The 66,565-nt window shown below is 36.1% G+C and overlaps 3 protein-coding genes across 8 annotated transcripts; 2 read left to right on the top strand and 1 right to left on the bottom strand.

The window, feature by feature from the left end:
• The first annotated feature begins 6,345 nt into the window (after positions 1-6,345).
• LOC142344264 (serine/threonine-protein kinase Chk1-like) lies at positions 6,346-23,307 on the top strand. Of its 3 annotated transcripts, none has more exons than XM_075395834.1 (5): positions 6,346-6,439; positions 7,128-7,251; positions 10,868-11,461; positions 19,194-19,462; positions 22,935-23,307. In XM_075395834.1, exons 2-4 carry the CDS (start codon positions 7,155-7,157, stop codon positions 19,220-19,222), a joined length of 720 nt encoding a protein of 239 aa, XP_075251949.1. In that variant the 5' UTR covers positions 6,346-6,439; positions 7,128-7,154; the 3' UTR covers positions 19,223-19,462; positions 22,935-23,307. The 3 variants fall into 3 exon arrangements, with proteins under 3 accessions (XP_075251949.1, XP_075251950.1, XP_075251948.1); XM_075395835.1 differs by having other exon boundaries at positions 6,367-6,439; positions 7,135-7,251; XM_075395833.1 differs by lacking the exon at positions 6,346-6,439 and having other exon boundaries at positions 7,091-7,251.
• Positions 23,308-30,102: 6,795 nt separating this feature from the next.
• On the top strand, positions 30,103-30,804 carry LOC142344262 (histone H1-like). Its single transcript, XM_075395832.1, has one exon. It carries the CDS (start codon positions 30,157-30,159, stop codon positions 30,628-30,630), a length of 474 nt encoding a protein of 157 aa, XP_075251947.1. The 5' UTR covers positions 30,103-30,156; the 3' UTR covers positions 30,631-30,804.
• A 3,696-nt stretch (positions 30,805-34,500) lies between these two features.
• On the bottom strand, positions 34,501-66,349 carry LOC142344261 (serine/threonine-protein kinase Chk1-like). Of its 4 annotated transcripts, none has more exons than XM_075395829.1 (7): positions 66,326-66,349; positions 62,828-62,921; positions 50,847-51,008; positions 36,496-36,775; positions 35,604-36,026; positions 35,376-35,391; positions 34,501-34,754 (listed from the first exon to the last, which is right to left on the bottom strand). In XM_075395829.1, the coding sequence occupies exons 3-7, from the start codon at positions 50,941-50,943 to the stop codon at positions 34,584-34,586; spliced, it is 987 nt and encodes a 328-aa protein (XP_075251944.1). In that variant the 5' UTR covers positions 50,944-51,008; positions 62,828-62,921; positions 66,326-66,349; the 3' UTR covers positions 34,501-34,583. The 4 variants fall into 4 exon arrangements, 3 of the variants coding, with proteins under 3 accessions (XP_075251944.1, XP_075251945.1, XP_075251946.1); XM_075395831.1 differs by having other exon boundaries at positions 34,625-34,771; XM_075395830.1 differs by lacking the exon at positions 62,828-62,921 and having other exon boundaries at positions 50,847-50,955; positions 66,326-66,337.
• Positions 66,350-66,565: the final 216 nt, after the last annotated feature.

Here is a 66,565-nt window from a genome sequence, read left to right as displayed (position 1 = left end):
ATATCAATTTAGTGACTTTAATAAATTTGGTCCCGTCTGGACTAAACTGTTGAAAAATTCTTAATTTTTCTAACTTAGAAAAGGACTACAGTTTTAAATTGAAATTTTAAAAGAAACCAAGACGCCAAATGCTGATTTTATAACGCAACGCTTGGCTGAGCGTCGAAAAAGAGTAACGTTGCTGATTTCATTTTTAAGAAGAGTCGTTGGTGCCGTTTGAGTTTTGTTTCCAAGCTATAACTATCACCGGGTGAACTATTCAGAACGTGCGGTACAGGGGAAGTTTGATCAGTCAAAAACCTTAAATTCAGACAGGCGCTTGCAAATGTTGAGTGCTAAAGCAGCAAAAATGTAAACGCAGCAGAAAATCAAACGCAGAGATCGTTTCATATTATAAGTGGTCACATAGAAATCGCAGTCTGGTTTTTTGTCATGAGATAGTTTTTTTGTCATCTGAAAATTTTTTTTGACGATACAACAGGCAGCTGAGTTCAATTACTAAACTAGACCTCATTCTGTATATGACCCTTTGACTAAAAAAAGTCCTAGGAATAAATGAAATTGGATGTTAGAATATTGGATACGACTCATTTGTTGGCTTTTAGCGCAATGCCTTTGATCGAATAAGAACACTTGACAAGTCTGACTTTTTTTGTTGCACTTTGATTTGAATAAAAACGTTCAAACACTGTCAGAGTCTAGAAGAGGGAAGAACTTGTACTTTTCAAATGACTTTAGATTGAATGGAAATAGTAACCTGATAGCATTGGCATATCTGCCACACGGTTTGCAGATTCTTTCTTAAAAACGCTGCGATGTTTGTTTTAATTTGGGTTTTGACGGCAAGGCACACTGTGTTGAGTGAATGTCAGCAGCTGGTAAACATGCGGAAGCTACGGCTGCTGCGGCTCTTAAGTTTTTACTCAGGGCTTTGATCTCTTCAATAATTCTTCGCGTTGCCGGCTGTCCAGTAGAAGCGTTATTATTTTGATCTCCATTTACGCGAATCAGTTGGCCATCTTGTGGAAATGCGGATCTGCGTCACTTGCAGCTTTGATATTTCGAGCATTTCCAGGCAGTGGTAAACTTATTTATTTTTTTTCACGTACAACTCATGGCCTTCTACAACCAATAACTCTTTGTTTTTGGAAGAAATGGCAAACTCAAACTACGGCTCTTATCACGCTAATTTCAAAATACAATGAAACAAGATAAGATGTTCTAGAGTTCCATGCGCTTTGCAATTGCTTTTAATGGCCCCGTTAGGAACTAGATTGTTGTAGTTTTGTTTTGTTATAGTTTTGCTTTGTTTTAAAACTCGCTTATTGTTATGTTTTTGCTTTTAACTATTGAGTTGTCAGCTTTATTTCCCTGACAATTAAGTGCCATGGATTTACATATTAAAATCGGGGTGAAATGATTTATCTGGATGAAAAGTATATTCACACTTCATTCATTTCAATCCGATTTTAATCTGTATTAATTGAACTAAATAGATTTGATTGAGACCTAATTATCCTCAATTAGAGGAAGCTTAAAATCGGGGTGAAACACTATTGGGGTTAAATCAAGTAGGGGTTAAAAAATCGAGGTTAAAGTATAGGGGATTAAATGTTTAGGGTTGAAAAAACAGGACACCCTACTACGACTAAGTTTGATATTAAAAAAATTTTGAGTCATGATGTACGTATGTGCTAGTCTGCAAATTACCTTTATGTTCCACATAAAAAAATTGAAAAAGAAGTGACTGGAAATTATTGAATCTGGACCTTAGCTCACCTAATTTACTCTATAGTCCTTCAGGTCATCAATTTTTGATAAAAAATATTCTAATCCGTAGTCATCAAATAAAATTTTGATTACTTTCATCCTCGGCGCAATGGCGGCTGACATCAAACGCTACATCAGTACTCTTTTCTTTAGTCTTCTCTCTTCTCTTTCGTCTAATTGCATGATGCCTTTACAACGCGGAACATAGTTACATTAGTTCGGGAGAATATGTTAATCGACGTTAAAAAATTGTGTAGTACTCGAAGTTACTCAAACAAGTTAGTTGTTAAGAAATAGGCACAAAACCCGAAAAACGGCTATTAGCTTAGTAATGCTTATGCTAGGCGGCCTTCGGCTTTCTAAGCGTTCAGCTTTTTGAACAGTTCTAGTCGCTTTTACCTAAAAAGGCAATCTTGCAAAAATTAACTTTTTTTTATACGACCCTGGTTCCCGGGCCGAGGATTTTACCCCAAAAATAACAAGGAAAAGAGTGCAAAAATAAAAAAAAATTACACCCCTATTTCTCCGCTTAAATAAGGGTGGAAGAGTGTAATTATCAGAGTGTAATTTTAAAAAATAAAAGTGGAAGGAGGTAGTGAGGTTTAGTCCGCCAGCATCCCACAGGGGGAACATTGCTTCGCAATTTTCCTTTACTTTGCGCATTAACCATTGTGCCAAATGATTCTTCTATTTGAAGTTCCAATTTGGTTACAATGGTAAATGTGTAAGAGTGTAATTTTTTATCAGTCCACCATAAATTACACTCTTTACTTTTTGTAAAAAGAGTTCAGAAAAGAGTGTAAAAACAGTGCAATCTTTAAAATTACACACATTCTTTTCCCCAATAAATAGGAGTGGAATACGCATTACACCCTAATCCCCGCTAAATAGGGGTGGATTAAGAGTGAAACTTCGTCCAGGGTTGCTACGTAAATGAATGAAACCATTTATGATGATATCTTTTTAGATACAAAACGTCACCGATTCTGGAAGAGACAAGGAGGTGATAATGAGAATGAAGATTAGAGGAGGAAAAGAATGGAATCGAAATAGATCAATCGCAAAACAACCAGATTGCTCTGGATGATCGTGCATGTTTTTAAAACAGAAATATAGCAATTATGAATTGATGTGAAATGTTTTAATATACTTATTTTGTTACCTCTTTTCAAGTCAGTTACGCAATCAAGGCTATTCGGGTCTATGTGGCTCGCTTCCCAGTTTAGTGTCTCGTTTTTTTGTGGGTTGTTAAAAAATTTTTTCAACGCTTGGTTGCGACTAGAATTTTTCCTTGTAACAGGTCACTGTTAATTGCTGATGAAAACTGATTCAAGGCATTACTCGACTAGACTATATAACCCTTCTGATGTCATCTCAAATTTAAGTGATGTGTTTGTATTAATAACAATAACATGTCCTTAGATTTGAAAACCGAATTTAGTGGGCATCAGCATATAAATAACTTTAAGGCTCGCAGGCGCACGTGCCGTATTTTTGACACAGTAACGTGCTGTACAACAATTGATAGTTTGTAGGGGTGGAAGTCGTAAAAATAGTTGGGCGAATAGATGCAGCGTTTTTATCTCCAGAACGATTTTTATTGGAGGAAAGGCTCAAAGTAACGGGGGTTTCAGTAACCACAGGCAAAATTTGCACGCAGAAAACCATTCATGGTATATACAGAGAGAATTCAATTAACTTTTCAAAGTTGTTCAAAAACATGAAAATAGGCAATGAACGAGAATGTTCTACCGTTCATTATAATAGAGGCTTCGGCCTGAAGAACAAAGCTCCTCGAATTTTGAGTGTCTAGTTGAAGTTTTTTTCTTTGGTTTCCTTGTCCCAGTAAAAATCAGCGCTTGGTTTGTCAAATTGAAAATGTTTAGGCTATTGAAAACAGGAAAGCTTTTATTCCCAAATTTCCAGTTTTTGCCAACCAAAAAAAAAGATTCCAACTCAACAAATTTGGTTTGCATTCGAGCAGTTTTCTTGTTCAAACAATTCGGAAACCAACCGGAGTCATCGTCATTGTGCTGAAATAAGAATTGTTGCAACGCAGTGATTTATTTGGCCTCGTTAGTTATTTACAACTACGTTAAGAAAATGGATTGACAAAAAAGGTGTTTGAACGTTTGCGGCTTGCAAAAGTTTTTCATATCTATGTTAATTTGACAGTATGCGACTTTCATATTTGAATTTTGACATATGGTCGAGAGTTCTGAGTTCTGTCATTGAAAACACATTATCTTTGAAAAAAGAGCTTGAAAAACCTGACCGAAAAAAAATAATGGTCTTAATTGTTTATACTGTCTATTACCTGAGCTTAGTGCGTGAAAAAATTTTCTGCTCATAATGGTTTTTAGAAGCAGAATTGACAATGTTCATTAAAGAAATAACTTTTATTTGCTGGTGAACTGAAAATATTATTCCACGACATCAACTTAGAGTCGTTGGAACAAAAAAACCACAAAGCATTACAGTTGTTAGCTTACCGCCTAATAGAGTCAAACTTTTTTTATTTCCTCCAGGGTGATTTTTTATCAGATGAAAGGCTCAAAATATTGACCCGGGTTTGTGTAATTCTTGACAAAAGTGTATATTTTTAGTTCAAATCGGCCAATCAATGGAACATAATCAGTGTTACTATAAGGAACTCCTTGGCAAAAAAAAGTTATCTACATGAATTGTTAAAACAATAAGTCATTTTGTTTCAAATTAGTTATTAGATCAAACGCTGATAACTCGGAAAATTGAATGTAAAATTTGTTCTCGTGCGATATGACTTCAGGAGTCATCAGATTTAATAATACGTGTTATGCCATTCTTGAGTACTTCTGTAAGAACTTTTGCATCTTCTTGTTTTCATTCAAAATCAATTTCAAAAACCTCAGGTGACGGAGTTTTTGATGGTCGTTTCTTTGTTGAGAAAACATCCAAAAAACTTTGAATTTTCATCAATACTCACTTTGCAGGTTATTAAAAGATAGCATTTCGTGGACAATATATATGAGTTTAATTTGAGAACATTTTTGCAGGGTGTAATTTGGTGTTTGGGCCAGACTAACCTATTTCAAATACTGCCACCCTTCACTTATAACCATATCTCTCACATCCCAATTTTTGGGGTGCGTTCTATGAGTTGTGTCCAAGTAAGTATCTTTGATTGCATTTGGAAACTCAATTCGGTCATCTAAGCAGACATGCCCAGTTTTGACATTATGGCATAACAAACACAAATTCTGTTGAATGCATTAATGAGAAAAAACCAATTAGAAAAGAGATTCGCTTTTCCTCAATTGTGATTCCCTTGCCAATTTTTAAAATATTTTTGTATTATTTCTGGCATTTTCACTGCAGTCGTGAGACTTAATATCAAGCTATCGTTTGCAAGGATAAAAGCCGAAGTTATAGACGGTCATTTTAAAGACAAACATAAACTGCTTGAAATTTATAAGCAGCGCTTCACATTTAATTTAAAATTTCAACTATTTTTTTTTCAGTTGCTATGTTTTTTTCCGAAAAACTTGCTTAAAATTGTTCTAAAAATGTTGTTTAGGTAATTTAAAATGTCTGTAAAATCTCTCTTTATTTTCAGTAAATTTTTGGTTCTCTATCAATCGGCTTTTTAGAACTTCCGATTTCTCACACGTCCCCAATAAATTCAAATCCGGTCCCAAAATTCAGGTTAAAATGGTAACCGTACAAAAATTAGAAGAATTATATGATTTTTCGGTTCTATTCTGTTTTGTCCCCCCCCCCAGCTTAGTGAGCATAAATCTATTCTTACATAGTACTGTGCTATATAACAACACATAATTTGTAACTGGGGGTCATAAAAATACGGGAGAGGGGGGGGGGGTGAAACAATAGATCTGATTTATGAATCAGAATCGAGAAAACTTTTTAGCAAATTAATGCAGTCTTAATTGCTTAAATTGCTTACGCCAGTTTAAAAAAACATTAAGATGCTGTATGAGGCCTTTCTTATCTATAGGCAATGTTTGGTTAATTTTCGTCTAGGCATCAACAAATTTATGACTGACCTGAACAATTGTTCAACCTAGCCGGAACGATCATAAAATTAGGGATGCTAAATTGAGAATGAGGTTTCTAATTACACAATAAGTTCTGTTTATGAAATTAGCTGATTTTTACTTGCATGTGTTTTTTATTATTTAGCAACAGAACCTTGGTTCTATGATCTAATGAACAAATTGAAAAACCATGCATCATTATATGTTAGAACATAGATTTTGGGCGCCTGGGGGACCTAGTGGGTTGACAACAGGGCGCTTATTACTGGATATTGGTCCAAAAAGGCCTCAGATTTTCTATGAAACATATTCTAGTGTAATTAAAGAATCCAAGGGTTAAAAGTGGGGCTGTTTTGTTGACTTTTGAGGTAGATTCAAAAGTGAGATTTTGAGACTGAGGCAAGGCTACTAAGTAAGAAAAGAAACTTAGACCTAAAAGGGCAAAAAAGGGGCGCGAAATATATTCAAATATTTCAATTGCGCCGAAAACATATTTCCATTGCCTAGCCGCCTTCCAGGTGCTTTTCTGTGACTTAATTACCAACTAACTGACTAAGTTGAACTGACTCGAAATTTTAATGCCTGAAAATTTCTTAAACTTGATTCTCTTAATATCCATTGACATTCTTTCTAAGGTTAAAAAAAATAAGTAGCTTACCTTACGACGCCAATATGTAATTTTAAATAGTACTGAGAACAAAGCTTCAAATTTCTGATACAATGACTGACTTAAAAATCATCCTAACGTTATTGAACATTAAAAGTCAATTATTTCTGTAGAGTTTTACAAGAGTAAGAATAATTCATTTAAAAATTCAGTTTTTGGCAATAAATAACACCTATTGTTGCTAATGTTTTCTGTGGACCATATTTCTGATTTTGGATACATGTGAATTTGACATAAAACCCAACCGTCGCCTTCTCCAAATCTTTTATGCCCCCCCCCCATCCACCCCTGTTATAAAATACGTGTCATCACATAGTAAATCATTTTGCTGCAACGTAGATACCAGCAACTTAGCTGGAAGGGGTAAACAAAATATAAACAGAAAAGATCAGTTTTTAATAAAATTATCAAATATTATGAACTCATATTCCTTAAAGAGCTTCTTAAACTATACTTTAACTTTCGATTTTTATCTTAATAGTTTAATTTTAAGGTGAAAGCTAACATAATGTAATATAGTACACTAATGTAGTACACTTAAATTTAACTTAATTTTAGGGTAAAATTTAAGCCAGCTAAGATAGGGCAAAATTGCTCTAACGTTTCCGGCAATTTCAGGTGCTTTTCCAGATAATACTGTCCTAACCAATTTTTAGAGTTTAGTTGAAACAGAGCAGTAAACTATGGCAACAAACAAATTTCGAGCAACGCTTAGAAGACAAAGGGAATTTATTTTGCAGAATGGATTGGAGCAAGGCTGGGACTTGGTTGATGTTTTGGGTTAGTTCTTTAATATATCACTGCGTTGCCTCACCGATTAAAACGTTTAACCCAATCACACAAAAAATTGTGTATAGCCATAGCACACAATTTTTGGGGCGAGAAAGGACACACGTGAAAATGTACCCCAAATTATGGTATATTTACTTATAATGGGGGCTGCATGTCTTCTGACGACTAAGCTGAGGGGGGGGGGGGTGGGGATATAATGCAAAAGACCCGACAAAACGTATATTGTTATGTTACACTATTATCTAGGTCTTAATCTCATGGTTGTTTGTATCTATTAACGCAAACTTTCCACAATTTTTCTGCTCAAAACCCAATTCATCGCGTCAGTATTACACAAATTTGTGCGCCTAACTTCAATGCCAAACTGTCATACAGATCCAATCTTTTCAAACAGCTAATCTTCGACTAGGGGCCTGTGAACAAAAATATGGGGTTTCTGCGTTAAGAGAAGAGCTATAGAGCTGAATACACACACATTAAAACATTCCAGGCGAAATTCAAGTCTGAAATAAGTTTGCAAACCAATGAAAAGCCCGCATGGCCGAGAGAGTGAGGCCCTGGCAGGAGATTACCCGCGTGCTAGTTTATTCAAAAGTATGTCGATAAATGTGAGATTCAGAGGTTAATTAATTCAAACGAAATTTTAATATGTTGCCAATTTCAAATTTAAAGAGAAGAAATTCATAATTTGACGCAATTCTTGAGCTCAAATTAAGACTGTATTTTTTACCCGGGTTCAGGTGTCACCGCTATAAATTGCTAAAAGATGTAAGATTTGCGGTGAATTTGAGTAAAAATGTAAGATTTGCGCTCGATGCCATGAATGCGGTGAAAAAAACTTTTAAGCGGTGAAAGAAATTTTTTCACCGCTACCAGCAGGATGCGGTGAAAAAAAAATTCAGCGCTACCAGCAGAATGCGGTAAAACAAAAATTGCACCACTACCAGAAGAATGCGGTGAAAAAAAATTTCACCGGTTAAATCGCAAATCCTACAAATAATCACCGCTAATTTCAACGCTTATCTTAAATTCACAGGAAAATCAACCACGTAAGTAACATATGGCGCAGTGGAATACGAAGCTGTAGACGAACAGAAGGTGAGAGGTTCGTAACCGTGTACGGCAGCTTCTTTTTTGTAAGAAATTTTTTCACCACTCAAAACCGCAAATCTTACAAAAATTCACCGCTTTCACCGCATTCAATGCTAAAAGATGCGGGCGCTTTGCGCCGAAAAAAGTTTTTTTCACCGCTGATCGTATATTATTTCTTGACCAAATATCGACCCGGGTAATAGTTCAGAACTTTTCGCAACCGTAGGTTTATGTACAAATCTAGTTTTATGTATAACAACATTGAGTATTGTAGAAGACGAGGCCTTAAAAGCTGGCTAATCAGAAATGAGAAAATCTTACATTGTTTTCTGATTGGCTTTTTGTCCATTACTGCACTCAACAAAAACCAATTTTTGAGATTGCATTTAAACATTAACATAAGCATACTCATATTCGCTAAGCCGAATAGAAAAGCATTCATTTGGTTAAAAAATCTCATTTTCAATAGAGACAGATCAATATCAATTGCCAATGAGCCACAGAAACCGCTGAGACATGGCCACGGCCCGCAAGATGAGGTCAAACACGATATATGCTTTAGTTTCTAGAATCAGGATGTTTTGAATGAAGAATAGTTGCGCGCATAAGGTCACAGTGATATACATTTTTTTTCCAATTGAATAGGTTAATGTTCTATAATAATTGCTCTCGAACGAAATTTAAGGTAAGTTTTGTAAACGTGTGTGTCTTTTTTTGTGCAGAGTTTTTGCTTTATCATTTTTTTCGTTTTTCATTTAGAGCATTCTTTGACTTCTTAAAAGACATTTTCACGCTTTTCTTCTTCAATTTTGAATGATCCCAATTGAAATTCGCTGCTAAAGTAAAAGCGATTGCAGCAGAGGAGAATACCAGGGGGCTGATAGCCGAGTGGTAAAAGCTGCGTTCGAATCCCACCGTGTTCTGAACCATAAAAAATCAATTTATCGAATCCCTTGAATTATTAAATTAGCTCGCCTGTCGTTCGAGAGAAGATTGTCCGACGTTAGTACGTTTATGTTTTCGGTGCGTCAAACTGTCGTGAGAATTTGTTCGGCTGCTATAGTTTTATGACAAATCACTGGAACCACCACATCATTGTCAAATGCGGTAATTTCTTTTAAGCTCGCGAATGATGCTTAATTTCAGCCAATGCGAACAGCAATTATTTTTCGATCTATTGTCCCAATTTTATTGTTTTCGATCTATTGTCCTTTCGATTTGTTGTCAGGTCATCATATTGTGAGATTTTAATAGTTTTAAAACTGGTGACGTTTTCCAGAGACCTGTATTATTGCCAAAAAATAATCTGTTGGGGTTTTTGTAAGAGAATTCGTTCCATGATCCTTAAATCAACAAAAAAATTTTTATTCGAAGTGGTTTGCAGCGTTTGTGTATACTTCGCTGGCCATGTCAATGTTTTTTCGGCGGCCCGTGGGACTTGAATATAAATCTACCACAACTGAACACGGGGCATTTTTAACTCTAAATTCACTCGTTTTTATTTCCGACCTAGCGCTATATGTATGTTACTGAATGCTTGTTTGTTAATTTTGCAAATTTTGTGAAACTCAATATATATATATATATATATATATATATATATATATATATATATACAAGTCTGCTTGTTTTTGCTAGTGCCATCATGCCTCAACTGCCTGATTTAATCTTTATATCTTTCCCGTTTGTGCTTACCCCAGTACGTTATTACGTTATTAGAGCACGTGTCATTTCATTGAAAATCTTTATAGAAAATATGGTACGGGCGTCTGTGGGGGTGCAAATAGTATACGCCCAATAAGCTGGGGTGGGGGCTTAAACGGAAAAAGTCCCGATTCTGAGGGGGGAGTGGGGATAGAATAGATCCGAAATCTGGCACTCTACAAGGCGGCATTTTATAACTTGCCCTTGATTGTTATCCATACAGTTTATGGGATTCGGCTTGAAGTCACTGAGATCTTTTTTAATCAAAAACTTGCGTGTATTTTAGATATCCAGAAATTTTTCTTTGCCAGATGTTTAAAACCAAAATTTTTTATGTACATAGCCAAGAGTTGAATCCCGTGAAATTTGGACTTTTTCAAACTTGTAAGTTGCGCGTTTTGTGCAAGGTTAACTGACTAGGCAGAAGTCATTGCGAAAAAATTCTGGCTTAATATCTCGAACGACTGAGCAATTTTAGATAAACGCTAGAAATTAGATGAAACGTCAGTGACTTCTGTATATTTTTTAAAATTTTTTGTTCCGACTTGTAAATTAAAGTTTTATAAATGGTTTATAAACTAATCCAAAAGTTTACAAATAATTTATACATTAATAAAAAATCCAAATAGTTTATAAATTAATGAGAAAACTCCGAAAAAGTTATAAACATGTATAAAACATGTATGATACATTTATTTTGCAAATATTTATAAAGTAATTTCTAAATTTTTATGAATTATCCATCATTTTTCGACTGGGGTAGCATAGTCACGCATTATATACTCCAAGAACTTGAGATTTATTTTAGGCGAGGGAATCTTCGGAACAGTTTGGCTTGCCACCGAAACGAACACTGGACAAAAAGCAGCTCTGAAATACATTAAATTGGTTCGAGTAAATAATAAAAGCTCACTCGAAAAAGAAATGAATATTCTTGAAAAACTTAACCACGAAAGCATTATCCGACTACAATCCAAAGGCCGGATTGGATCAGAAGGAATGTATTTAATGTTAGAATTGGCTGAAAATGGGGAATTAGCGGACCGAATTGAGCCAGATATAGGCATGCCAAAACAAGAAGCTTTCAGATTCTTCCGTCAACTTCTGAATGGCGTTGAGTACCTGCATAGCCGAAATATTGTCCACCGCGATCTAAAACCAGAAAACTTGTTAGTCAACAAAAATTTGAATCTAAAAATTAGCAATTTTGGAACATCAGCTGTATTTATGAAAGGCGATTACGAATGCACGTTTTCAGATTGTGCGGGAACAGCTTTGTTTTTGCTTCCCGAGTTACTAAGGGGTGAATTTGTAGACGCCCCACCCATAGATTTGTGGGCTTGTGGGGTAATACTTGTACAGATGCTGACAGGGGCAGAGCCCTGGGACAGAGCTCACCCGGGTCGAGAACAAGTTTGATTTGAAAAAAAGACCACTCTGTAACAAATTTGGATAACAGCACTTACATGTTTGTGAATAAGTGCTCACATAAGGCAATTCAAAGCGGTTTGGTGGCTCGCGTAAGTTCCGAAGAATGATTTCAAGTCACGGATACATTGATCATAGGAGGTCCGGGACAAGGAAATAATTTAAGAATTAATTAATTGATTTAAAAATTTAAGAATAGCGGTTAAGAAAATTATTTTTTACGCCAGAAGGCCTGCAAGTCTTTGTAGTGAATCCTGTCTGCGCTGCAAAGTTTGGGGCGTACAGAATGGATGTAAATTTGGCAAGTTCTTTTATATTTGGCCATCAAACTTCATTTTTTATTAGTTCAACCCAATTTTTACAAAAAATTATCACATTTGCAAGGATTCGAAACCATGCTTTATAATACCCACTTCTTCATCCATTGCGCTACCAGTCATCTAAATTCTATCACTTGGTTCACACTTAAAATTAGCATTGCGCTATTGTATAGAAGCAATGAACTGGGCTCATTACTGGTGAAATTTTCATTAGTCAACGCTTAAGAAGTGAAATTTAAAAGTCCGCCACTAAAAACCGCACAATTTTTAAACTTTTTATATATTAGAATTGTGAAATTTAAAAACGATATTTGATAACCAAGGCAGAAAATTGAGGCAAGTTTTTTATTTAAAAGTGAACCAACCTAAATGGTCTGAAATAATTATTCGTTGTTTTTTTTAGCGCGCGTTAGTTTTCTTTAGCATGTACTTGTAGTTGTGTTATAGTCAGTCCCAGGAAATTGCAACGTAAGCGAACGTTCGAAAAATTCCCTACATGCAAATGATCCTGAAAAGCTGATCTCCGCATGTTTTAAATTTCAACTTTGACGTTTGAAACGTTCAATAGGGTTGCAATTTTATGGTACTTACCATAACTACCACCATAAAATGTTGGCTTCATATTCGAGGTTCTCATTAGTCTTAGTTTGCAGCTTTTAATACAAAAAAGGTTTCCTTGAAATGCACTGTACGTGCGGGTGGATTCACGTTTCGGAGTATTTTTAAATGCAGTTGCATTTAACCATCTCTTTGAAGGCCACCTTTAAAATGTTTTCTGTTCAAAAGAAACAAAATTTCTCAAGTTGCTCAAAAGTGCTTATGAACTTAATTAGGACACTGGTAGAAAATTTAATAAGAGTAAAAAACGTTGTGGTTTTTCTCTTGCCTCATAAATTATAATTGAGATTGCCAATTTTTAATAGATGCAAAAAATATTATAGAGAGTCAACTGAAATTTGTTGGCTTAATTTTCACGGAGAAACTGCTCTTTTCACGCTCACTTGATATTAATTTTGAGAAATTATTTCAAAATTAAAAGCAAATCGAGTACTTTTTCACTGTTCAACTCTTGAGTTTTTGTATGTAAATAACTTTAAACAAAGGGAATTCAAAAAAAGACAACGAATACATTTGAGCTGCTATTGATCACCTCTCTACAATTTTGCTGCTTCTTATTTCAGTGCCAGACATGAAAATGAGCAAAAGAGAGTTTATGAAAAGCGTTGAGGATTGAGACGTAGGGTATCATAAGGCATGATTCGGTGTGTCTCAATATAGATCGAGAGATAACAATTTAGATGTTTCAATTTGCTTATGAATGGCGTTGAAAGCTATCGTATGAAAAATTGCTCCTTAAACGTGTTGCAATTTCAAGGTACTCAAATTTTCAAGTGCCTCTAACTTTTCAAAAAAAAGTTTTTTAAAATGGAAAATTTCTGTACCAGTATTCAAAAAAAATTAAATCTGCTTTGAAACAGATTCTGTTGTTGGAAAGACTTCAATCAATAGCTCTCTAGCATCCTCCAAGAAGTGAGACTACAAAAAATGTCTGTGTAAATATTATCTGACATATACAAGCAAAGACAGAAAACAAACACACACTCGCAAAAACGCGTACCTTTACACACGCACACACACATACACATACACAAAGACGGACACTTAGGCTTACACAAACACATACACTTACACATACACATACTCATGCTTGTACGCGTACACATAAGTGTTGGTGTGTGCATGTGCGTGTGAGTGTGTGTGTGTGTTTTTGTTTATGTGTTTTGGTGTTTGAGGGTCTGAGTGTATATGTTTGTGTGTTTTTGTTTGCGTGCGTGTGTGCTTTTATGTGTAAACATGTCTTTGTGTTGTTGTGTGATTGTGTTTTTGTGTGTTTGTACGCTTGCATATGTGTGACTGTGTTTGACTGTGTTTATGTGTGTGTGTGTGTGCTTACTTTCAATTGGTCTAAACGACGTTTGTGACAATTAATTAAAACCTTCGGTATTCTATTTCATGCATGTCTTTGCTTGACCAACTTTTCGTCTGACGCTCTTACCTTTCAGGCCTCAAAAAGACCTCTTTTTTCACCTTTGTCCTCGAAAAAGAGATAAACAGGAAAAACCCAGAGGGCATTAGGTTCTTCTAAAACTTCACGCCATACTAGTCTCAATGTATTGGATTTTCCTAAACTCCTTTGAAAAGACATAAATTTAAGTTTGATTGACGGTTTTTAAACTTTGCCCCCTTCTCCCAAAACAATTCAACTCCTTTTAACCCTCAAACCCCCCTGTACACGCCATAATGCTAGCATCATCCCTAACTACTGCTGGCTACTACCAAAGCAAGCCGCTTACCGCTCACCAGTCGTTTGAGAGCAATTTGTCCAACGTTAGTTTATTAAGTTAAACAAGATTTTAAATTTGTCTTAAAAACAAGGACAAGTACGAGTATATGCATGCTTAAAAAAGCTGTTTAGTAGGTAATGATAATTTGTGCATAATAACTTGAAAGAGTGGAACTATTGAAACCAGCAGTCGAACTAAACCCTGAGCCAGTATTTCAGAGTCGCTCAATATTTTGTCGATGATACGTTTCAACCGATTAGTGGAAATGTTAACCGGACCACTGGTGAGGCCTAGAACAGTATTGCTGTATTTTGAATGTTGCCTCATAAAGAATGTTTATTAATTTTCCAACAAGTTTGGGTATTGCGATGCTTTTTGAAGCTAATTTGCCTTCATTTTGAGGTTTAGTTGCATTGAAGTGAGCTCCGGAAAAGCGTTACCTTTGGCTTTTTTTAATTATATTTCTTTTTAATTAAATCTGCGTGGTCTCCATTATCTAATAATCTTGGTTTATATTGATCTAAAATTTAAATGTTTGCTGATTATTTCTTTTTGCCAATCTTAAGGTTATCTCCGATCTCTGACATTTCTTCCTCTCTCCCTCAGCCTTTTAACTCTCGTTTTTAAATTTCCTCGCGTTAATGAACTGCGCTCAAGTACCCTCCTGTTGATTTACATTGCTTACGAAAATACTCCCCTCTCATTGGGTGAGTACAATAAGAATTCGGGCTTGTTTCTAATTCATCAAGAGATTGATTCAGCTCAACACAAGCGTCTAGGAAAAGTTATCTTCACATTGCGTCCCACACAATCGGGTCGCTGATTATCAGACAACCCGCAGTTCAACTAATTGCTGCGTTCAACTACGGAGCTCGCGACAACAGCATGTTAGCTGATCCTCGTATGATGACAACAGAAAGTGACTGAACTGCTCTGTCGAAGGCAATGGATTGTCCCACTGACTGATAATTTCTGCTATCAGCTAACAACGACATGCGCAATAAGGCCTTCTTCAGAGTCCTCGACAGACCGCCCAAAACTTCAATTGCCAGCGGGACGAACATAATTCCTTGTTGAGCACAACTAGTTTCATACTGAGCATATTTTCGATCTTCGGCAGCTTCAATTGCATAGCCTGACTTCTCTGCCGTATGAGAAATAATGTTCGGTTGCAGAGAGGAAGTCGCGGTTATGTCTAGAGCAGCAGATTGGCCAGATTTCCAACAAGGCAGATAGACGTCTCCTGGGCGTGAGTTGTTTTCCGCAATGAGATTGCGTTTTTCAATTACTGGAGACAAATTAGCTGCTATCGTGCCTTGAAATCGCATCTCCCCTTCCATGGCAGGCAACTGCATGGTCACCAAACGTGTGCAATGTACCTGACTTACAATAAGGACATTTTCTTTCTTGATCATAAACCGCGATCCCGAGCCTGTACTTGACACTGACTTGAAATTCCTTTGCCGAAAGGTGTAGACATAGAGCGGGAATTGGAGGCGCAGCAAGCCATGCTCCTGAATGAGGCAGGCATAGTGATTGGAGTCTTGCTTTTTCCCTAGTTGACGATTGATTTCTTATTAGGTCAGCAAGTTTTTCTTTATCAAGTGCTTCTTGGATCTTCTTTTGCTTGTGCGAAAGTAGATTGAACTGTTCCAGACTCTGTTGTAACTCTTTAAAAGTGCCACTTTCTGGGGGACGCCTACTTGTTATTTTGTTCACCAGCTCGTCTGAGGCTAAAATTGAGCCCACAAATGCACTTTTGTATTGCTCTTGTGACTGTCTGACGCCTAGTCCCGACAAACTGATAGGTAAGGAAGACTGTTGCCATGCGTCATCATCAATAATTGAGCCAATAATTTGATCCAACACTTCTCTTTGGCCGTCATCAAAACTTTTCAATACTTCGAGCATCTCGTTTGATGGAGTGTTAGTTCGTAATGAGTATACTAGTTTCGGAGTTCCCAAACAGTAGCGAAGGATACCCAATGCACATTGAGGATCGTTGAGGTGATGTAAATTATCCGGCATAGATAAAATTTTTTGAACTCTCCTCTTCAAACAAGAAGCGACAAACTCTTTTGAACCAACTGCAGCACCCAGAATTTCAAAGCCGTTTCCCAAATTCCTTTTTACTGCCTGATCAATGGAGGGTAAATTTTTAACTGACCACAGCTCACATTTGTCTTTTGTCAAGATTAGGCATCTCTCGGGGCCTTCATTGGCTAGGATTTCAAGCGTTTGTTTGATCTGATCTTCAGAACCAGCAATAAACCCATCATCTAAGTACCAAGTGTGCTGTACCAAATCCGGAACTGAAGTCTTGATCTTCTGTATGATCGGCCATAACGTCAAGGAGAACAATAACGGTCCCAGCGGATCACCCTCCTGAACACCCGATTCACTTTGAATGATTGCATTGTTATAAAAGAGTGGTGTGTGCTGGGAGTAGCAAAAATTGGTGAAGGCGGCAATTCCTGGAATAAATTCATAAGTTGCTTTTAATAAGTGTGATCGCTTGACTGAGTTAAAAGCGTTTTGGAAATCAATTTGAAGCACGCCTCCGTCCTTCTGAGCACTTACTATGTTATCGTATGTATTTTTGGACGAATGAATGATTGCCTCAGCGCCTCCGCTAATGCCAACTCCCAATTGCAAACAAATAGCTCAATTGCTTCTGATTTAGCTTCACTTGCCAAGCATTTTGTTATGAGGCGTCGCAACACTTCGCCAACTGCTATTGGACGCACCCCACCTTTCTTTTTGGATAAAGCCGTGAGTGAAGCGCAGCAGAGTGCTTTGGAAATAAAAACAGGAAAGAGACCCCTACTACCAAAGTTTACAAACTTTGTTATCGCTTTCAGTGCAAACTCGGACCGATCAGGTGCAGTGCAGTCTACTGCGTGCTGAAGATGTTCTGGAAACATCTTAGAGGGACCGGCTGCAGTGTGTTTGCTGAATGTCTTAAGTTGTTCATAAACTGCGTTTTCACTAAACTGGAACGCATTGGATGCAATATCGTCAGATAAACTGACATCAGGTATCGGTTCTTTCGGGTGTAACTTTTCCAGTGCTTTGAATGTAGCTTTGTTATCGGGTGCGAGACCTTCAGAAGCTAAAACTTTAACAGCTCGGCCAAATTGGCCTTGTAGGCACAACGTCTTCGCTCTGACCGATATTTCTTCAATGCTGTTAGTTCTCTGTCTTTTTGATTGTTTCAAGGAGACAGCTTCTGACCAAAGCTTCCCATATTCACCGGCGTTCCAACGATCAAAACGTTCTGCGAGACGTTGGTCTGGATTGCGCTTTTGCTTTTTGCCTCCGCGGTTACAAGCACGTAGAACGCATTTTGAAACCGCAAAAAGTTTTTGCCAATTTGTCTCATTGTCTGGAGCCTCAACACATTCAAGAAGAATACCTGATAGCAGTTGAGACCATCTTGCTCTGAATTTGATAGGAACAAAGCGACAGGTTGGCACGTACGAACTCAATATTGTCAACACCTCTGGCAGTTTGTTACTTTCTGACTTTGTTGAGAGATCAACACGTTCAAAAAATGAGTTATTCAACTGACTGGAATCAGTTGAATCACAGGAGATCAGTAGTTTGTCTATTTTATTTGAGAGGTCTGTGTTAATTTTCCGACGGCTGCACAACTGCTCTTTGTATTTTGAGTACGCCCAAATTGATTTTGAATTGAACCAAGCGTCGTGCTCTGACCCCCAACCAAAATATCTTACTTTGGTGTACTGATCGCAGTTTTCTAGAACTTGAACTCTGTAGAGTTTATCTGCGGTATCTGGCAGAAAAAGAATTGAGCCTGCAGCTACGTGAAAAAACTCTTTAACACAAACATTTTGCAACTCCTGGGTCAAACCCGTATGCATGTCTTCGCTGGTTTCAGGATTTTGTGGATCGCTTTGTGTGCCTACATTCTCTAATTGCTTTGCACCACTATCGTCGAAAATTGCATTTCTTAAGTTGTATTTCATTTTGAAAAAAAACCACAGGTTGGGGGAACTAACTTTGGAAACTACCCCAACAAACAGAGACTGTTGTATGTTGTAAGACGATTGTTTTCACAGGCAAACCGCCCCAGAAAACTTGGGGGACAGACTGGGCCGGGGGGGTATTAGGAACAATCTCACCGGATATTAGGCACTTCGTCTAGTCCCACAGACAGGACGCAAAAACAGTAAGCTTCTGTAATTTTCTCTTGTTTGCTTGTTGATTTCGCTTAGCGAGCTAACAAAGCTAACAACGCACGTGCATTTCAATTTAGTCCAATTATTGGATAAGTAGATTTCTACGTAGGTAGATTTACTCTCCGGAAAGAGTTGGCCCCATTCCAGAACCTGTTTTGCTGATTGGTCTCATGAACTTGTAGGACGAAGTGTTCACAGGAATCCTCCAAGATTGTCAATTGATGTTAGTTCAAATTTCAACGTGTTTCTTGCCTTATTAGAAAATGATATACATTGCTAGAAGTACACGTTTCAAAGGCATCAAAATTAAAAGCGAAATATCCCCGTTTTTGTCTCTTCCTTAATACTCTCGCAGAAGGTATATATGTGTATATATGTTCAATTGTGTTTTTTGTGTCGTTTGTATCTTTGTGTGTGTATGTCTGTGTGTTTGTGTTTGTGCAAATGTTTACTTGCGTTCGAATTCGTGTGCCTGCTTTTGCATTTTTCTCTGTTTGTGACTGTTTAGAGTTTGTGTGTGCACGTGTTTGCGTGTGCTCGTTTTTTCGTTTTTTATTCTGTTTATGTGTGGGTTGTGTGTGTGTGTGTGTGTGTATGTGTGTGTGTGTGTGTGTGTGTGTGTGTGTCTGTCTGTCTGTTTGTCTGTTTGTCTGTGTGTGTATGTGTTTGTTTGCGCTTGTTTGTCACTTTATATATATATATATATATATATAATATATATACATATATATATATATATATATATATATATATATATATAAATTTATATAAGAAATAAAGTTGGTCAAGGCTGGTTTTACAAAATTTTTTTGAATAGTTCACGAACCGGGTACCCACAGAAAAGGACCCTGCATATCGCTCCTGGTAGAGACACGTCTATAGTTGCGATCCATTCAATCGAATAGATAATGTCACCCTCTCCTTCTTTATCAAGCTTTTGGATCCAAAGTACAACGACAGATTACTCTGCATAGCCAACATCAGGAAAGAAACATGGTATAAGAGACAGGAGGAGAAAGATAAGAAAGCACAACTAATAATCAAAGCTCAAGATGATGATGATGATGATAATGTTTTTGGATTAGTCGCACCTGAAGAGCCCATTAAGGTAAACTTGCTGGACGATTCTCAACAGGTTTTTTGATTAATTATCAATTTAATTATCGGCTGTGCATGAACTTTTTTGTCAGCAAGCGTTAAAAAGTCTGTAAGAACTTGTCGCATAGTTTTGCAATGTTAATAGTAATGTTAAGTTTTGCAAAAGCAATGTAAAAGGGTATTAGATGCAATCTCAATTATGCAGAACCAATTTTAAAATACTCAGGTGCACATTTTAAAAGGTGAAAAGAATTCAAAATGCCAGAAGTTGCTACTTAGCCAGAAGTTGACTTCCGTTGACATTCGTCATTTTGAAACGTGCGCGTTTCGTGTTTTAAGCATGCCCGTACTGAGCCTCCAGAGACCATCAGGCCTGATTCAGAAAAAAATCAGGCAAGGTCCCAGGCCTGATTCAGAGTCTGATCATGTCAAATACAAGGCTGCTAAGAGAACACTCCAGAGTCGATCTCTGAGGTTTCTATTGACAGAGAAAAATCAAGAATTGGGGGTCTCTGCCAAGAGAAATCCCAAGTCTTGTGTCTTGCCTGCCAAGAGGTCACCAAGTACCAAGTCTTGGTTGTACTCTGCACAGAGTGACCCAAGACTTGGACCTTCTCTTGGCAGAGAGACCCAAGACTTGGGATTTCTCTGGGCAGAGACCCCCAAGTCTTGATTTTTCTCTGTCAATAGAAACCTCAGAGATCGACTCTGGAGTGTTCTCTTAGCAGCCTTGTATTTGACATGATCAGACCTGGGACCTTGCCTGATTTTTTTCTGAATCAGGCCTGATGGTCTCTGGAGGCTCAGTACGGGTGGTTAAGTGACTCTGCAGAGATCACTTCGAAATTCTGAATTAACATCTCGAACCGCTTCGCGGTTCTCAATAAACGCCTAGACGATCTCAGTGACTTCAAGGAGAGTCACTTAACCATTACGTCGTAGCCGTTAAAGAGATTCTTCCCAACTGATTTTAAATCGAAATTAGGTGAAAAGCATTAAAACACTTACTTCAAAATCCACTTGACAAGTTAAGCACAAGCACTCAAAGGTCGCCAAAAAAATGCCATTGGATCATAAAAATACTTAGTCATTTTTTTTAAAAAAATTTTGAATGCTTGTAGTATTTTAGCTTAGATCTATACCCCAATTACGCCAACATTTTTCTCGAAAATAGCAACTATTTCATTTGATCAAATTCATGGAAATACAGTTATTAAGAACGGTTGTTGCGTACTTGTCTAAATGTTTTAATTTATTCCCTCCTAATTTCTACAAAACGTTAATTTGAATTTTTTGCTGCAAGAAAAACTTTTTTTAAAAAACGGAATGTTGTAATTGTGTTTTTCTGTTTGATTGTCTGTGACCAAGCTTATCTGCTGTCTCTTCACTGTTCCTTAGTTAAATAATTCTGAGACTTTTTTCTCAAACACCTGATATTTTTACTGCCGCTAAACCAGACCTTTAGACAGTTCCATCTGTAATTTTGAATGTGTGTGTTTAAATTCCTTGGCTGTTTTTTCGGATCTTTTCCGTTTGTGTTTGTGCCCCCAGTATGCTCCACAAAATCACACATCACGTGCTATTACATAGTAAATCATTATTTAAAATTATGGCACGTGCTTCGGGAGGGGGGGGGGTGCTTGATTAATATGCACCCACTATAAGCTTAATCCGTTTTTTTTTTAATACTTTCAACATTTCTTTTCGTTGTTAATTTTTCTTGATACTTTAAAATTTTCCAGCGACACGTCTTCTGCTACAGAATTAATTGTCCTCAATTCGCTTCTGATCCAAATTTCAGGGCGACCTCCTAGAAATGGGTTCCCTTAGCCATAGCGTTACTTGGGGTCCCATGTTTCCCCTCTCTCATGGTGTCCATTCATTAAGACCTATTTTCAGATAAAAAAGAACTCTAGTTTTCAGTAGGTCCCATTTCAGGTTGTCTGCGGATGTCTTAACGTAAATTCTCTTAAATATGTATTTTCATTTCTAGTGTTTTCAATTTGGTGTTCAAAGCCTTCTTCTTCTTGCGGCAGAAAATGTCCTTGACAGACATGCTAAAAAGGTGGTCATTGCCCCCTTTTTTACCTGGCTTTCAAAATTGCACCTAACTCTGACTGTCTCTCCGATATTGCCTTGCTCAATTTTTTTTGGCGGCTAGCAACATGACGTCTTGTCCAAGACTGAGTTCTTGTATATTGTTAATAATTGGCGTTCCGTAGTTGAGAAGACCGAACAAAAACGACCAAAAAACTTGTTAGAAATCTTTGGTATCTTCAGTTTTAGACGTAAGAAAGCTTCGGTATGCTTGGTTTGTTTGGCATTGTCACATGGTGTCTCCTTCGAATGAAGATTCTTTGTCTTTCGTATCCCAAACACCCATATAAGTTAGACTCTCTGTTTTTCTCTCCTGTTCCTTTCTATCTTTTCTCTCCACATTTTCACTTAGTGCCGCAATATCAGCTGCTCTGTCCATCGTCAGTTTTCATATTTGACTACTGTAGCCAAGCCAAGTGAAGAGTTTCCAGCCATCTTCCCCACAACAATGGTAGGTCCAGGGACACAGTTGGCCAGAATGGCTAGATTCCCAATGGTTATTCTTCTTTTGTTTTCCTTCCTTCCCATCCCACCATTTTTTCATGCCGATTGCGCTATGAAATAAGTTACGATTCCAAATAAAAATATAGAAGATAAAATGTGAATTATCAGCATTTTATATTTAGGTCAACCAAAAATGGCAATAGGTCAACGTACAGATAAGATGCCGGTGCCCGGGCCGAGGATTTTCTACAAAAATAACGGGGAAAAGAGTGTAAATAGAAGAGTGTAATTAGAAGAGTGTTATTTTAAAAAGTAAAGGTGGAAGTAGGTAGTGAGGATTGATCCCCCGACCTTCCCTATCTCCAAAATGTTACTTTCGCTAATTGCATTAACCATTGCGCCACCTGCTAAAACTTTTTAACATTTCATTTTGGTTATAATAGTAATTCTATAAGAGCGTAAGTTTTTATCAGTCCACCCTATATTACACTTTTTGCAAAAAATGTAAAAAGAGTGGAGAAAAGAGTGTGAATACAGTGTAATGTTTTAAAATTACACTCTTGCACTCTTTTCCCCGATAAATAGGAGTTGAATTTGCATTACACTCTAATCCCCGCTAATTAGGGGTGGTTAAGGGTGAAACTTCAGCCCGGGTGGCGGGTATACCTGCTATCATCGCGGCAATTGTCTGAACTGACTACTGACTGCGATGCATAGAATTGTTAATTTCAATCAACTTCAAAGCACAACACGGACAGTCAAATTGTTCGTGAAAATATTGAACATATATTTTAAAGATTTTTTATTTGATGTGTTATGTTTTTTTTTGATGCGGTACATTTTTTTGTAAAGGTGTTATACCTTCATGCCCATTAATCGGTGTGACACAATTCATGCGATTTGTCGAAATTGTAGAATACCACAAAAAAGTTTTATTATAGGTGCCAATATTCAAACGACTGGCCAGGTGTGTTGCTCAAAGCACAGTCAGTCACATGGTCATTGTAATGATGAAATTCTTAGAAGAACAAGGCATGTCCTATCAAATTGCAGTGAACACCATAATAGCCTCTACCCACGACAGAGACCATCAGCAGCTTATTGTAAAAATAGACTTTCGCGAAACTCGTGAACCAAACTTGACCCTGGTTGACCTGAAAAGAACAAAAGGCAATGAACAAGGGTTTCAAAGATTGTTCACAAGAATAAAACAGAGACTTTCCGACTTTATAATCGAATTGCCGCTCAAACACTTTACAATTAATATTTAAGATCTGTGTAAAGATTTTCTTACTGACCGTCCCATAAACTTGCAATGCTAGCGAACGTTTTTAGGAATGCCAACCGTTCAAATGGGCATGCATTTGGTTATTTTTTATGTCAGTGCTTTCTTCAATAATTTCACTTAGATTAAGTTTATTAGATTCCTTTCTTGTTATAGGTTTGTACTTTAACCTTTTTAATTTTTCCGTACGCGTCTTAAATGTTAGCTTCCGTTGCAATTTTATGCGACTGTGTATATTTTAAATTATATAGTGTGTCCCATAAAGTTGAAATAAGCAAATGTTTTAAAATTCACTAGACACGGAGTTCAAAGGTCAAACTTTGGTAGTGGTTTTCTGATTCTTAAATTTGAGCATTCCTTTTTATGAAAAATTAACTTAGTTTCTAAGATTAGTATCAGCCGTTTGCTTTCGCGACCTTTGATATTAGAATCATGAATTATTTGAGGACACATGATAGCCCTATCAGCTTTTTCAGCCTATCAATATTTTGGCCATCTTAATTATTTCGGAGTTTTTTAACGTTACCAAACAATTTCTTTAATATAAAATTTTGCTGCATTTTTGTTTCTCTTGGTGATAGGGGTATAAATTTTATCAATTCATAGATCAGACCTGAGGTTATGAGTTAATGGTTTAATACAAAAGGTAATGGCTTCAGCTGCAATTACAGTTTTGTGTGGAGTTTTGATGCTTCGAGTCGCTTCCAGAATTCTTCCGGCTGTGTCTTAAGATCTGTTCACACATTTTCATGATTTTTGAAGTCAAATTGGAGTAGTAATTTTGGTCACGTCCAAACAGGAAGTGGAGCGAAAAAGCGACTGGTTTTGCAGCGTGAAATTTTTTCGCTCTAACTTTAAAGCAGAGTGAGAAAACGGTGTTTGAACAAAAATTCTCTTTCTGGCTAGTGGTTTTTTGTTCACATGGGGCAGTTTAACTTTGACTTTTACTGTTTTTTTTTCAGTTTTTTGGATTGGATTGTTTTCTAAAATGGTTTCCCTAACCGATTCATAGTCCTTTTTGGGTCTAGTTTTCTAATTAGTCAATGAAAATTCTTTGATTTGTACGTCAGGACTTGTCCTGCTATGTTTTTTTATTTCGTCGTCGCGATTTTTCTTACTACCATATGACGTCAAAACCACTTCAAATCTGCTTTTGTTCATTGGTTCATGCAATTTCAACTGCAGTGCGTGCGTGACGTCATTTTTCGCTCTTAGTGGATCAAGTTTTTTTGTTCATTTGCGTGATTAAATTTTTGGTCACACTTGACTTACCTCACTCAAAAAACCTACAAAAATGACTTCCTCACTTTGAAATTGACTTTTTTTACTTTAATTCAACAACATAAGGTCAAATGGGTGTGTGTCACTCTAAATGGAGGTTATTAGAGAGCAGCTAATAGAGGCAGCAAAAACTTATACAGCCTTCAATGAACACATCAGCCTTCAAAGAAAACACGAATTGTTTTGGCCTGTCTTTTTTAAGGTTTTTTGAGACTGCAGATCTACGAAACTATTGCGCCTATTTTCTGCCAATTTGCCAGCTATGTTTTATTTATTAAAACTATCATAGAAAAACCTTCAGCTTTTAAAATTCAATTTTAAAAACTAATTTGTGCGCTAAAGCTAGATACATCAGAACTGATGAGTTCTGATGTATCTAGTTTTACCGCACAAATTAGTTTTTAAAATTGAGTTTTGGCGGCTGAAGATTTTTTTAAGATCAGATTCAAGCGCGCTCGACAGCCTGTATATGCGTTCGAGTCCGCCTATGATCAGACACAAGTCCGCTCGGATCCGCCTCTGGACCAGGACAATTTCGAGCGCTCACCTCAGCCTGTGAAGTTGCAAAATTTGGAAGCTCTTTGCCGAGCTTAGTTTTGTCAATAAGATCACCCAATACGTGATTTTTTCTTGTATACCAGTTCAATCTGATAAGGAAGCAAATCGAAGGCAAAGGAATATGTCCAAATCTTATTGATGCAAAAATCATATAATTTCAATTTTAGTTGGTTCTTGCCATTTGTACCTAAATGTTTAAATACCAGTAGCTTGGACAGTGACAGTTGAGTTGCAGCTCAAATAATTTTTAGATACAGAAAACAGCGACAAGTATTTTGATGCTCGAGAAACTTGTTTCATACAGGACACAGTGTCAAATTGCTGTTCAAAAAACCTAACGCACATGAAGGCTCAATAAAACGTTGTTTAATTCTCAAGTTAGTCAGTTTATTTTTGCAATAAATTTCCGGACTTCTGGAAAGAAGGCCGCTGTCTGCCGCCCCTGTTAATTTCCAGAATGCCTGTTGTGTTTGGGTTCTATTCCCTCTTGTTCCTTTTTTTCACGTGAATATGACGATAACTGTAGTTAGAAAAGGAACTAAAAATAGGACCAAAACTATGACGTGAATAGCCACTGTGGACAAAAAAAAAACAACGTTTACAAATAAATTTCTCCTTTAGAAATGTTATATTTTCTCCTAGGCAAACTCATCTCCATCCAATAAGTTTGAGTTCGGAGAATTTTTCTTATCAAGCGTCTTTTATTTTAAAGTTACACGACAGCAGCAACTGTTTGCAACCAGCCATATTCGTTACCAGGGCTCAATAAATATTGGAATAATTTCAATTTTGACAAGTTGCAATTTGAACAATTATGCCGCATTTTCTCCTGAGGACATGAACTCCTAAAGTTGCGGCGAAACCTTTTAAACAAACAAAAATTTTTAATAAAAGCTTAATATCATAATAAAATTTAAAAAAATAACCAGAAAAAAATTATGCTTTTTAAGATCAAGCTGTCAGCCTAAATAAAAAAAACAAATGAGACTATATAAAAAAATAGGTGTTGAGGCTTGTGTTTTGCTATTTCTCTTTTACATAATATCTGTTTTAATTATAAAAAACTTGTCCAGAAACTAAAAAAAAACATAGCAGGACAGGTCCTGAAATTCGATTCAAAGAATTGAGTGTCCAACTTAGAACTGCTTTACCTGACCAGCAGATCAGTTGAACAGCGCCAGATAAAATCGAGAAGTATGACAAAAACTTTAAAAAAAACTGAAAATTGTAAAATTAAAAGAAAATTTCTTAATTTCGCATTATTACAGAATTCAAATCCACTTGTTTTCCTCGGAATTTGTCCAGTAACCAAACTGTTAAAACTATGAAAAGTTTCATTGACACGTTTCGATTCATAAACTTAAAAAATAATCAAAATTACAGAAAATTTGAAAAATTATGCAAATTTTAATGAACGTTGCTAATATTTCAGATAATAGTTTCTTCAGAACAATTTCACTGTCTCTAGAGGCTATTCATCAACTCAATTTCAAACCTTAAAAAGTTGCTTTGGCCCATACAGATCAATAAACTGGGAACATGACATAAAGTTCCAGAAACAACGAAAAATTCCAATTTTTATCAAAAAAAATGCGGAAGCACGTGATATTAAAAAGTTTAATACCATTCCATTGCCCATAGCATGTATGCAGTAACGTGCTAGCAAACCTTAGAGGAGAATAAATGACCACTGAGACAAGAAAAGTGAACAGAAGACAAATATCAAAAAAATACAAAAAAAAATTGCGAAAATTTGTAATATTAAAGCTTTTAAAACAACTTCATTGCCACCAAAACCCCCAAAACCCATTATCAGATCTCAGAGAAGGTTTTGTGTCTACTGAGGCTTGAAAAACTCAAAAAATGACAAAAACTTTAGAAAAATTCAAAAAATAAAGGTTTCTTTCAAAAATTTGTTTAAATTCTTGACATTTAACTGTGTGACATTTATAAGGGTTGCATTACCAATAGAAACTATGCAACTTGTTTGCAAACATTTGGGGAAGTTTTATGGCCCCTTAGTTCTTAAAAATTCAAAAATTACAAAAATTGTCGAAAAAAAATTGAAACAAGTAGCAAAAGTTAATATCATTTTTTGTGATTATGTTTGCTTTACCGAAACATAAAGTTCATTAAATGGCCATAATAAGTATTCATATCTTACAAAATGTCATTATCAACTTTTAAAAACGTCATTTGGAGACTAATCAAACAAAAAACTCAGAAAATAACGAAGTTAACGTGAAAAATTGCTTTATATTGAGCTCAAAAACTACTAAAAATGAAATTTTATCCTTAAACTAGGGCTTTCCCAGCAGTTGAACCGAACAAAACAATTGAAAAACTTCAATAGCTAAACTTAAGATTGTAAAAAAACTTCATGCTTACTGGGTTTTAAGTTTTAATCCCGTTCTGAAAGATCAAAGTCATTGAAAATTGTATAAAAATATCTTACAAAAAAAACATAGCCAAAAGAATTCCGGAAACAACCCGAAGTAGGGTAGTGACCAAAATCACTAACAAAAAGCACATTCTTCATAATTCATTTTAAGTAAAAAAAAACGACAGGAATATTATCATGAGAAAACTAACTAACAAAAACTGATACAACATCTATTAATATTTAACTTTAGAAGCGACACCGAAACAAAAACGATTGGTAAAAACACTCTAATGCTGTTAATTTGCAACAGAACATTGACAATTTCCAGAAAATGTTTCAAAATAGAGTCTTAAAGACAAACCATTCGAGGAAAAGTTCACTGTATTCTCTTTCGATTTTTTTTATTCAGTCAACCAGACATTGTTTGACAGTGAAAAAAATTGCAACAAAAATAAAAAGAACACAACGTACCTGAAAAGAATTTAAAAATTGTTTAGTTTGTTTGAACAATTTTCTAATTAGTTTTCACGGTGTTTATGTGTCAAGACACATCACAGTCATTATTGGGCGCAAAATTTTTTTATAAATTCCTCTGCAGGATCAGTCACTCATCCAAACCACAAGAGAGAGTTATGAAAAGACTACTGGGAACCTCCAAGAACAAAAAACCTGGGAAATAGAAATTTGTGTAAATTATTTTAGTGAAAAATAACATGCAATGCTCTAAGAGTCACTTTATAACAGCAACGACTGCAAAGAGTTCTTAATTAACAATTGATTGGAAAAAAACCCCAACAAGAAGCAAAAGATCAGAAGAATAAGGTAAAAACCATATATAGCATGTTAAAAGCGACAAAAAAATTTAGTTAGAGTATTTTTGTTTATCATGTTTGTATATCAGTACCCGATAACTAATTTCTCCACCAATGCCGTTCCCCAGCCGGATTGAAAAAAGAGTACGGAAGAACCAAACAGAACATACTGGAAAATCTCAATGTCGATTTTTTAGATTGACTAGAGAAAATTCCAATACAGTTCTTTCATAATCTTTATAATTCCTGTTTTCAAATCTATTTAATTTGGCTGGAGATACTTTTGACAACCTTTTAGCTATATTTTTCTTGTTTTGTTTTGCTTTGTCTTTTTTTAATTTTTCTTGTCTTTTTTGTTTTTTTTAGGGAAGAACCACGCAGAACATACTGGAAAATCTCAATGTAGATTGTTTTTAATCGACTATAGATAATTTCCAACAGTTCTTGCCTGACCATATTAATTCTTCTTTTCAAATCCCTAAAACTTGACAAATCTTGCTAAGATCTCAGATTCTTTCTGTTTCATCTGAACAAGATCCTCTTTCATCTTGCATGTACGCGCATATTTTGACGTTTTCTTACCAAGAATCTTATCAAGATCTTAACAATACTTGTCAAGTTTTAATAAGTCTCTTATCAAGGTGTTTCAAGTTTCATTTCACTGGGTGAATGCAAATAAAAATTTTAGTGAATCCTTGGCAAGAGACAGTAAATATGGAGTACAAAACGAGAAAATGAATATTAAAAGCGCTACAACTTTGCAGATATTAAACAGCAACGCATGCTTTAAAGTTATAGAAATTGACATTTGAATTTGAAATAATGAAATTTCTACGACCAGAAATAATAGCAAAGAATTTAAAACAAGAAAGACCGTCGGTAACCAAAAAAATAATCTATGGACGCAGGATGTCCTAATTCAATTTCTCTTTCTACTCAGGCTTTTAATAAAAATTCCTTAAATATCTCGAAAAGATATCAGCATTGGTGGTTGTTAACCATTGACATATAAAATACCGTTAACGATACAACTAGAACACCGATTTCACATGAAAATATCCCTTCAAGAGGGGCCGAATAGCAAATGTCTGTGGGTTCACAAATGAAGGTTTTGCTGCCTTTTCAAGGAAAATGGACATGAATATCACATTTGATTCGGATAACCCCCCCCCCCCCCCCCATACTTCCACTTCATTTCAAAAAGTATTCTGGGCTGAATGTGCTCCACGTTTTCATAGATACGTGTTTTTAGACAATTTTTAAAATTCCTTAAGAATAGCTCAAACCTTATTCAACATATTTTAGAACGGTTAGCAACTATGCAAAAATATTTTACAAGAAAGCTTAGTATGAGAAATATGCCGAATATACGAGCGCGTAACAAACATCAAATTGTTCACAATTGTCCCATCTGTCTGGATGTCCACGTGCTCTATCCCTATTTTTTCATTCTTTCAGTAATTTTGAGTAAAAACAGCAGCAAATTTTCAATTTTTGTGGAAAAACAATATACTATTTTTGGCAATAATTAAGAAACTTTGAGCATTTAAGTTTAGTAAGATACATAATTAAAAAGCACAAAATCTTGCCGTCGTCATGGTCTTTTTACCTTTTCTGAAAAGCCAATACACACGAAGATATAGCCGTTTCTAATAGTGAAATCGAGCAATTTCCGAGGTTGAAATCGTTTTAACTCAATTGCACGCGGCTATTTTTCGTTCCGGTCGAGCTCTCGAGTATAAATACAAAGCAAAAATTACGAACAGAATCATTTGCACAATTAGATTATTTACAAGTTAGTACATATTAAAAGGAAATTAAAACTTTATTCCTGTACTTACATTATGCCTGCCACAGTTGCTAATAAGACTAGTACCCCCAAAAAGACCTCGCCCGCCAAACCCGCACACCCAGCTTACTCTGCCATGATAAAGAAAGCAATCAAAGAGCTGAACGAAAAAGGAGGGTCAAGCAAAGTCGCGATTGAGAAATACATCAACGCCAACTACAGTTTATCCGGAAATGTTTCCAATCTGGTCAGACTGGCTCTACGACGAATGATCTCCAAGAAGGAACTGGTGCACACCTCAAACAAGAGCACCGGAGCTAATGGCAGTTTCAAACTTCCATCTAAAGAGCCCACAGCTAAAAAACCGAGCCCAAAGAAGAAGGCAGCAAGTCCTAAAAAGAAGAGCCCATCTTCACCCAAACCCAAGCAACCCGCTGCGCCCAAAAAAGCCAAGAGCCCGACAAAACCCAAGGTCAAAAAAGCCCCAGCAAAGAAAGCACCAGCTAAAAAGACAGCAGCAAAGAAATAGAACTTTTTCAAACTTCGAATGTTTTCACACACTTCGCATTTCAGCTGAGATACATTTTGTTCCTTGTTAGATAATAACAATATCTCTTTTGTGTACAATGTTCGATTTCTTAAAGATTTCTTATAGTTTTTGTTGTATCAATTTTGATTTACTGAATTAAAATATTGAAAAATATTTTGTTAAAATAAACGGTGTAAGTTAAACTGGCGAACTCTTTTTTTAGTTACCTCAATCTTTGAGCTAGCTCTCTATTCAAATTGAAATGGGAAATCAGGTTAAGCGTCAAAGATGCATAAACCAATTTCAACGAAAATAATGTCTTCTTAATTCAAACTGTAATTCAAACGAAAATAATGTCTTCTTAAATCAAGCGAACAAAAACTGACATCAAGTCAAGCAAAACAGGTGCAATTTTTTTGTTAAATTACTTAAATTATGTGAGATCAAATTATTGGGCTTCCAGCATTTGTAGAACCACAGCGTCAATACGCTATTTATAACCCTAGTAAAGCACGAATTGATAACTTGCAAAGATCTTGCAAGATTTTGAATTCACTTGGAATACGATGCTATATAATTTTTCGAAACAGAATTTTAAAAACAAAAATTACTTCAGTTTAAGAAACCACTTAAGCCAAAATTTGTAGTACATTTTTTGTCGAAATTTTTTAGTGGTGAAATACACTATAATTGAAGTTAATGAACTAATTCATAATAGTAATTTAGAAATATTTTCTGCTGGTTATTTGGTACTGGTAGTAAGTTTTGGTTAAATTGTTCATATCCAAGTAGCTCTTGAAACTGAAATGCTAATCTCGGAGAAAAAATTAAATTTCCTTCCGAATGAATTCAGAATCTTGCAAGATTCTTGCAAGTTATGAATTCTTGCAAAACCAGGGAATACTTGCAATATTTGCGTATATTTTCGGCTATCCTCCCCCCCCCCCCTTCGATATACTTTACGTTTATGCAATGAATATCTACTGACATTAGCCATGCATCGCATGGCATGCATGATCATGTCTAAGCGGCCCGTAGGACTTGATGAATCTTTTAAAACTGTACATGTTAAACGCAACCGAACAGGTTATACGCAATGGCATTAGTGTATTCTCAAATCTGTGACAATTTAGTTCATCTTGAATAATTTCCAAATGGTTAACGCCTTTTTGTATTACATACAATCATCTTTTATCTACAGCTTCTATGATTTTCTGAGGCATATGATGTTTACAAGCTTTGTATAATAGTGACTGATTAAAAGTCAACCAGATATTATTATTTCAAATGCTGAAACGAAATACGTATGGAACACAATAATAAAAACAGCTCGTGAATTAGCATTGATTTTTACCAACGAAGATGTATTTCAGCACGTGCGTGGATGGATTCAATTGAGTAGACTTTTTCGTATTCAAACGGTTATTACTATACAATTGATACCCCTCTTATCATACTGAGTGTTCGAAACCAGGGGAACCATAAAAAAGTGAAATTTTTCTTCTCCCCAAAGTTTTGTTGGAATTTGCCGGCATGCAACCGGTAGACAAGTTTGTCAGTTCCGAAAGAAGTGCACTTTTGATTCAATGTGCTTAGCCTTGCCATGGTTCAATGAATGCTTACTAAGAACATTGCTTGCCTGGTTGTCCGCAAAGACTTCTTTTTAAAATGTCTAAAGGTACCGCCCCTTTACTTGCCTCTAAAGCTTTATTCAGTTCAGCTTTAGCTGTGGAAGTTGGTACACACTTTGTAACTTACAAGCCCAATTGATTGCTTCTCAACTATTGACAAGCTTGAAAAAAAAACCACACGTACTATTTCCGGTTTCTATTTTACCCGCCCATACGGAATCTGAGGTTCGTTTTAGATCTAGCCTTTTACACTTTCTATAAATCAGGTGCTCAGATTTTGTACCCCTTTAGGAAGACAAGACAAGATTTCCGGCGTTCCAAGGCATGTTCCCTGGATTTATTTAAATAATCTCAAAATACATGGTTTATGTGCAACGTCTGGTCTGATACTCATCGCCAAATATATTAAAAATTCTACTGTTCCCCTAAAATTCCAAAACCGAACTTCTTTTTTTTGCTTTCTTTTCCTGTTGAATCAAATTTTAAAAGCTTTGAATTAACATCCAAAATTTTTCAGTGTCTTACAGTCACAGCGTTTTTTCATGTTCTGATTTTTCGATTTTAATTGGTAACTACCAACTCAGGCCTTCATAGCTGCTCAGTTTGAGTTTCTCTTTTATTTCGTTCTTAAAAATTTGCAAAAGTGTTGTAGCCTTCCTAACATAGCCATATCACCTACCCAAAGACCGATCATTCCCTCTATATCTCGTAAAGTTTTCATTGTATTCTTTACTTGGATTTTGGATAAAGTCCAGAGCTACCAATCTTGCTTTCCTTCTCATTTTTCCGTCGCTAGGTCCGCACTTAAGTACAAAATGCCAACGGCTAACAATAGTTTTGGTTCTTTGGCTGTCTACTAGTTCCCAGATGCCCGTTTTCAACTAACGAAATACACTCTTTTTGTTATGCTTCAAACCAATTTTCGTCACTTATTGCTTCTTCTATTGACTTAAGTATCACACTATCATTTTTTTATTTCATCTAAGAAAACTAGGGGATTTAGATCTTACTCTTCTAGCCTCATTTGTCCCGCACAATATGAGTTTTTAAAGATCATTTCTTGCTCTTGAAAAGTTACCTTTCTGGACTTAATAACTTTAAATATACTTTTAACAATATCAACCAAAACGCAAGCAAGTTCTATTTTAATATTCTGAATGGCCTTCTGATTTTCCTTTACCATTTTAGATAGGAACAGATTTTTTTTCAATGATCTATGACCATAGCACAATTTCTTGTCGGTTCTGAGCCCATCAATTGGACTTCAAAGTTAAAGAAAAAAGGCCAAAAATTTCAGTAGGACGCAGACTTTCATGTCCATTCCCAATTTCATTCTTGATTTTGTTTCTTAAAGTTGTCAGTTCGAATCATGGCATAATGTTGGAAACTTTGGTGAATCGATATTTCAGTTTTTCTGTAGTGTTGACGATTCGTGAAAGCGGTGCAGAACATGTCTCGTTGACAGCTAGAAAAAGTTAAAAAATTTTTTATTGTTTTAAAACTGACTACCCCTTTAAAATTAGACCAAAAGCATTGGTCAAAGATGTTCTCAATACAAACCTTTGCCTTTAGACAACAAAGATGCTCGCAGAGTCTCATTCACGCTTTTTTCCTTCCAAAAGAGTTGGAAAATTGAATCAATTATAGATAGGATCTTGGTTGAGTGTAAGAGAAAAATTTACTATAATGATTAAAGGAACTCATTTTTCACCTTCCCCTGAACTGAATATACTTTTCATTTACGTGCGCGGACAATTATGCGTGTTTGCACCAATAAAAGCTTGTATGACATAATAAGAGTAACTACAGATTTTTCATCCTTCCGGAGGATGAGGGGAGGGGATGAAGAAAATCAGCTGAGATGCAAATATCCCAATAGAAACGTGGACTCATCAAAAAACGATGAGGTTATATCCATCATTATTGTAAATGAAAGACCGTATATCGACGTAAGAAAAGATTCTGTGTCGAAGTTAATCGTGATCTCGGCCCTGTAATTAAGCTAAGCTTAAGTCCCCCCCCCCCCCCCCCCTCAGCTCAACTTTATTTTCTTAATATGTTCGACCTACCTCTCTCTTAAATTCTCCTGATTACCCCCATCATCCCATATCCCCCTCACTCTTGCCTCGCTTTGGGGCAGAAATTTAGGGAGGGGGGGGGTGTTAACTCTAAAATACCCCCCTTTAACCCCATTACCCCTTCTCTTGCATTGCTTTGGGAGGATTTTCTTGGAGGGGGAGGAGGGGAGGTAGGAAGGAGGAAGGATGGAGGGAGGGGAGGGGATTTGGCTGCAATCACTATGTCTTAATGAAATGGCTCTTTCTACACTATCCGAGTTTTTCCAATCACATGTTTGACAGGGAGATCCACAACCAGATCGCTCAAGTCGAACTTCATTCTTCGGAACAACCAATTGAAACTGATCCCATCACCTTCAGCCCTTCTGAAGTCGAGCAAAGTCAAATTGGGCACTGTCGTCTCAATCAGTTCAATCTTTATTCGGATCTTTTCTGTTTGTGCCCCTCCCCCCATTACATTATGCACCCCCAGTTACAGAGCACGTGATTAAATCGTAAATCATTATATAAAAATATTGCACTTGCGCCGGGAGGGGGGGGGGGGGGGGGGGTAATATGCACCCACTAAGCGGGGGGTGGGGGTACAAACGGAAAAGATTCCTTTATTTTAAGTGGCACATTGTCATCGTCTCTGGCAAAGACACTGATCGAAGTTCCGGCTTTGTCATACGACAATCCCTCTCTCTCCAGATATCGCTTTATTACATTGACCATCTGATTGACTGTGCCTTGAGTGGCACACCTGGTCAGTCTGTTCACTTTCTCAACCTAAAAATACTAACCAGGATGAGGTCCGGAACACAAGATGAGTATTGGCCAAACCGGGGCTTACCGGCTATTCAAGCTATTGATAATATAAACAAATACTCGATCTTTTCCGTTTGTGCCACCCAGCTTAGTGGGTGCATAGTATTTGCAACCCCAGACGCATGTGCCATATTTTTACATAATGATTTACTATGTAATGGCACGAGCACTGTAACTAGGGGTGCATAACATACTGCGTTGGGGGGGGGGGTGGTCCGAACTATTAAACCCTTTGCACTGCTAGTCTAAAAAAATAATTTCCAGTTGTTTTTATGAATCCGATCAACTTGCCTGTTGAGATTCGCCCTGCAGAGTTATCCTAATGGGTTCTTCTGGACCCCCCGGTCAATCACTCTCTGGAGCCCCGGTTAACCGACGTGCCTCTTCCTCCTGCTCCTGTTTTTTGTACCAAGTTTCTTTCCTCATATCGGCTATTCGCAATATCCTAAAACTGTACCTGGGCTCCAATACTTTGATGAGGAATGCGAGAGTGGTGTTATCCATGATATCGAATGGGCGTTTATGGCAGTAATGTTGGGTCCAAGCGTAATATTTTTCATCCCTATTTCCGTCAGCACGAAACCAGGGACTGAGCCCAGTCATCATATGGACCAATATAACCCCACATGCCCAAACATCAATTGGCTCCGCGTCAATAAACGTATTCTGCTCTAACTCGGGTGCTAAATATCTAGGTGTTCCACAATTGTCTCTATACTGACATTCAAAATTGTTGCGTCTGAATTCATCAGCTAGGCCAAAATCGCTGATTTTCAGGTTCAAATTTGGGTCGACTAAAAGGTTTTGTGGTTTGAGGTCACGATGAATAATGCCGCAGCTGTGCATGTGTTCGACCCCGTCCAAAAGTTGTTTGAAATATCTAAATACGTCCTTTCCCATTTTATTTGATAATTTTACTTCTTTATAATGGTTTTTAGTATTTTAAATGGCCTATCTCAACTCTTATTAAGCCATTCAAACCCCTTTTATAGGAAAAAGTTTGGGACTTTCCTATTATAGCCCCCCCCCTCCCCAAGTTAGGGGTCATATAACGTATAGCTCCCCTCCGATATGGTCATGTATACCATAAATGGTGGTATAATGTCATTGGGGGGGGGTATAATGGGAAAGACTTCATTAATGGGAAAGTTTATTAGTTTGTTTATGCAAAAAGGTTTTTATGAACTTTGTGGTATCTTTTGTGCTTGTGCCCCCCCCCCCCCCCAAGTAAGTTATGCACCCCTTCCACCCATCAGTTACAAAGCAGATGCCATTACATAGTAAAATTATGTCACGTGGGCTAGGGGTAGGGGTATTTTTTCGAGGGAAAAGAGGTCATGAGTAGTTGCCTGAATGCCTCTCTTTTTGACATTCCGATATGTGGTTCAATGCGGTCGGACAGTTCCCCGTTATCCGCCAACTCCAGCATCATATAAAACATATCCCCATTGTATTCGCTTCCCAGATATCCCACAACGTTTTCATGATTCAGCTGCTGCATGATTGTTGCTTCTCTCATTGCCATGTTGATATCGAACCCCGGGCTTTTGAAATCCACAAATTTCACTGCTGCCCGTCTGGTTGTGTTTGATTCCGTGGCTAGCCAGACTGATCCGTAGGTTCCTGCCCCTGCAAAAAAAATAATCGTTGGAAACGTTTTTTATCCGCTTTTTTAAACCATTACGATGCAGAGGTATATCCAAATCGTCACGGGCAGATATGCCCGATGCGTGTATCTCGTGTTCGTTTTTACTATGTTATAACATTGAAAGTGGAACAACATTGCGGAAAAAAGCTACTTTAGCAGAAACCGGCAAAATGGAAGGGAATATCGTATCCCGTGTTCGCAAAAGTGTCCTAATTTTAGCCGCGAAATACAAGTACAAACTTAATAACCTATTTTTCGCGCGAGTTGTATCACGCATCCGCTCCATTTGTGTATCGATTTTTTGCACGCAATGAAGCTCGATTTCGCATATAATCCGCAATTAAGCCTAACTTAATTACTACTTATTTAATTAAGCCTAACTTATTACTATTAGTAGTACTTTATTACTACTTTATTACTACTTATAGTGTTTTATTACTACTTATTATTACTTATTAGTAATATTTATTACTAGTTATTAAACTTGGCCAGTCCCACATTGATATAGAAAGCCTTTGATGTGCGAGGGATTTTTCGGAAAAAAATTAGTTTGTGTGGTTGCATGTATTTAAAGCACTTTAAAGCTTTGAAAGCTTCAATTAAATCTTTATTAAAGTGCTTATTGCATGCTCAAAATGCGCTCGAATAATAGATACCTAAATTGAGCGGAAACGTGCTAAAAGATTTGTTACCTACTTTCCGCACCGAATGTTTTTCTATTTCGCAAAATTGGTGGAATCCCCTTTTGCAAAAAGTAAGACACAAAGGATGTCTCCTAATTTCGTTCATTGTATGTATCTAATTTTCGAGCCAATTTTACTAAGGCGGAAATTTTGGGGTATACCTTTGCATCGTAATGACGTTTTTTTATCCGTTTTTAACAATTTCCGTGACTTCAGAGTTAGCTAAAATCTTTGAACACCTATAAATAAATAATTGAACACCTTCTGCAGTATAGCATTTTGTTAAGGAAAGTCATTTTCCAGACCACAATGAAATCTCCTGTAGGCAAAAAATTGAGCGTGCTTGAGCCTGAGAAATTTTAATGGTACAGGGAAATATCAGAACTTGACAGCCCAAAAACTTAAGTTTTTGTCATCTAATAACTTACAAGACATTAGCGGTGTCTGATTGCACTTAATGAAAATTTAAGTGCAATTCATTTTATTAGTCGGTTCAATAAGAACGAGCCTTTTTCATTTTTCTTGACAACCTGTGTTTGGATCAAGTTTTAAAAACGGAAAGATGGCAATATTTACTTGAAAAAATTCCCAGAGAAGTCAGCTGGATTAATCTGTCTTGCAGCTTGGGTGCGTTCAACTGAAAATTCAATTTGCTTACTTTTAAACTTTTCAGGTGGTGCATATTTCAAACCATTATAGAGCGAAAAGAAAGTATTGTTGAAATAAACTTGGAGAAATTTCATTGTAAACTGACCATATGTTTTTGATGAAGAGCTCAACAACACTGCATAATTTTAGTTTTCCTTAAAACATCAAGAGCTTTTGAAGTATTATCGGTCGCAGAAAACAAGTTCTTACGGTTGAATGTTTTTCAATTGAAATTTTTTCGATTGAAACTACGATTGAAAGTTTTACAATTGAAACTACTGGAGCACATAGAGGTATCAATTTTTGTAAAAAAAATTATACTAAATGTTTTTAAAAATAAAATAATTTTACATCTATTTCAAATCTCATAGAAAGAAAAAATACTGTCTGAGTTTTCCAAAAAGTGAAATCAAATTTACAAATTGTTTTGTTTGACTTGATGAACACTTACAAATCTGTCTTTTGGGGGGGGAATCATTTAAAAATCTAATTGGCCAGCAAATGAAAGAACTGTTGAAAAAAAGTAATCTCACAACGGAACTAATTCTACTAGCCTAAAAGCAATTTGATCAGCAAAGCGCAGATAATGGAGAAGGAAGCAAGCAAGTCAGGCAGCAGTGTTTGCAGAAGAAGATCCACAAATTTTTGAGTGAGGAAAATTTTATATATTCAATCAGTAAACAATTTTTTGCCACACGCTAGTGCACGAACACAACAACTCGCCCATAGATATTTATTCTGATGCGCGAATTGATCTCCGTCTAAATTTTAATATCGATATAAATTTAAAATTATCGAAAAATTGACAAAATGAACTTTTGATCACAATTACGATTTAATAATCCGGATTCCTCGCTGCGTTCGATTCTTCTCATCCTTTGTTTCATAGGTGAAAGATAATTTTGCTTGAAGTTTTCATTAAGTTAAATTAGGTCTGATTAGATTGACCAACGTTAGTTCTCAATGAGGCCCGTAATATCAATTCTGGTTATATGGATGACAGGTAAGAAAATTATTTTACACATCATTGGAAAGAATAATCCCCAGACAATTTATAATAGTAATTTTGAAACAGATAATAATACTCGCAGTTCACTTCCCAAATGAACTAAAGTATAAATGCTAACAGTGTATCGACTGGTCTTCAAAATAAAAAATTCCGAAGCTGAATCTCACCAAACTCTTGTTTTTAGTTCTCCACTCTGGTTTCCAAACTGGTTTCAAAAGGTTAGTAGCACTATACCAAATGCTCTCTCTCTCTTTTTCTCTCTCTCTCTCCTAACAACTCTAACACCACTTCTGCGCCTTTATGTGGGTCCCTTCACTTTATATTCAACCAACGCAATCTTACCTTGAGCAAACAAACCTTAATCTCTACAGTAAACATTGCATCTTGCATATCAATTCTGTCACATTCCGAGGATTGTTCTCTGTGCAATGCAAACAAATTAGTGTTAAAGTACGCTCTGTCATTGAACTGCCGCCAATCATTGCTCAAGCTCCATCTTATCTTAAATAAACGGCCTTTGAATTCTCGTGCAAACAACCCACTCATTTTTGTAACTTTATGCACTTGACATCTCAATCACTCTTTGCTAAAATAACAAGGCAAAGATGCGTTCAAAAGTACTTATCTCTCCATTTCCTCTAATAACAACTAACTGTAACCAATTCTTGTCAAACGCCAACTGTTACATAAATAACTAATCTTAACCCTAAAAGAGGAGAAAGCGTCCATCACAACTTTGCAACAATGCCGGAAAGACCAGCTTTCCCAAAGAAAACTTGACCTCTAGGGGACATCATTCAAGTTGACAAAATTAACCACTGTCGCTGGGATCCGTCCAAAGGTGCACCTACAGACAAGTTTTCATTCTCTGACGCCCATTCTTAACATGAGCAATGACTGCACTATTCGTGGACCTCCCCGATTATTTCAAACTTCCGAACGCCATAACTCCGAAAATAAAGATTAAAAACTCTTCGGGTAAAAATTTACAGCACATACAGAGAGCCACTAATATGTCTGCTAATTTTCGTAGCCTATGGATCAGCCGTTGCTAGTCATTAGTATTTTGGAAACTTTTAAGGGGACATGGAGTTCAAAACCCGAGAAATCTGATTTTGGAAATTGAGCGGGGTGGTTATTTTTGTAACTAACTGTCCTGCGTTATCATATTTTTACCATTTCAAACATAATCGGCGGCCCAAAAGCATAATTTCCGGCCCCTAGCACTCGGGTCGTCCCGTAACAACAGCGACAGGAAAGCAGCCCTAGTTTGCGGTAGTACCGTGGGTGTTGAAGTGGCGTGAACTCTGACATCAAAATTGAATTCCTCTGGCCCAAATTAGTTTATTACCATTTTTCAGGCAAATCAAACTTCAACTTTACTAAAATGAACATTTTCCATATCAGTTGCTAATAATTTTTACTTGAAAATACTTAAAGTTTTCTCCACTGGAAACAACTCAGAAACATTTTAGACCAGTTTCCCTTGGTACTGCAGGGTGGATAATAAAGAGTTTTTTCATTTCGAAGTTTTGGCCAAATTTCGTTCAAACTTCTAGATCGGCTTAGGTGCGAATCGCTTGGTTTGAAAAAATTGTAACTGGCAGCGTAACCCCACTATACATGAACAATAGTTATGAGAACAGAACCACTCATTTTCAGCTCGATGAAAATAACTTAAACAGTTGTGGGTTACCCAATTTTGGGACAGCCATTATCTTTGTCCATTCAATTTCAAATTCAAACTCTATTCAAATTACCAACTTCACTTCTTATTTAAAATTGTTCTTTAGTGAATTTCTAAAACTAAAATGGTTTTGAGCAAAAATTTGGACTTTGGCTTCAGGTACATTCACAAGTTTTCTCAGCAACCAACAAAACGTAATGACAGGTCAATACGCTTTAGTTCAGTAGTTTGTTTTTCTAAATTATATCACTCAACTCTCCTTTCTGGCGCTTTTGAGACAAAAGCATAATTTTGAGAATATTCAACTCCAGTAAGCAAAATAAAAAAAATAAAAAAAAGACAAACGTCGGGCGAATTGCTCTTAAAACAACCGGCGAGAAGCTGACTCCGTCAGTAGCCGGCTATAGTTCGGTGAGGCTATATTTAGCTTGATTGAAGGGGCGTGAGGTGAGCGCAGTGGGGGGGGGTAGGGCTGCACTGCAGCGGGTGGACAGTGTGGGGGGTTGCGCAAAGGAGCGAGGGGATCTTTGGCTAAACGATGCCCTCATGGTATGAACGATGTGCAGGTGTTGCGACGGAAGCTGATGTTTGGGGTGATAGGGAATCAATTTCTGAGAACCGCTCTTCACGCCATAAGTATAAGCCTCCAAAACTGCTAAATTTTAAGTAATTAAAATTATGATACCCATTCCATTAAATCTGGAGACTGCGCAGCAGCTGATTATCCATCTTTGAACATCTTTGAAGGAATTCGCCGGGCCACTGATGACCAAAAACTTTTTAAAAGATCCAGACTATTCTAGATAAAAACTTAGAATACTTGTAAATGTTTTTTGAGGTTGGGGATTCCATTTTTGAGAACCACCCTTCACGCAATAGGTACAGGCCTCCAAAACTGCTTCTGTGAATTGCATACTTTTAGACTGACTATATCTTTATTCCGTTTCTGAGGACGAAAAGTATAATGGGTAAGATAAAAAATCGGCCACGCAAAAAGTCGCATGAAAAAAACCAACAGGATTAATATAATTGCAATAAACTCTTTTTGAGAGCAATTAACAATGATTTCCATTAAAAGTGCAAGTTGTTTACAATAAAATGATTTTTAAAAACAGTTCTAAGTTATTGAGGGCAATAGGTTATGACATCACGCCACATAACAGCAGCAGATGTGCGGCATCAACAAAAGAGTTAAGAAGAGATAGAGAGAGAGAGAGGGAGAGAGTGGGAAAGAGTAAGAGAGAGATAGAACTTGGACTAGAAAAGAAGGAGAGAAACCTCAGCAAACAGAAAAAAAGCTAGGAATATTTTCCGTGAGGAGATTTTCTTCTGAAAATTTTTGTTTTCTAGACTTGTTAGTAATTAAATCACAAAGAAAAAAAACGGCAAAAGCAGAATTTGAAAAGTTTCCAGATTCCAGAGTGAAATGTTCAAAACAACTTTCTGTCAGTGGAATTCTGTCATTTTACTCCTCTGCATGATCGTTAAACTCAGAAAAGGACTAAAATGTTTAAAAATTGCAAAAATATAGGCAAATTTAACAAAATCTTGCATAAATTGTTAATATTGAAATATTCAGAACCATTCCTTTGCCAAAAAATTTTAAAATCTCTGCAGTAACTTCAATCACTAAAAAGTAACACTGGCTCATTAATATCCATAAACATAAAAAAAGGTAAAAGTTTCCAGAAAATTGGAAAAAAATTAAAGCTTCATAAAAAAACTGCTAAAATTTAAGTCATTAAAATAATGATAACCATTCCATTAATTCTCGAGACTGTGCAGCAGCTTATTATCAAACTTTGAAAGAATTCACCCGGCCACTGATGACTGAAAAATTCTAAAAAGGTCCACACTATTCAAAAAACTTAAAATACTTGCAAATATTTTCTTTATAATAATTGTTTAAATTCGTAATTTTAAAATCTTGAAAGACATTACATCTCGAAACTATACTGCAAGCTATTATCAAACTTTTGAGGAAGTTCCCTGGCTCTTGAGGCTAGAGAAACCTAAAAATGACAAAAAATATCAAATTTGAAGAAAATTGCAAGTTTCATAAAAAACTACTAAAATTTGTGATCTTTAAATGTTTAAAACCATTCCATGGCCAAAATTTAAAAAAAATGCAATAATTGTCTAAAATTGTTAAAATTTGTGGTGTTAAAATCTTGAATACCATTCCAATACCACTAGAAACTATGTAGTAACCTATTATCAAACCCTAGAGGAGATTCGCTGACACCTAGGGCTGAAAAACTCAAAAAATGACAAAACTTTAAAAAAAAAATTGTAAAAAATAGTATTAATTTGCGTGTTTTTGTTTGGAGTACGATATTATATAGCTCTTAAATTGGTCAAAAGAAGAGTACCTAACTCTTGCAAAAGACCTTTATCAACTCTAACCAGCCTCAATTTTAGATTGGTTCAACAAAAAATTTGAAAAAAGACAAAAAAACACAAAAATTTGGAGCATTTTGGGTACAAAGGGCCTCTAATGAAACATAATGCCCATTGCGCATTACCTGTTTATCTTGTTTTTATGGACGAAAAGTCAAATGGGTCAGACAATAAATCGGTCAAACGAATAATCACATAAATAGACCAAAAGGACAAATATATCTGTTACAAAATCTGTTTGAGAGGAATTAAAAAACTACGTTGTTTGTTCTGCTTAAGTCGACTGTGAGGTAAAAACTATGCGTTCTACAAATTAATTCCTTCCGAGTCTTTCCTGTTTTCCAGTTTTGAGGACGAAAAAGTTAAATGGGTCAAACAAAAATTCGGCCAAAAATTTAGCATTGAAAGACCAGAGGACTAATGTAATTTCTGCAAAGTTTGTTTGACAGCAAATAATTTTTTTTATCTGTATGTACGTGAGTGTAGCTAAAGGGAAAAGTATCTCTCAGTAGATAAATAGACGGTACATCTGAAGATAAGCTGGTAAAAAATACTCTCTTTTAAACTTAAGAGCTGAAAGACATCTGTGTAAAATAATAATACTGCGACGAATCAAAAAGCAAACCTAATTCCAATTGATCATAACCCCTTCCAAAGATTTGAAGACAACTGGGACTAACACGACTTCGCTTGTTACAGACACATATGTTTAACTCATTTTGATCAATCAGGACACATATTTTGCAATCGATCAGCTTACGACCTTAGTCAACCTCACTCCAGTTTTCACAAAATCTCAAAAAAGATTGGTAGCTGGGAAGACCAATGCAAATTTGTTAAATCCTGACAATCGCAGCAGACCAAAATCTATTCCCTTAAATTTTCTGACCAATCAGAGAATCAGAAACATCTACTCAGTAACAAATATGTTATACAATATATTAGTCTAGAGTCTCTCAAATATTTGTACATACGCGATTCCGGCAACTTTTATTTATATTATAATATTGCCATTTGGATCTTTTCCGTTTGCCCCACCCTAGATTAGTGGGTACATATTATTTGCAACTCCAGACTCATGTGCCATATTTTTACATGATGAATTACTATGTAATGACACGGGGGGGGGGGGGGGGCGCACAAACGGAAAAGATCCGCCATTTTAATTGAAGCTGATTTTCACTCAGAACTAGGCAGTCCATTCTGTTACGTCCTTAAGGATGTTATGCCCTTAAGGGTCTGCCTCAGTGTACTTGCACGTTTCAAAATGACAGAAGTTCATGGAAGTCAACTTGTGGCGAAGTATAAATGTACTTCTGGCATTTGAACTTCTGGCACTGCAGACTATTTGAAATAATATTCTTGCACGTGTGTGTTTTACGTAATGATTACGTGACTTGGAGTTTATCGAGAACCGCGAAGCGGTTCGAGATATTAAGTCAGAATTTCGAAGTGAGTTCTGCAGAGTCACGTAACCACTTGAAATGCGAAACGCGCACGAATTAAAATGACAAAAGTCATTTTATGACTAAGTAGGAACTTTTGGCATTTTAACTTCTGGCACTGCAGACTTCCGGTATTTAAAAATGGGATCTATTCTGTTTGCCCCCCCCAGCTTAAGGGGCTTATATCTTTCACGCCCCGTGCTACAGGAGCACCTGCTACTTTATTACATAGTAAAGTGCTATTTAACAACGTTGAATTCAAAAGTTCGAATCCCGGGTTGAGGAAAAAATCGGGAAAAAGATTAGCGGTGAAATTACAAATTTTAGCGGTGAAATGTGGTGATTTTTTGAAAGTTCACCCCTCACTCTAGTTGTGAAGGCACATAAATTCACCGCTTAAAAGAGTTTTAAAAAGATGTTTAATTACTCGTGGATAAATTTTTCGTGCGTCTTTTAATAAAGGTATCTTAACTTCGTTGATCAAAATTTAATTCGAAGCGTTTAATAAGCGGTGACTTTATGTATTTTCATCGCATTCAGCGCTGATCTTAAATAATTTGGATACTTTTTTTCAAAGCGGTGAATATAAGTAATTTCACCGCTACCAGGTGATAAAGGTTTTTTCACCGAATTCACCGCCTGATTTATGTAATTTTACCGCATTCACCGCTTATCTTACAAAATTTTCTGCATTCACCGCTTATCTTACATAATTTTGGGTTGAATGGCTGTGAAACCTCAACTCGGAATTTGGGTTTGTAAGAAGAGCGGAAGAACCTTGTACTTAAGATTCCATAATAAGAGCCTTTTTAGGATAACTGATTAGCTTTAAAGCCTCTGAGGATGTTAAGCTTCCTTGTTCGACTACAATAGTCCTTAAAAATCTGTACCGAACATTGAAGTGTTTCCTTTATTTATAAATTGTTGCTGTTATTTTTTTTCTTTGTGATCCCGTGTTGACCCCATAATTCAAAAAGTTAAAAAATTACAATTTCATGTATTGAAATCTATGAAAAGTTGTCCTCATAGAACTTATATAAAATGAATGTTGTGATTCAACAAATTGAAAGAGAAATTAGAAAAAACTATTGCTTTTCAGTGATACTGTATTTATGAAAAAAAAATGTAGTCATAGAATTGAATACAAAAAAAATTGTCTGCCTAAAATATAGTCACAAAAATTGTGAGACATATGCGTTGAACTTTTGTAAGATTAGGGGTGAAATTACAAATTTTAGCGGTGAAGTGTGGTGATTTTTTGAAAGTACACCCTTACTCTAGCGGTGAAGTTACATAAATTCACCGCTTAAAAAAGTTTTAAAAAGAAGTATAATTACTCGTGGATAAATTGTTTGTGGCATTTTAAATTCTGGCACCGCAGACTTCCGGTATTTAAAAATGGGATCTATTCTGTTTTGCCCCCCCCCAGTTTAAGGGGCTTATATCTTTCACGCCCCGTGCTACAGGAGCACCTGCTACTTTATTACATATTAAAGTGCTATATAACAACGTTGAATTCAAAAGTTCGAATACCGGGTTGAGGAAAAAATCGGGAAAAAGTTTAGCGGTGAAATTACAAATTTTAGCGGTGAAATGTGGTGATTTTTTGAAAGTTCACCCCTCACTCTAGTTGTGAAGGCACATAAATTCACCGCTTAAAAGAGTTTTAAAAAGATGTTTAATTACTCGTGGATAAATTTTTCGTGCGTCTTTTAATAAAGGTATCTTAACTTCGTTGATCAAAATTCAATTCGAAGCGTTTTATAAGCGGTGACTTTATGTATTTTCATCGCATTCAGCGCTGATCTTAAATAATTTGGATACTTTTTTTCAAAGCGGTGAATATAAGTAATTTCACCGCTACCAGGTGATAAAGGTTTTTTCACCGAATTCACCGCCTGATTTATGTAATTTTACCGCATTCACCGCTTATCTTTCAAAATTTTCTGCATTCACCGCTTATCTTACATAATTTTGGGTTGAATGGCTGTGAAACCTCAACTCGGAATTTGGGTTTGTAAGAAGAGCGGAAGAACCTTGTATTTAAGATTCCATAATAAGAGCCTTTTTAAGATAACTGATTAACATTAAAGCCTCTGAGGATGTTAAGCTTCCTTGTTCGACTACAATAGTCCTTAAAAATCTGTACCGAACATTGAAGTGTTTCCTTTATTTATAAATTGTTGCTGTTATTTTTTTACTTTGTGATCCCGTGTTGACCCCATAATTCAAAAAGTTATAAAGTTACAATTTCATGTATTGAAATCTATGAAAAGTTGTCCTCATGGAACTTATAAAAAATGAATGTTGTGATTCAACAAATTTAAAGAGAAATTAGAAAAAACTATTGCTTTTCAGTGATACTGTACTTATGAAAAAAATTGTACTCATAGAATTGAATACAAAAAAAATTGTCTGCCTAATACTTAGTCACCAAAATTGTGAGACATATGCGTTGAACTTTTTTATAAGATTAGCGGTGAAATTACAAATTTTAGCGGTGAAATGTGGTGATTTTTTGAAAGTACACCCCTTACTCTAGCGGTGAAGTTACATAAATTCACCGCTTAAAAAAGTTTTAAAAAGAAGTATAATTACTCGTGGATAAATTTTTTGTGGCATTTTAACTTCTGGCACCGCAGACTTCCGGTATTTAAAAATGGGATCTATTTTGTTTTGCCCCCCCCCCCAGCTTAAGGGGCTTATATCTTTCACGCCCCGTGCTACAGGAGCACGTGCTACTTTATTAAATAGTAACGTGCTATATAACGATGTTGAATTCAAAAGTTCGAATCCCGGGTTGAGGAAAAATCGGGAAAAATTTGTAAGTTAAGGAGCGAAAAGTTTTTTAATTTCCTATATAATTTTGCGGTGAAATTATGTAAGTTCACCGCTAGAGTTACAAAAATGCACCACATTTCACCACTTACGACAGTTACCGTCCCTGCACGGATTCCAACCTCTCACCCCCTGCATGTCAGCAACTTCTTCTTTCACTGCGCAAGCTCTCACTAATAAATCTCTTATTTGTTTTGAATTTAAATCAAACTTAGTCAACTTTTTGTAAAACGTATGCGTTGAACTTTTGTATGATTAGTTGTGAAATTACAAAGTTTAGCGGTGAAATATGGTGATTTTTTGAAAGTTCACCCCTTACTCTAGAGGTGAAGTCACATAAATTTACCGCTTAAAAGAGTTTTAAAAAGATGTTTAATTACTCGTGGATAAATTTTTTGTGGCATTTTAACTTCTGGCACCGCAGACTTCCGGTATTTAAAAATGGGATCTATTTTGTTTTGCCCCCCCCCCAGCTTAAGGGGCTTATATCTTTCACGCCCCGTGCTACAGGAGCACGTGCTACTTTATTAAATAGTAACGTGCTATATAACGATGTTGAATTCAAAAGTTCGAATCCCGGGTTGAGGAAAAATCGGGAAAAATTTGTAAGTTAAGGAGCGAAAAGTTTTTTAATTTCCTATATAATTTTGCGGTGAAATTATGTAAGTTCACCGCTAGAGTTACAAAAATGCACCACATTTCACCACTTACGACAGTTACCGTCCCTGCACGGATTCCAACCTCTCACCCCCTGCATGTCAGCAACTTCTTCTTTCACTGCGCAAGCTCTCACTAATAAATCTCTTATTTGTTTTGAATTTAAATCAAACTTAGTCAACTTTTTGTAAAACGTATGCGTTGAACTTTTGTAAGATTAGCGGTGAAATTACAAATTTTAGCGGTGAAGTGTGGTGATTTTTTGAAAGTACACCCTTACTCTAGCGGTGAAGTTACATAAATTCACCGCTTAAAAAAGTTTTAAAAAGAAGTATAATTACTCGTGGATAAATTGTTTGTGGCATTTTAAATTCTGGCACCGCAGACTTCCGGTATTTAAAAATGGGATCTATTCTGTTTTGCACCCCCCAGTTTAAGGGGCTTATATCTTTCACGCCCCGTGCTACAGGAGCACCTGCTACTTTATTACATATTAAAGTGCTATATAACAACGTTGAATTCAAAAGTTCGAATACCGGGTTGAGGAAAAAATCGGGAAAAAGTTTAGCGGTGAAATTACAAATTTTAGCGGTGAAATGTGGTGATTTTTTGAAAGTTCACCCCTCACTCTAGTTGTGAAGGCACATAAATTCACCGCTTAAAAGAGTTTTAAAAAGATGTTTAATTACTCGTGGATAAATTTTTCGTGCGTCTTTTAATAAAGGTATCTTAACTTCGTTGATCAAAATTCAATTCGAAGCGTTTTATAAGCGGTGACTTTATGTATTTTCATCGCATTCAGCGCTGATCTTAAATAATTTGGATACTTTTTTTCAAAGCGGTGAATATAAGTAATTTCACCGCTACCAGGTGATAAAGGTTTTTTCACCGAATTCACCGCCTGATTTATGTAATTTTACCGCATTCACCGCTTATCTTTCAAAATTTTCTGCATTCACCGCTTATCTTACATAATTTTGGGTTGAATGGCTGTGAAACTTCAAGTCGGAATTTGGGTTTGTAAGAAGAGCGGAAGAACCTTGTATTTAAGATTCCATAATAAGAGCCTTTTTAAGATAACTGATTAACTTTAAAGCCTCTGAGGATGTTAAGCTTCCTTGTTCGACTACAATAGTCCTTAAAAATCTGTACCGAACATTGAAGTGTTTCCTTTATTTATAAATTGTTGCTGTTATTTTTTTACTTTGTGATCCCGTGTTGACCCCATAATTCAAAAGGTTATAAAGTTACAATTTCATGTATTGAAATCTATGAAAAGTTGTCCTCATAGAACTTATAAAAAATGAATGTTGTGATTCAACAAATTTAAAGAGAAATTAGAAAAAACTATTGCTTTTCAGTGATACTGTATTTATGAAAAAAATTGTACTCATAGAATTGAATACAAAAAAAATTGTCTGCCTAAAACTTAGTCACCAAAATTGTGAGACATATGCGTTGAACTTTTTTATAAGATTAGCGGTGAAATTACAAATTTTAGCGGTGAAATGTGGTGATTTTTTGAAAGTACACCCCTTACTCTAGCGGTGAAGTTACATAAATTCACCGCTTAAAAAAGTTTTAAAAAGAAGTATAATTACTCGTGGATAAATTTTTTGTGGCATTTTAACTTCTGGCACCGCAGACTTCCGGTATTTAAAAATGGGATCTATTTTGTTTTGCCCCCCCCCCAGCTTAAGGGGCTTATATCTTTCACGCCCCGTGCTACAGGAGCACGTGCTACTTTATTAAATAGTAACGTGCTATATAACGATGTTGAATTCAAAAGTTCGAATCCCGGGTTGAGGAAAAATCGGGAAAAATTTGTAAGTTAAGGAGCGAAAAGTTTTTTAATTTCCTATATAATTTTGCGGTGAAATTATGTAAGTTCACCGCTAGAGTTACAAAAATGCACCACATTTCACCACTTACGACAGTTACCGTCCCTGCACGGATTCCAACCTCTCACCCCCTGCATGTCAGCAACTTCTTCTTTCACTGCGCAAGCTCTCACTAATAAATCTCTTATTTGTTTTGAATTTAAATCAAACTTAGTCAACTTTTTGTAAAACGTATGCGTTGAACTTTTGTATGATTAGTTGTGAAATTACAAAGTTTAGCGGTGAAATATGGTGATTTTTTGAAAGTTCACCCCTTACTCTAGAGGTGAAGTCACATAAATTTACCGCTTAAAAGAGTTTTAAAAAGATGTTTAATTACTCGTGGATAAATTTTTCGTGCGTCTTTTAATAAAGGTATCTTAACTTCGTTGATCAAAATTCAATTCGAAGCGTTTTATAAGCGATGACTTCAAGTAATTTCATCGCATTCACCGCTGATCTTAAAAATTTGGATACTTTTTTTCAAAGCGGTGAATATATGTAATTTCACCGCTACCAGGTGATAAAGGTTTTTTCACCGAATTCACCGCCTGATTTATGTAATTTTACCGCATTCACCGCTTATCTTACAAAATTTCCCGCATTCACCGCTTATCTTACATAATTTTCCGTTGAATGGCTGTGAAACCTCGACTCGGAATTTGGGGTTGTAAGAAGAGCGGAAGAATCTTTATGTGGCTGCGGCTAACAAGGAGCCCCTCCTATTGCGTGCAAGGGGAGAGGGCACCATCACAAACGGAATAAATCCCAAATACATTCAAGCCAAGTCTACTATTAAACCAACCTAATACATCGACTAGATCCCAGCCGGACTCAAACCCGTTCTTGAGAATCCTCTCCTTTTGAATTCTGTGCTTGTCACTCAAAGTGTTCACAGCCATTGTTCACTGCTGCTGTTCTTGTCGAACAAGGACCGAATAATCTCGCAGGTTCTTGCATCCCAGGTCTAGACCTCGACTCATGAAAAGACAATGCTCGACAAAAATGTGCTATGAAAAGACCATACTGGACTCATTTGAGCTATGAAAAGACTTTAGCTGGACTTTAAGGCATTCTGGACTTTAGCTCGACTCAGATTTTTTGCAAAAGACTTTAGCTGGACCCAAAATGTTACAAAAGACTTTGGCTTGACCCAAAATTTGTGCTGGACTTAAGCTCGACACAATGTTTGCAAACAAAGTCGAGTTAAAGTCTTTTCATGGGTCCATCATTAGTCTTTTCATAAGTCTGTTTTTCTGCCATTAAAGTTTTGCGTGCAATATTGCATATAACGTAGTCAGCATATATGATCATGCACCTTTTACGATTCAAAAGAACCATAAATACCTCAAAAACCTGCATTATTTTTTTAAAAAGATAGCTCATAGTTTTGGGAAGGAAATCAAACTGAATAGCGCCGAAATTTTTTCATGGCTAATGGGACTAGGACCAATACTCTTAAGCTAGCTGTTTTCATTGAATCAAGTAATGTGGTAATATACTCGATCTGAAATAACTCTTTATCTTAAGATTTGACAAAATTCTTAAGGCTTTTGGCAGATTTCCAACTGATTCTTAAGTTGGACTGCTCTGGTGCAAAACCATTTAGTCTTGCTCCGGTTCTGCTTCTGTATGTACAGAAGCAGGAAACAAATAAAAAAATTTTGAATTTTGAAAAAGAAAACAGACTTATGAAAAGACTAATGGTGGACCCATTAAAAGACCTTAACTCGACTTTGCTGGTTATTAAAAGACCAATGCTGGACCCATGAAAAGACCTTAGCTGGACTTTCTTCGTTATGAAAAGACTTTAGCTCGACCCATGAAAAGATATTAGCTCGACTTTAACTAGGGACCTCGACCGTGTAATTACAGTCAATATTGGCCCCCCCTACTAGACTTTTAAAGTCTTTTCATAAGTCGAGGTCTAGGCCTGGGATGAATCTTTGCAATTATTGTGCAATATTCGGCATCATCTTAAAAGATTCTTACAAGATAACCGTCCCCAAGTTCATATTAAAGTTCCTATCAAAACTCAAGTAGGTTACCACTTAAATACAAAAACCGTTAAATGATACGATATAAATTTACTTTTTTGAAAAATTGTATTTAAGTTTCCATGATAAGAGCCTTTTTAAGATAACTGATTAGCTTGCAAGACTATGAGGATGTTAAGCTTCCTTGTTCGACTACGATAGTCCTTAAAAATCTGTACCGAACATTGAAGTGTTTCCTTTATTTATAAATTAATGCTGTTATTTTTTTACTTTGTGATCCCGTGTTGACCCCATAATTCAAAAAGTTATAAAGTTACAATTTCATGTTTTGAATTCTATGAAGAGTTTTCCTCATAGAACTTATATAAAATGAAAGTTGTGATTCAACAAATTTAAAGGGAAATTAGGAAAAGGGCTAAATAAAAGCGCAAATAAAGCGCAAAAACTTAGTGAACAAAAGATCGGAAACTATTGCTTTTCAGTGATGCCGTATTTATGAATGTCGTGTCCGATAACACGGGTCAAAGAATTCAATAAGTTGAAAATATACAAAAATTAGCTTGTATTTATAGTAGTTATCTATGCAAAAATATACAGAGAAAATTTAGATTAGCAAAAAATATTTTACATGATTGGCATGTGAATAGATCTTAACTCCGAACCCCGGAGGTGATTTTCTATTTTCATCAACATTTCATGAGAATCATATATGGCGTGGGTACAATCAAGTTCATTAACTGGAGGTCGGTGGATGTTAGAATCAGGTTTCTGTTGGTGAGAGAATTTGCTTCTGACAAATGATTGATAGGTCAATAAGATAGCGCCAAAACAAAATTAGAATTGAGTTTAGTTTTGTGGCCATTACTTATCGACACAGCAAAAATTTTCGTCAGGTAAGTTTTTCTTTCGTTCTTTGAAACTTTAATAAAGAAAACTTCTATGTTTCTTGATGTTTCTTTGAAACCATCACATCCTCCCTCCTTTTTTAAGCAAGTTTGTGGGTATAGGTTCTCCAAATCTGTCGGGTTGTTTTCTGTTTCTTCTTGATGTTCATGAAGGCTCTGAGGTTTCGGGTTGTTGGTGCTCTGCAGATGATGTGGCTGCAGAAGCTTCATCTTGAAGTGAAGGTCCCACATCTGTGCTCTGAATTTGTTGTTCTGATTGAGATATGGTCTCCTCCACTGCTCGTTCAGTATTCACACTGTCCTCGTCTAGTCTCGCAATTTGGTTGTCGCTCACTAGAATAGTTCGTGCCGAGTTTCCGGGCTGTATGAAAGATGTGTTCAAGCCCTTCCTGATGATGAAGGTAGCAGGAACTATCTTTGTCTTTTCGTTGGCCTTGAATAGAATGGGTTGGCACCAGTCGAAATCTGCTATTGCTGGTAGTCTCACTCTGCGTCCCAACAAGAGTTCAACTGGAGTTTTGCTCCTCGTTTTTAAAGTGTTGCGATTTGTCATCAGTGCCTTTTGCAGATATGCTCCAAATGACACATTGAGGTTGGGACTACACGCTTGAAGTGCCCGCTTCACTGTCTGAACTGCTCTTTCAGCTAGTCCATTAGCTCTTGGACGATAGTCGGGTGATTCCATTTTCTTAATTGCCAGTGATTCACACCACTGTTTAAGGTCACCACTTACAAATTCAGGACCATTATCAGATACTAAATATTTTGGTATTCCGAATCTTGCAAAGATTTGACTAAAATATATTTTAACTGTTCCTAATGTTCTATTTCCCGCGGGGAAGGCTTCTATCCAACCAGAACCAGGCATCAACAATTACTAAGATATTGCCTTGGTCCCTAACATAGCCCCAGTCCATGTGGAGCCGTTCCCAATCGTCGGCTTCTAGGCACGTAGAGACTGTTTTTCCCAGGCTAGGCCTATTCATTTGACAATTCTTACATTTATTAACAAAGTGTTGAATGTCCTGGGTAATGCCAGTCCATCATGCTATCATTCTGACTGATGCCTCAGCTCCATTCTTCCCGGGATGTGTCTCATTCGCTTTTGCCATTACCAAGTGTCGTAGTTTGGGTGGAATGAAAGGAACAACAACTCTGACGATGATTCCATTATGTAAAGAAAGTTCATCTTTCTGTTGTTCGAATCCTTTTTCCGCTTCTGAACATTGTTTCCAACTGCCGCTTTTGATTCGTTTCCTTATGTCCTGGAAGGGTCTGGTTGTTCCAAGTTCAGTTTTGATTTCCACTTGGGTCACCAAATCACTCTGGGCAAAGTAGATATTATTGATTGCGAAGCACACTCGATCGTTGTCCGATTCATCTTCGTCAAAATCCATTCTGCTCAAAGCATTTCAATGGGGTATTTGCTCTCCTGGCGTGTACTTCAACTCATAGTCAAAACCCTTTAGAGCTATTGTCCATCTTGCGATTCTCGCCGATGCTGTCTTCGGGATCTCCTCGTCTGGTGCAAAGAGATAATTGAGTGGTTTGTGGTCAGTCTGTAGGGTAAATCGTCTTCCAAGAAGGAATTGTTTTAGTATTGTGACCACAAACACAATTGCCAGTGCTTCCCGCTCTGTGTTCGAGTAGTTTTGCTCCGCTGCATTCAATTTTCTCGATACATACATGACTGGATGTCCTTCTTGCGAAAGAACCCCGCCAAAGGCTTTTTCAGAGGCGTCAGTAGTAACTATTGCTTCTTTTTGTAGACTATATGGCTCTACTAGTGGGTCAGCACATAATTCATTTTTATGTCTTCAAAGGCTGGTTGTTGCATTTTGCCCCATGAGAAATCGCTATTTCTCATGTTATTTAAGGGTAGCATTTTTGTTGCAAAATCAGGAGTCATTCTTCCGTAAAAATTAGCTAGCCCGACAAACGATTCGAGTTGTTTGTTGTTAGTTGGTGCTTTTGAGTTTTTTATTTTTTTAACATGTTTGGGATCTGGTGCTATTCCCTCCTTTGACATGGAGTATCCCAAAAAACTAACGCTATCGACTGGTTTTGAGTTAGATTTTTTCTCATTAATAGTAAAATTTTTCACACGTAGTCGACTCTTGACTGCAAGCATTCTCTTGTCGAACTGCTCCTTGCTATTTCCATACACCAATACATCGTCTTGAAAGATCACAACACCTTTGATTCCTTTGAGTGTTGATTTTATTCAATTCTGGAAGATTGAAGAAAAGTTTTTCAATCTCTGAGGTAGTCGGCACATTTTGAACAATCCCTGAGATGTTTGGATTGTGCATATATCTTTTGCTTCTTCGTCAAGTTCAATTTGATAGCAGGCATCTGAGAGGTCAATTTTGCCGAAGTATGAGGCCTCATGTAGTTTGTGGAAGATTGTCTCCATGTCTGGTATTGGGTAGTCCTCATCCACTGACCTTGCCATTGATGTGCACTTTCAAGTCCACGCAAAGTCGCTGTTCTCCACTCTTCTTTCTCTGCCACACCACTGGAGATGCATTAGTGACTCCTCTTGGCTGTACCGGTTCAAGGATTCCTTGTCTGACCATTTGTACCAGCTTCTCTTTGACCTTGTCTTGAAGAGGTAGAGGTATTTTTCTGGCTTTACAGAACATTGGCTGTGTTCTTGGTATCAACTTCACATGAGTTTTGTAACCCTTCACAGCAGGTAGGTGCTCAGCTGTGATGTTGTTCACACCGTGCTTGGGTAGAAGGTCTCCACCAAGTAGTCCAACTTTATCAGACTGCACAACCGCTAGTTGTTTTTGCGTGAGCCTGCTTCCGTTCCACTCAACGTCACAAGTAAAAGATCCCAGTAGCGTTGATTGATGACCATCATTAGCTCCGAGATGTCTTATCTTACCATCCAACTGAGGTCTAACAAACTCAGTCCACATTTTTGATGATATCACTGTGCTATCTGCACCTGTGTCTACCTGCATTTTTACTTTGCAGTTATTTATTGAGATATATTCCCATATCACAGACATGCTAAAGATTTCTTCTTTAGTATAAAACATTCCCATCTCCGATGCTGGAGATGCTTGCTCTGAGGAAACATTTTCTTCTTGGCAAAAGTTATTCTGTTTATTGTACTTACCTGAATTTGGTTGGGGTTGGCTTCTACTAATTTTTGAGAAGTTTCCCACTTTTTCACTGGTGTTGCATTTTTTACTTAGCGCTGGACAGGATCTACTAGAGTGTGGCTTACCTCCACACCTAGTGCACATGTTGTTGCTTTTATTAGACGTAACTTTCTTAATTGGTTTTCGAAACGTCCTTTTGAAGTTGAAACCAACTTCTTCTTTCACATTAAGGTGCTTATTAACTGATAAAGAACTTGCAAAAGTCATTGCTTCACTTCTTAACGGTAAATTCTCGGTCATTTCAGTAACCGACATTGCTGGTTTTGCTTCAATACCGTCTGGTAGTCTAAGTTTTGCTTCAGGGTACCTCAAACCTGAGATAAACTTTATTTTTACCAACTCCTCTTCGGGGTAGGCCACTGTTTTCAGTTATTCGAGGTCACAATAGCGGGCTTCTTCTCTAAGACGTGCTAGGAAAATGTCATCTGGCTCCCGTACACCTTGTATACGGACAGAAATTTAGCCCTTTCTGCCGTTACTACTCTCTCTCTCTTTAGTTGAAATATATTTTTGAATCGCCAATCTGATGTCTTTATACGGAGTGTCTATCAAATTCCTAGGACACATTAGGCTCCTAAGTTTAATAATTGCATCTTGCCCGCACATACTAAGGAAGAGATTGGTCACCTGTAGGTCCTGTAGAGTACCATCGTAGTTGACCTTGTCCTCCTTCTTCTCTGCGCGACATTTCGCCACAAAAGACATAATCCACGCAGTAGGTTATTCTGCATTCTGTAGGTCCAAAATTTGTCTGTCTGTAGCTGGTCTGGACACCATTGTCGTGGCCGATAACACGGGTAAAAGAATTCAATAAGTTGAATTTTAAATTATATTTTGAACTGAAAATAATAAAAAATTAGCTTGTATTTATAGTAGTTATCTATGCGAAAACATACAGAGAAAATTTAGATTAGCAGAAAATATTTTACATGATTGGCATGTGAATAGATCTTAACTCCGAATCCCAGAGGGGATTTTCTATTTTCATCAACATTTCAAGAGAATCATATATGGCGTGGGTTCAATCGAGTTCATTATTTGGAGGTCGGTGGATGTTAGAATCAGGTTTCTGTTGTTGGGTTGTTGGGAGAATTTGCTTCTGACATATGATTGATAGTTCAATAAGATAATGATAGCGCCAAAACAAAATTAGGTTTTAGTTTAGTTTTGTAGCCATTACTTATCGACATAGCAATAAAGTCCGTCAGGTAAGTTCATCTTTCGTTCTTTGAAACTTTATTAAAGAAAACTTCTAAGTTTCTTGATGTTTCTTTGAAAACATCACTATGAAAAAACTCTAGTAATAGAATTTCATACAAAAAATTTTGTCTGCCAAAAATTTAGTCACCAAAATTGTGAGACGTTTCGGAAATTGCTTATTCTACAGTCAGCTGAAATCTGAACCTCAGATGATCAATTTTTGCATTATGTTATGGAAAAATTGAAGTCATAAAACTTCATAAAAAAAATTGAGTGCTTATTAGCAACCGATTTTAATGTGATTTTAAAGGGTTAAACAAACGCCAAATAAAGTGTTTCATAAACTTAGTGAGCAAAAAATCGGAAACTATTACTTTTCAGTCATACCGTATTTATGAAAAAGTTGTAGTCATAGTATTTCATACAAAAAAAATTCGCCTACCTATAATTTAGACAGTCCAATTTTGAGATTTGCCAGTAATTTTTCTACAGTCAACTGAAATCTGAGCCTCAGATGACAACTTTTTGCATTATGTTATTGAAAAGTCGTAGCCATAAACTTCATAAAACAAAATTAAATTTAAGTGCTTATTTGCAGCCCATTTTAAAGTAATGCGTCTTTATGAAATTTTTTTATGCCTAGTAAACTAAACACACAAAACTTATGCAAAATGAAATAGAAAAAAAATATTTATTGAATCATTTTTCTGGAAATCAGTGTTTTAAATGAGATCACCTGTGAGATAAAACTTACTGCTTATGCCTGAGAGAAAAACTGTTTTGTGATATAACAAAAGCGTTAGGCTGATGTTGGCCGTGGATTAATCAAATTTACCATAAGTGATAAATGAAGTCAAGTTTTGCTATTTTGTCAAATTTTTCTCATGAAGAAAAATGTTTTTTTTTTTTAAAAAAAAAAATAATAGGACCTTCTGGATCAAGGAATTGTTCAATGTCACCTATGCTGTTTTGGAGGTGCCTTCTTTCCACAATGATTGTAAGGCACCAAGTTGTTTCGTTTGCCGTCTTTGGTTAAATTTTGGTGGGCAAAATGTTCTTTTTAAAAAAACGGTTTTTTGTTAAATGTCCATCCATATGTTTTTTCTTTCAAACATGTAAGTTAAAAACATAACCGAAAGTTTAAATTTTACATGGCTTCAGAATAATCGGGAACTTTTATTGAAAAAATCAAAATTATAAATTAATCTTCTGGTTATTAATTGATGTTACCCATTAAGCTGTTCGTTCCACTATATATAAAAATATGACACAAATGATCATAACTCTCTATCTATTGGAAAATTTTCATGCTGACGTTGCAAAAACTCTGTTAAAGTTCTTTTGAAAAATGTTTTGTTCTCCGTCGCTCTTACGTTAAAGGGCAACTTATTCCTTTTTTGTATGCTCTTTAAAAACAAAGATCCTTTACTCTGCTAGTACACTTTTGTGTTCCTATTGTCTGCTGTTTTGTCCGTTTGCTCTGTTTTAACTGTAGGCGGTTTGCACATTTTTTAAATGTTTCTGATAATATCCTCTGATTCACGTCTGTGTGGAGTTTCGATATATTAAACTTTGAAATAATTATTTCAGCTAGTAGGACATGCTATTTGAGAAAGATACCACGATAATGATCAATTTTTGCGACAAATATAACAATTTTTATGCCCCAATTAATCTTTCAATATGTACGCTGTAAGTTTTTCGCTAACAAAGTTTGTAAATGAACTCCACTGAATGGCAAATCAGACGGGACTAAAGCTTTGAAAAATTGCAGCCTTACTTCCAAAAATATATGGTTTATCACCAGACATAGTGAGCCAATGGTGGCCGCCAATTTTTTTGAAACCCTTTTTAGATGTGCTTCAAATGTCGATTTTGAGTGAAGATAACGACAACTCTCAGCAGATTTTTTTGACTTTCCGTCAAAAGTAACTAAAACGTCAAAAGAAAAAAAAATATTTCTGTTTTGTCAGCATTCAAACTGAATTGTATTTCCATCAAGCAACTGTGCGTCTGCATCAATTTTTTTCAGCTTTTGTTGCAATTGTTTCTCCGGGTTCATATCGACATAAAATACTAGTATCGTCTGCAAATTGAACAAACTTAAAGTCACCTTTGATTTTTTCTGAAAATCGTTAACGTATAAAAGAAAAATTAGGGGTCCTAATACAGCGCCTGCGGTACTCCGCGAATAACGAAAATGTGCTGTGAGACCTCGGAGCCTATTTTCCTTCCACATTGTGATCTATTTTCGGGAAAAGATTTCAATAAAATAGCTGCAGGCTCAGAGAAGTTGAAGCACTCTGTTTTTAATGAAATATTTTGCGCAAAATTGAATTGAATGCTTTTGCGACGTCTAAATTAATTGCTGCAGTGTTTTTCCCATTTTCAGGGTTCTCTATTACTGTCTCTGTAAAAAACAATACTGCATCTGTTGAAGATTTTTTGTTTTGGAATCCAACTTGCTCTTTATTCAACAGATTGTTTTTACGTAATTCATCATTTGGAAAAAGAGGAGCTTCTCAAAAATCTTAGCAAAAGTTCGTGGACCGAAATTGGTCGATAGTGTCACACTTGTGAATTGGTGTGACAATGCATGTTTTAGAATAGTTGGAAAGACACTATTTTGAATACATTGATTAAAAATAATTTGCAGATGAGTACCAATTGCGTATTTCGCCGCCTTTAAAGCCCACGCATTGACAAATCCTGGACCCCGTGATTTACTGCTTTCTAAACTGTCAATGGTTTTGTAGATGTCTTTCAAGGTCAATACTCTAAAATTGAGTTTTTTAGAACAGTGGTCCAACTCATGGATATTGCGAGGAACGAAATCACCAGAATTGTTGCCCATTTCCACAAAAGATTTACTAAATACGTTGCGGATTGCTTTTTTGACATTGGTCTTGATTCCGTGTGTTTCACTTTAAGACACGTTAATAACTTGTTTATGGTTTCCTAATTTTTTATTGATGAAATTACATTTCTGCTTCGACGTTGCACATTGCTTAAAAAAATCAACAGAATATTTAAGATGTACAAGTCGTAGTTTTCGGTTATTTAGGTTACAGCATTCTTCGAACTCGCCGGAAACATTGTAGTTTTGAGAAAATCTGTATTGATTAAACAAATGATGTTTTTCTGCTATAAATTTTTTGAGTTCCCTGGATTCCCATGGTTTATCACTTTTTTGTTTTGTTTCATTGAGGAATCACAGACCTGTATAGGTGCATGTTGATCAAGTATACTTTGAAAATTTTCATTAAATTTATCTAAACATTTCATCAAATTTTTTCTGTTTACACATATGTCGCCAGTCCGCAAAAGACTCATCCCTGTTGAATTTCTCCTCAGAGAAAAATATCACGTTTCTTTAAAAAAATATCTATCTTCGCCTTCCTATCTTTTCTAAATTACTCTGATAAATTATGATGTTGTGGTCAACCTCAATGGAAGGCAAACAAGCTTTCCATTCTACAATTTGATTTTTTGTCATGAAGCAATGATCGATGAGAGATTGATTAGTTTTGCTGATGTGAGTGGAAGTGTCCACATTTGTTGGGCTAAGTGCCAGACCTGCTGTAAAGTTATCAAGTAATTCTTTCTCTTTTTTATGAATTGTCAATGTTGTAGTAACCAAATGGAAGAAGATTGTCAGTTAAGGAAATGCATTAGATACTTCAGCACTCAACTCTTTCAAGAAAAAAACGGCAAATTTTTTACCCGGATTGTACGAAATATTCAACAAACATTTATCTTTCAGAGGTTCATTAATTTCGAGCAAAATTGATTAAAAAAATTTGCATTAACTACGTCAAATTTTTTCTTACGTTTAACATTGAAGTGTCTGGGGATCCAAACTCGAACACCCCTACCTCGCTGGACTCTCGTTTGTTTCGATCGCGCATTTTGTAGGAAAAGATATTTATTACTAATTTTGAAATTTTTATCCTGCTGCTCGGAAATCCATGTTTCGGTTACTATAAGTATGGTTTGCGAGTCTAGTTGTTGAAGCAATTTCGAAACTTCTTCTTATTTATTTTGTATGCTACGCGCATTTGTGAGAAGAAACTTCAAACACTTTTGGGATGGATCTAGCACTTTATCAAAAGTTGACAAAAGTCCCTAACTATTAAAGGGCCCGGTTTTTTTCAATATCTCCCCAAAGGTGTAATTTTTTTCTCAAAACTAATTGGCAAAGAAAAAGAACAGCTTTGGGGCGCAAAATTTTTTTACTACAGCTGACCATCAATATGTACATAAGATTGTATAACGAAAATTTTGCTTTAGTTAAAATGCTCCTAATGACTTTGAAGTGATGTTTGTGCAAACTCGTCAAAAAAAGAGAAGGGACTAATAACATTGTACAACAAATTCTCTTGTCTTTCACATTATTCAACTCATGCAATACTGCACTAATTTAGAATTGTTCGAAGTTGGATCACATTCTGTGTTGTAGGTAGGTTGTTTGAGACATTATAGTGCCGAATATTATTATAGTGCCGAACTTCTAGCTTTACAGCGACCTTTTCCGATGTGCTTTATATTAATTGTGTGCTTTGCTTGTTTTTTCAATGTGCTATGAAAATTTTTGACCTACCCGGGATTTTAGGATTTAGCTAAATCAGTTCTTGAGAATAAAGACCCTCCATTTTTGCTTATTCTGCAGGAAAACGTGTGAAACTGTTTTACCTTGTAGTTTAAATAGCTCATGATGCCTCACGAAAAAACCAAGATTCTTTAATTGCCACCTGAATGTTGTTAGGGAAAAGTAGTAAGCATATATCTACCATTTTTTGGACAAGTTGTAGTCATAGAACTTCCAGTTATGGAAAAGTTTTAGTCATAGAACTTTCATTTATGGGGAAAATGTAGTTTCAACAACTTTTAAAACTTTTTTGATTTATGAAATCAAGGTTCCATAATATGAAAGTTCTATGTTTAAAACTTAATATCAACCCAGGATTATCCACAATCCATTATCAGTGCAAAATTATTCACTAGCCTAATATTGGCCAACAGGGGGATTTAGTTGTAAAGAAAAAGTGATAAACTTAGCGGTGGCTTAATTCTGATTGGTCGGAAAATCTGATTGGTCAAAATATCACTACTTCGTTCAACCATTACAAATGGTGTGCAATACAACACATAGCCACCCATTACAACGTATAGCCCCTCATTCATGGTAGTAATCCTATAATGGGCGGATACATTTTCTTGGGGGCTATAATGGGAAAGACCACAACCTTCCACGCTTAAGGAAATGATGGTATGATATCACAACGTAACAAAACATCTTACAAAAAATTCATGGTTATCTGATTTCATGTTTGGCTGCGACATTTCATCCGCGACCTAATAATGATTGGTCGAAAAATCTGAACGCACAAAATGTCGCTGGGTCGTCTAACCAGTGTAAATTTTGATATCGGTTCCAAAATCTCTTTATAATAGAAGTTTTGTTCATAGGGTAAGGAAACAATTCGCTAGTCTGATTTGAATCAATACCGCTTGCCTGGTTGTTAAATCTATTTTGTATTTTGCCGTCTGCTGTACTTTGTTCAATTAGGTTTCTTTATTGTTCAATTAGGAAATATTCACACTTGAAAGTTGTCAGCTGATGATGGTTGGCTTGTTAGGTTCAACATTAAAGCAACAATAGTTCCATCAAAAAATTTCAATTAGATTTTAAAAAAGATAGTTGTGAAACATTTGCCCTAAAAATTAAAAGTTACCCGCATAGCCGCATCTTTAATCGCTTAAAACGGCATCAACAGGTTTTTTTAGTTCTCATCTATGTTCTTTTGCGAGATCTCTCATTGTTATTTTTCCCCAACCCTTCACCCTTCATGAAATATGGTTAGAAATGTTACATAATCTTTTCAACAATTCGTCCCTTTTCCCGAAACGGGGGGGGGGGGGATTGTTGAAAATATTCACGTCACGCCCATTATTTGGCCGACCAATGTCTTTTGCAGAAAGATTCAGAAGTGGTACCAATAGAGAGTTCTAAAAAACTGCATCAATTTGTGCAAAAAAAATGTTTAGATTTTGATTTCTCGATGAAAAATGATGCTTGAAGTTTTCAGTGTCTTTCACTATTTTGACAATTTTTACTCTTGACCAATTAAATTATGCTAAAATATGCATTTTGTGCGCCCAAATTGTTCCTAAAATTTTATTTAATAAAATTGATATTACGACTGTGAGTAAATTTAATAGCTTTTTTTCGGGCACTAAAAAAGGATACAGAAAAATGAAAATTGATTTCCAAAAATTTTTTGGCTTGTCATCGTATTAATCAGTTAATGTGCGCACGACAACAATGATTTACGGTCAACACGAGGAGAATAGGGTAAAATTTAAAATAGCATTGAAAATTTCTATTAGTTTACTGCGAGTCAAACAAATGAAATTGTTCTTCAGTCCGTCCGACCATGCTCTTTCCTATGAATTTGTCAGTTTCTACAAATGAATATTGAAAAAAAACAATCATTTAATGAAGAAAAACAAATGAACCAAGAAAAACAACCAAGGAAAACACCAAACTTAATAGCGTAACTGTAATCAATAATTGTCAGAAAACGGTATTGAAACATAGGGTCTGAAAAAAAAAGCAGATCGGTTCGTCGGAAACCGTGTATCTGTTAAACAGAAGCAACAAAAAAAGAGCAACATAGATTTTCATTTAATATAATTCTTGCCGCTTCAATGGAATTGGTTGAGGTAATGGCTACAGTGAGCATAAAACAACCATTTTGATGATTGCACACAAAAACATCAAATGAATTGCGTCACAATTTGTGGTTGCTCACGCAGACGTTTAATTCTAAGGTCAACTTTTTACGCATACGGATCCATGCAGATTAAGCGTTAGGTCAGAACGCTCTAAGCAAAGCGAGGTTTTTGCTGAGGCGGAAGAGAACTGATAAATATGAGAGAAATTCCATAGCGAGGAAAAATGGTTTGCACTAAATCTTTGGAATTTATTCAGATTGAGGATGTTAAATCAGTTGGTTCAACTTGCCCAATTAAATTCAAATGATGTTAGACAGATCAAAAAAAGTCTTGTTATGGTTGATGCTCATTAAGATTATATCCTCAAATTTTTGGCGTTTTCGGGATATCACAAAAATCTGAAACACTAATTTTGTCTTAAAATTCTAAACTAAAAATTTTTACTTGCGTTAGTCTAGTTTGGGGATTGATTGAAAAAGTAGAATTTTGCCTGTTTAGCAATACAGTTTTTTTCCTGTATACAACTGATTTTTTAAAAAAAATTTTATACCTGAACAATTATTGTATCTGTTTTATATTTTGACCCCGTTATCTTTTAATTGCATTTGGAAATTAGCTAACGTTTGTTGAATTGAAACTTTTTTGCCATCAGTTGTGTTGGGCAATGAGTATTGGGCGGTAGCCAGTCTTCAACTGGAGGCCAACAAAAACACAAAATGCTACATATCAAAACATTATGGGGTCTTTCCCATCATAGCCCCCCTCCCCCCCCACCAGCTTATTGGTCAGATAACCTAAAGCCCCCCCCCCCCCCCAAATCATTTTAAACATACCATAATGGGGGCTATATTTTCATGGGGGGGCTATAATGGGAAAGACTCGCATTATGTGACAACACAATTCATCGATTCTTTCAGTCACCTTTGCTTTCAAATTGTTTTGTTTGAATAATTTTTTACGTTCTCGAAGTGCGGACGCCATTTCCTTGTTAATTTTATCTTTTTTTAAAAAAAAAAACTAAAGGCAAAGTTTTCTATGGTTTCAGCAACTTTTGCAAATTTTCTGAATTCAATTTAGATTTTGAATATTTGATTTATTTGCTTGTGCTCTCAGCTTTTGTTAGATAGCCTTTTGAGGCCAGCAGTTTTGAGTACTTTAATGTCAAAGATGGACTTTTTAAAAATATTGAACAGCTTTTTGAGACTGCTTCGGTTATTGTCACCTTAAACATTATGCCCCCAAGTTACAGATCAGGTGTCACCTTTTAGTAATTCATTGGAAATACAATTGAACAAAAAAACAAAAAACAAGTTGGGGCAAAATGTGTATACAAAAATGGTTGATAGAGCCGAAAACATTTGAAATTGTTTTTCCTGTTATATGCGAGACCTTCTCTGATTTTAATTTATGCACACGTGTCAGAGCTACCACCTAAGGTTCGTAGGTCGAAGTTCTAGTTCATGTGGTGCTTTTTTATATCCCCAGGAGTGATTTGAAGAGTGTAGCGCAATTACACTGGTCAATAAAAGATTGGCCACAAATCCAGAACTTTTACCCCCTTCAGGTGCGTAATGTCACTTCTCATATGATATGCTGTGTAACAGCACATAAATTGTTGCAAGCCAGCAGTTTTTAAGCAACAGAATTCGTTTTTTCTGTTGAATAACAAGACAATAAAAGTTTGTCTGCAATAAATTCCTCGTCATTTATTGATTGTTATCGTTTCGTAAGTTAAAAAAAGGTCACTTAAGCATTATAACAATTATAAGAATCGTAGGAATTATATGAGTACTAAGCTTGGTCAAATGGTTGATCCTAAAGCTAAACCTTGTTCCAAATAGTGCTATTTCGTGTCTCGTCTTTAGGTAATGATAAAAAAAAGTTTAATTATAATTGTATTTTAGAAAACAGAAAAGATTGGCATTTTTAATAAACCCTATAAATAAGGGATGAGATCGCAAAAAAACTTGAGTTTTTCCCATTATACCCCTCCCATCATTTTAGTGGTCATATAACCTATAAGCCCCCTTCGGGTCTTTCCCATTATAGCCCCCCCCCCAGTTTAGTGCTCCGATAACCTATAGCTCCCCAATCATAGTAATTATACCATAATGGGGGGCTATAATTTCATGGGGGGTTATAATGGGAAAACCCCCATTCATAGTAATTATACCATAATGTGGTAATATAATTTTGTCAGTGGAAGGGCTATAATAGGAAGACCCAAAAACTCTACAAGATCCAACTATTAAAAAGTTTTCAGCTAACAGTGCCTCCTTGGTTACTTCTGAGTTGTTTTTTTCTGACATTCGACCGCACAAAACCAGAAAAATGTTTTTTCGCAAATTTTGAAGCCTGGGCATTTAATTTGATGCCTATTAGAGATCCCTGGGTAAGTTTTCATCGGTAACTAAAACTTCGCTGCAGACAACTAAGTTAGAATGATTTAACTTGGTCTTGAAGGACACTAGGACACTAAATTTAGGGCAAAAATTAAGACTTAGTTAG

This window comes from Convolutriloba macropyga, chromosome 8 (genome assembly GCF_964194025.1).
Source record: "Convolutriloba macropyga chromosome 8, txConMacr16.3, whole genome shotgun sequence".
Classification (NCBI taxonomy): Eukaryota; Metazoa; Xenacoelomorpha; order Acoela; family Convolutidae; genus Convolutriloba; species Convolutriloba macropyga.
Note: the sequence above shows the minus strand (reverse complement) of the source record. Positions and strands in the feature narration are given on the sequence as shown.

Excerpts from the sequence above, each read along its gene's own strand:
- LOC142344264 (XM_075395834.1), top strand. The coding sequence starts at position 7,155 with ATGGCAACAAACAAATTTCGAGCAACGCTTAGAAGACAAAGGGAATTT. Across the intron at positions 7,252-10,867 it reads GGACTTGGTTGATGTTTTGG|GCGAGGGAATCTTCGGAACA; the intron begins GTTAGTTCTTTA and ends GATTTATTTTAG. Across the intron at positions 11,462-19,193 it reads CTGGGACAGAGCTCACCCGG|AAAAGGACCCTGCATATCGC; the intron begins GTCGAGAACAAG and ends GGGTACCCACAG.
- LOC142344262 (XM_075395832.1), top strand. The coding sequence starts at position 30,157 with ATGCCTGCCACAGTTGCTAATAAGACTAGTACCCCCAAAAAGACCTCG.
- LOC142344261 (XM_075395829.1), bottom strand. The coding sequence starts at position 50,943 with ATGGCTGTGAACACTTTGAGTGACAAGCACAGAATTCAAAAGGAGAGG. Across the intron at positions 36,776-50,846 it reads GGATCTAGTCGATGTATTAG|GGGCAGGAACCTACGGATCA; the intron begins GTTGGTTTAATA and ends TTTTTTTTGCAG. Across the intron at positions 36,027-36,495 it reads TCAAAAAGAGAGGCATTCAG|ATATTTCAAACAACTTTTGG; the intron begins GCAACTACTCAT and ends GGACGTATTTAG.